Raw genomic sequence first — 60,948 nt, 5'->3', positions numbered from 1 at the left:
TTGAGACTGGCTTATTTCACTTAGCATGATATTCTCCAGTTCCATCCATTTACTGGAAAATACCATAATTTTATTCTTCTTTAAGGCTAAGTAATATTCCATTGTGTATATATACCACATTTTCTTTATCCATTCATCTGTTGAAGGACACCTAGGTTGGTTTCATTGTTTAGCTATTGTGAATTGAGCTTCTATAAACATTGATGTGGCTGTGTCCCTGTATTATGCTGATTTTAAGTCCTTTGGGTATAAATCAAGGAGAGGGACAACTGGGTCAAATGGTGGTTCCACTCCAAGTTTTCTGAGGAATCTTCATATCACTTTTCATAAGGTTGCACCAATTGGTAGTCCCACCAGCAATGTGAGTGTACCTTTTCCCCCACATCCTCACCAACATTTATTGTTGCATGTATTCTTGATAACTGCCATTCTGACTGGAGTAAAACGAAATCTTAGAGTAGTTTTGATTAGCATTTTTCTAATTGCTAGAGATGTTGAACATTTTTTTCATATATTTATTGACTAATCATATTTCTTCCTTTGTGAAGTGCCTGTTCAGTTCCTTAGCACATTTATTGATTGGGTTATTTGTTTTTTGATGTTAAGTTTTTTGAGTTCTTTATATATCCTGGAGATTAATGCTCTATCTCAGGCACATGTGCTAAAGATTTTCTCTCATTCTGTAGGCTCTCTCTTCATGTTATTGATTGTTTCCTTTTTTCTGAGAAGCTTTTTAGTTTGAATCCATCCCATTTATTGATTCTTGATTTTACTTCTTGCGCTTTAGGAGTTTTTAAAAAGGAAATTAGTTCCTAGGCCAACATGGTGAAGATTTGGGCCACTTTTTCTTGTATTAGGCACAGGGTCTCTGGTCTAGTGCCTAAGTCTTTGATCCACTTTGAGTTGAGTTTCATGCAGGATGAGAGATAGGGGTTTAATTTCATTTGGTTATGTGTGGATTTCCAATTTTCCCAGCACCATTTGTTGAATAGGCTATTTTTTCTCAAGTGAATGTTCTTTGTGCCTTTGTCTAGTATGAGATAACTGTATTTATGTGGATTTGTCTCTGTGTTTTCTATTTTGTACCATTGATTGATGTCTGTTTTAGTGCCAATATCATGCCATTTTTGTTACCATGGCTCTGTAGAATAGTTTAAGTTCTGGTATTGTGATGCCTCCAGCTTCACTCTTCTTGCTAAGGATTGCTTTGACTATTTTGGGTCTCTTTTTTTTCTAAATAAATTTCATAATTACTTTTTCTAATTCTATAAAGAATGTCATTGAGATTTTAATAGGAATTGCATTAAATCTGTAGAATGCTTTTGGTAGTACAGCCATTTTGACAATATTAATTCTGCCTCTCCAGGAGCCTGGGAGGTCTTTCCATCTTCTGAGGTCTTCTTCAATTTCTTTCTTTAGTGTTCTCTAGTTTTCATTGTAGAGGTCTTTCACCTCTTTTGTTAGATTGACTTCCAAGTATTTTATTTTATTTTTTTAAGGCTATTGTGAATGGGGTAGTTTTCCTAATTTCTCTTTCAGAGAAATGTCTGTTTAAATTTTATCTTATTTTTAAGAATTGGATTGTTTTCTTATCATTAAGTTTTACAAATTCTTTATCTGTTGTGTAAAAAGATCTTTTGTTTGATACTTAGTTTGAATATATTTTCTTCCAGTAGATTTCTTCAGTAGCTTCATCACTGATATATAGAAACATGTTTGATTTATGGGTGTTGATTTTATATCTGGCTACTTTGCTGATTTTGTCCAGCTATTTTTATCTTTTGTTTTGAGACAGGGTCTTGCTGAGTTGCTGAGGCTGGTCTCAAATTTGTGATCCTCTTGTTTCAGCCTTCCAAATTGCTGGGATTATGGGTGTGTGCCACTACTGCAGGCTCTGACACTTGGAAATGTGTCTCCTTTCCCATGTGGGGGCCCAAAGAAAGGCTTTGCTTGTGTATTCATACTCACAAGCCTGGATTTTGTTTCTGTCATCATCAATCCAAGTTCTAAGTATCTAGCATCATTAACAGAACCTGAATATTATTGAGACCAAGACCCTCACTGCTTTGGTATCTTAAGATTCTGGGGCAATTAAAAATAAAAATCTAGCACAGTATTTTGACACTAACATTGAATTATTCTTAGGATGTTGACCGAATCTATTTTCATTTATATCACTTGAAAAATCTTTAAAAAATTTATGTACAGTATAATTGACTTGTTCGCTATGAGATTTGAAATATGTATAGACTCATATAACTGTCACTGCCAACAGGGTACAGTGCAGTCCCCACACCCCAAAACACTGTTATGATTCTATTTAATAAAATCAATTTCCCATTCCCAGGCCCTTGCAACCAATGATCTGTTCTCTGCCTGTATAGTTTTGCCTTTTACATAATGCTAGCTGAATGGAATCACAGTGTGTATTCTTTTGAGTCTGACTCCTTTGACAGCATATTTCTCCTTTGCATCCATATTCTGAGTCCCAATACTCTGCTCTATGTTGTTACAGAAATGAACCATATATGAGTTATCTGTTCACTAATAGGAGGACATTTGGGATGTTTTAATTTTTTTGATTGCTACAAACAAAGTAACTGTGAACATCTGTGTATAGGGTTTTATATGAACATAAGTTGTTATTTCTCTTGGTAAATACCTAATATAGGACAATGCTAATTCATGTGGGATTTACATGTGTATAAGGGATTGAAAACCATTTTTCAGAGCAGTTACCATTTTTGCATTCCTACCAGTGTTGAGTAAGTGTATGTATCACTTGTTCAGCATCCTCACACGTACTCGTTCCTCGGTTCTAATACACATGCAGTACATGATACGTGATACCACGTGTACTTGCTGTGTGAATTTCCTGAATGTTGAACATGTCTTCCTTTGCTTATAAGGTATCTGTGTATCTTTCTGGCCAAATGTCTGTTTAAATTTTAGCTTATTTTTAAGAATTGGATTGACTGTTTTCTTACCATTAAGTTTTACAAATTCTTTATCTGTTGTGTAAAAAGATCTTTTGTCTGATACTTAGTTTGAATATATTTTCTTCCAGTCAGTTGCATATCTTCTATATTCTATTAAAATGATTTTTTTTTTTGTAGAGCAAAACTGTTAATTTTGCAGGGTTTGGTGGTGGATACATGTAATCCCAGTTACTGTGGAGTCTGAAGTTCGGGGATCGCAAGTTTGAGATTAACCTGGGTAGCTCAGGGACATCTTGTCTCAAAATAAAAAGTAAAAAGTGCTGGGGATGTAGGTTAGTGGTGGAATTCAACCTCCAGTAAGAGAAAAAAAAAAGTTAATGTTGACAAGTCTATTAATTGTTTTTCCCTTGTGAGATTTTGAGATTTTCCTGGTTCTTCACATGAATGGTAATTTTGAATGATATTTGGGATGTTTTGAATGTTATGAAACCTTAGGCAGAATGTTGATATCTTTAATTTTTATTTAGCTAGTGAGGTTCAGTTACAGTTTCTATCTGACATCAATGAGTGCTTGGCTCCCATGTCAGTTCAATTTTCAAAACTCTTGCAGTGCTGTTTGGAGCGATTTCACACTTGCACCACCTAGTGGACAGTTGGGCACAGTCTGCCCATACTTCTGTTAACAAAGCTTTTGGTATACTATTTATATTAAAAAGACATGTGCCATTAGCTTTATGGGATTGCTTTATTTTTGTATTTCTTTTAATTTTTAAAATTTGTTCTCATTAGTTATACATGACAATATAATGCATTTTGACACATTGTACACAAATGGAGCACAACTTCTAATGCCTCTGGCTCTACATGGTGTAGAGTTACACTAGTAATGTAATCATACACACATATAGGGTAATAATGTCCTCCTCATTTTATTGTCCTTCCCATCCCCACATCCTGGGATTGTTTTCTTGAGTTCCTTTCCATTGAAAATACCCCAACACTTTCTTACGTCCTTGAGCCCCCCTTTCCTTTCTTTCTCAATAGAAGCTGAGGCCTTAGTTTGCCCATTTTGTTCTACACTTTCTATGAATGTTCCAATTCTGATACTGAGCTGTGAGAACACACACACACACACACACACACACACACACACACACAGAGAGAGAGAGAGAGAGAGAGAGAGAGAGAGAGAGAGAGAGGAGGAAAAAAAGAATCAGGGTGGATGCCTCATAAACTCTTGGCATTATCATATCCCTGGTCAGAGAGAGGGCTGCTATTTCTTGATGGCTTAGGTGCTGCCTTGCCTCTGCTACTACTGGGGTTGGGAGGGGAGAATGGATAAGATTTCTCTCTTACCCACAGGGATCCCCTTAGTCCAGAAACGGAGGGCTTCCATTGGAGCTCTCTCTGCCAGTGCTACTGTAAAACTCTGGCATTTGGACTACATTTGAATTAGACAAAGAGCCAGAGAGTGAGAGATAGAGATAGAGATAGAGATAGAGATAGACATAGAGATAGAAATGAGAGAGAGAGAGAGAGAGAGAGAGAGAGAGAGAGAGAGAGAGAGAAAGAAACAGTTTGCCTATTTCTGAGCCCTCAGCTACTGGTGCATGCATTGTTTAAAACTTTTGCTTACACTTGCTTATAATTAAGATTATTTTATCTTCTCGATACATTGACTTTTTGCCATTACTAAATGGCCCTTAATCCCCAGTAGTTTTCTATACTCTGTGTTCCAATTTGATGGGTATTTAGCACAGATAATTCAACTTTCTTTAGATTGACATTTTCATCTGTTTTAAGCAATATTTTGTAGTAGGTCTCTTATAGACAGGATTTAGTAGTGTCTTGCTTTTTTTTTTTTCAAGATTCAATTGGACAATCTTTGACAATTAGGTCTTACCATGTATATTTAAAGTTACTATTGGTATGTGTGTTTGCTGGATTTCCATCACTGAGACAAAATACCTGTGATAAATCCATTTAGGAAGGAAGGAAAGAGGAAAGCTATATTTTGGCTTATGAGTTCAGAGGTTTCAGTCTGTGGTCCGTTGCTTTTGAACATGTTATCAATCAGAACAGAATGTAGGGAGTGCATATGGATGGAGCAAAGCTGCTCAGGTCAGATTGACTGGGAAGCAAAGAAAGAGAGAGGAAGTGACCATGGTCCCAATATCTCCTTCAAGGGCACACCCCAATCAAATGATGTCTTCCACAAGGCCCCATCTTCTGGAAGTTCCACCACCTCCAAGAAGTGCCATCAACAGGGGACCAAGTCTTTAACACATGAGCACCTGGGAAACATTTACAATCCAAACTATAACGATAGGTTTGTTTAACTCTAACACCTTTCTATTTATTGCCTATTTGCCAATTTGTTTTTTCATTAGTGCATTTTAATCATAGAATAATGGGTTCTGATGTGACATATTTCAACATGCAAATAACATATTTGATCATATTCACCCACATTACCCTTTCTTATGCTCATTTTTACATGTTCTACTTTATTATTATTAGTTATATTTATGATTTTATTTCTTGATGGTTTCTTGGTGGCAAATTATAGTATATATCTTTAACTTATCACAGAACACATTCAGATAATATTATACTTTATGACAGGTCGAGAATCACACGATAACATCCTTCCACTTACCTCATTCTTGCATTGCAGCTATTTATTTATTTATTTTTGAATGTGGGGTACTAAGTAGATTGAACCCAGGGCCTTGTATATGCTTGGCAAGTTCTCTACCACTGAGCTATACACTCAATCCAATTAATTTTATTTTTAGACAGTGTCTTGCTAAGTTTCCTAGGCTGGCCTTGACCTTGTGAGCCTCCTCCCTCAGCTTCCAGTGTTTCTAGATTCCAGGCATGCACAATTGTGCCAGGAGCCATAGTGCTATATTTATATTCTTTTTAAAAATTAAAAAAAAATTTTAATTTTTTTTGCATTTTTAAAATTTTTATTTATTTATATATGACATATTGTATATGTTATAGAACCCACATTACATTGTTATTTTTTTGCTCTCATCAGTCAGTTGCATTCTGAAGAAATTTAAATTTTAAAGGAAACAGCTATATTTGTCTATACATTTGTCATTTCCGTGATGATACTTCTTGTGCACATGTAGGGATATATCAAAGTTTACTTATGATTACAGGACTTTCACATTTCTTTTTATGTAGCTGTGTTGATTATGAATTATTTGTAGATATAATTTTATTTTTTATGTGGTGCTGAGGATCAAACCCAGCGTCCTGAGCATGCCAGGCGAGTGCGTTACTGCTTGAGCCACATCCCCAGCCCAATAAATTTTTGACATTTGTTTTAAAATTTATTTATGCTGTGCAGATGGAAAAGTCACAGATTTATTCTTTTTTAATGGCAAATTATAATTATATGTAATAATAGAATTAATTGTGATGCATTTGTACATGCGCACAATGTCTTTTGATCAATCTCATACCTCTTCTTTCCCTCTTCTCCTCCCTCTCCCTGATCCATATGCTTTTCCCTACTTGATTCCCTTACGTTATTATTTTTTAATTAATACATTATAATTATATATGCAAAATCAGGATGATTGTGGTATTTTCACACATGGACATAACATAATGTAATTTGGTAGATTTCATTCTCCAGGACTTTCCTATGTTCTCCTTTCCTCCCCCTTGACCTTTTTCCTCTATTCCATTAGGTCTCCTATTTTCATGAGTTCTCACTTTTATTCATTTTTAATCTGCTTTCTAGTCTCCACATAGAAGAGAAACCATTCAGTTCTTAACTTTCTGGGTCTGGCTTATTTCACTTAGCATGATGTTCTCCAGTTCCATCTATTTAGCAGTAAATGACATATTTTTATTCTTCTTGGCTTGGTAGAACTCCATTGTGTGTATATGCCACATTTTCTTATCCATTTATATGTTGACATCACCTACTCTGGTTTCGTAACTTGGCTGTTGTGAATCGTGGTGCTATAACATTGGTATACGGGTATCACTTACAGCATACTGCTTTTAGCTTTTTTGAATAAATACCAAGGACTAAGATAGCTGGGTCTTAGTAGGTTCTTTCCTAGTCTTTTGAGGAATCTTCATACTGATTTTCATAGGGAGATCAGTTGCATTACTTTGCAGTCCCACCAACAATGTATGTGTGTACATTTCCCCCCACATCCTCGCCAGCATTTATTATTATTTGTATTCTTAATAATTGCCATTTTGACTGGAGTGGGATAAAATCTCATGATATTTTTGATTTTTCTTTCTTTGATTGCTGAGGATGTAGAGTATTTTTTAAATGTATTTCTTGGCCATTTGTACTTTTCTTTTTGAGAAATTTCTGCTTAGATCATTTGCCTATTTATTGACTATGTTCTTTGTTTTTCTGATAGTTTTTTGAGCTCTTTTTTTTATTAATTTTTTTTTGTAGTTGTAGATGGACAGAATGCCTTCATTTTATTTGTTTATTTTTATATTATGCTAAGGATTGAACCCAGTGCCTCACACATACAAAGTAAGCACTCTGCCACTGAGCTACAGCCCCAGCCCTTAGTTCTTCATATATTCTGGATATTAATCTCCTTTCAGGAGAGTAGCTGGACAAGAGCTTTTCCTACTTTTTGTATGCTCTCTCTTCACATGCTTAACTGTTTCCCTTGCTGTGTAGAAGCTTTATTTTTTTAATATTTATTTTTCAGTTTTTGGTGGACACAACATCTTTATTTTATTTTTATGTGGTGCTGAGGATCGAACCCAGCGCCCCGTGCATGCCAGGCATACATGTTACCGCTTGAGCCACATCCCCAGCCCCTGTGTAGAAGCTTTCTAATTTGATGCTATCCTACTTATTGATTTTTGGTTTTATTTCTTGGGCCTTGGGAATCTTTTTAAGGAAGGCAATGCCCGTGCCAATGTGTTAGAGTGTTGACCCTGTGTTTTTTTCTAGTAGCTGCAGAGTTTCTGTTCTATATTCCTAGGGTTTGATCCAGTTTGAACTGATTTTTGTGCAGGCTAAGAAACAAAGATCTAGTTCCATCCTTTTACATATGGACACCCAGTTTTCCTAACACCATTGATTAAAAAGGCTATCTATTCTCCAGTATAGATTTGGCACTTCTGTTGAGAATCAGGTTACTGTATCTATGTGGATTTTTCTCTGTGTCTTCTACTCTACTCCATTGGTTTTTGTGTATGTTTTCATGCTAATACCATGCTGCCTTTATTTCTATAGCTCTATAATATGATTTGAGATTGGGTACTGTGATGCCTCCAATATAGCTGTTATTGCTTAGGATTGCTTTGTCTGTTCTGGGTCTTCCAATCTTCCATATGAATCTTAGGACTATTTTTTTCTAGTTCTATGAAGAGTGTCATTGATATTTTGATGGGAATTGCATTGAATTTGTAGTTCTGTTTGGGTAACATGGTCATTTTAACAATATTAATTCTGCCTATCCAAGAACATGGGAGGTATTTCCATCTTCTTATGTCTTCTTCAATTTCTTTCATCAGCTTTCTATAATTTTTATTGTAGAGCTCTTTCACCTCTTTGTTAGATCTATTCCTACACATTTTATTTCGGGGGGTCTATTGTGATGAAATTATTTTTCTCATTTCTTTTTCAGGAGGTTCACTATTGGTGTATAGAAAAGCTATTGATTTTTGTATGTCTATCTTGCATTGTGCTACTTTGCTGAATTTGTTTATCAGCTCTGGACGTTGTCTGGTGGAGTTTTCCTGAGTCCTATAGGATTATATCATCTGTAAACAGAGATGACTTATTGTTTTCCTATTTGTATTTCCTTAATTTTTTTTCTTGCCTCATTGCTCTGGCTAAGATTTCAAGAACTGTATTGAAATAGGAATGGTGAAAGTGGACATGCTTGTTCCTAGAGGAAATGCTTCCAGTTTTTTCTTCATTCAGTATAATGCTGGCTTTGGCTTTGCCACAGGTTGTGTATATGATGTTGAGGTAATTTCTGTCTCTCCATAGTTTCTTTAGTGTTTTTAAAATGAATGAGTGTGAATTTTGTCAAAGGGGGAGTGCAGTCATGTGAACTCCAGAAGTCACCTTCTCTGGGCTCTGAGCCTATGACAACTTTTCTTCATAGGCAGAAATTTCCCCTGATTCTGAGCTGATTCCAACTGGGACATGGGCAGGGGAAGCAAAGTGTTCCCTTCCCTTATATATGTGGCCATCCTAAGTTTCTGTGCTGTATTGTATTTCTGGTATACTTTTGCTGCACTCTGGTGCTCTACTTTCATTATTTTGGTTGAAATATAGTTGCTGTTCATTTCTAAATTTATTTTTTCCTCTGAGAGTATAACTGTAGGAACTTCTAGTCAGCCATCTTCAGTTTTGCCCATTTTTCACTTCAAGTTTTCTTGTGTGTATTGCTGGTGCTACTTTTTAATTTGAAAATATTTGTGCTAAGAATGTAATTGAGAGCATTTTGGTGCAGGCTTGTAATCCGAGTGACTTGGAGGTTTAGGTAGGAGTATTACTTGTTAAGGCCAGGTTGGCCTTAACTCAGCAAGATTCTGTCTAAAAATAAAATCAAAAGGGCTGGCTGTGTATCTCAGTGGTAGATGAGTGTTTTATTCAATCCCCAGAACAGCAAACATAACAAAAAAAAAAAAAAAAAAAAAAAAAAAAGAAAGAAAGAAAAAAGAAAAAATAATAATTAAAAAAAATCAGCCCAGTTTGTATCAATATCATTAGGTATATCATGCAGAAATAACAAAATAACATTAATAATGATTTAAAACTTTTATACAATTTATATAGTCAAAGGAATTATTTTGAAATTTATTTTATTAAGAATGAAGACAATTATATTATTAAAAGTATAAATTCAGTTTAAAAGTTTAACATCAAAGAGAAACTACATGTTTTATGATGGCATCATCATTGAAAAACATAGATGTTATAGATAAATCCAAATCTTACTACATTGGAAATTAATGGATAAAATTTTCATTGTAGTGAAGAGAAAAATCATATATGTGTATTTATTTTATATTATTTTTAATGGTGCTGGGACTTAAATCAGGGCCACATGCATGCCAGGCATGCATTTTACCATTGAGCTACATCCTCAGTTTGCATTTATTTATTTATTTAGTATGTTGAAAATATTTTTTTTTATTGGTTATTCAAAACATTACAAAGATTGCAGAATCACATCAGTTACACATCCACATTTTTACATAATGCCATAATAGTAACTGTTGTATTCTGCTACCTTTCCTATCCTCTACTATCCCCCCTCCCCTCCCCTCCCATCTTCTCTCTCTACCCCATCTACTGTAATTCATTTCTCTTCTTATTTTTTCTCATTCCCCTCACAACCTCTTATATGTAATTTTGTATAACAATGAGGGTCTCCTTCCATTTCCATGCAATTTCCCTTTTCTCTCCCTTTCCCTCCCACCTCATGACTCTGTTTAATGTTAATCTTTTCTTCCTGCTCTTCCTCCCTGCTCTGTTCTTAGTTGCTCTCATTATATCAAAGAAGACATTTGGCATTTGTTTTTTAGGGATTGGCTAGCTTCACTTAGCATAATCTGCTCTAATGCCATCCATTTCCCTGCAAATTCCATGATTTTGTCATTTTTTAGTGCTGTGTAGTACTCCATTGTGTATAAATGCCACATTTTTTTAATCCATTCATCTATTGAGGGGCATCGGGGTTGGTTCCACAGTCTAGCAATTGTGAATTGTGCTGCTATGAACATCGATGTGGCAGTATCCTTGTAGTACACTCTTTTAAGGTCTTCAGGGAATAGTCCGAGAAGGGCAATAGCTGGGTCAAATGGTGGTTCCATTCCCAGCTTTCCCAGGAATCTCCATACTGTTTTCCAAATTGGCCGTACCAATTTGCAGTCCCACCAGCAATGTACGAGAGTACCCTTTTCCCCACATCCTTGCCAGCACTTGTTGTTGTTTGACTTCATAATGGCTGCCAATCTTACTGGAGTGAGATGGTATCTTAGGGTGGTTTTGATTTGCATTTCTCTGACTGCTAGAGATGGTGAGCATTTTTTCATGTACTTGTTGATTGATTGTATGTCCTCCTCTGAGAAGTGTCTGTTCAGGTCTTTGGCCCATTTGTTGATTGGGTTATTTGTTTTCTTATTGTTTAATTTTTTGAGTTCTTTGTATACTCTGGATATTAGGGCTCTGTCTGAAGTGTGAGGAGTAAAAATTTGTTCCCAGGATGTAGGCTCCCTGTTTACCACTCTTATTGTTTCTCTTGCTGAGAAAAAACTTTTTTAATTTAAGTAAGTCCCATTTGTTGATTCTTGTTATTAACTCTTGTGCTATGGGTGTCCTATTAAGAAATTTGGAGCCCGACCCCACAATATGTAGATCGGAGCTAACCTTTTCTTCTATCAGACGCACAGTCTCTGATTTGATATCAAGGTCCTTGATCCATTTTGAGTTAACTTTTGTGCATGGCAAGAGGAGGGGATTCAGTTTCATTTTGTTGCATATGGATTTCCAGTTTTCCCAGCACCATTTGTTGAAGATGCTATCCTTCCTCCATTGCATGCTTTTAGCCCCTTTATCGAATATAAGATAGTTGTAATTTTGTGGATTGGTTTCTGTGTCCTCTATTCTATACCATTGGTCCACCCGCCTGTTTTGGTACCAGTACCATGCTGTTTTTGTTACTATTGCTTTGTAGTACAGTTTGAAATCTGGTATCGCTACACCTCCTGATTCACACTTCCTGCTTAGAATTGCTTTTGCTATTCTGGGTCTTTTATTTTTCCATATGAATTTCATGATTGCTTTATCTATTTCTACAAGAAATGCCGTTGGGATTTTGATTGGCATTGCATTGAACCTATAGAGAACTTTTGGTAATATCGCCATTTTGATGATGTTAGTTCTGCCTATCCATGAACAGGGTATATTTTTCCATCTTCTAAGATCTTCTTCTATTTCTCTCTTTAGGGTTCTGTAGTTATCATTGTATAAATCTTTCACCTCTTTTGTTAGGTTGATTCCCAAGTATTTTATTTTTTTTGAGGATATTGTGAATGGGGTGGTTTTCCTCATTTCCAGATCAGAAGATTTGTCGCTGATATACAGGAATGCCTTTGATTTATGCATGTTGATTTTATATCCTGCCACTTTGCTGAATTCATTTATTAGCTCAAGTAGTTTCTTTGTAGACCCTTTTGTGTCTTCTAGGTATAGGATCATGTCATCCGCAAACAGTGATAATTTAATTTCTTCATTTCCTATCTTAATGCCTTTAATTTCTTTTGTCTGTCTAATTGCTCTGGCCAGTATTTCTAGAACTATATTGAATAGAAGTGGTGAGAGAGGGCATCCCTGTCTTGTTCCAGATTTTAGAGGGAATGCCTTCAGTTTTTTTCCATTTAGAATGATGCTAGCCTGAGGCTTTGCATATATAGCTTTTACAATTTTGAGGTAAGTTCCTGTTATCCCTAGTTTTTCTAATGTTTTGAACATAAAGGGATGCTGTACTTTGTCGAATGCTTTTTCTGCGTCTATCGAGATGATCATATGGTTCTTATCTTTAAGTCTATTGATGTGGTGAATAACGTTTATTGATTTCCGTATATTGAACCAGCCTTACATCCCAGGGATGAATCCTACTTGATCATGAAGCACGATCTTTTTGATATGTTTTTGTATACGATTTGCCAGAATTTTATTGAGGATTTTTGCATCTAAATTCATTAGGGATATTGGTCTGTAGTTTTCTTTCTTTGAGGTGTCCTTATCTGGTTTGGGAATCAGGTGATATTGGCCTCATAGAATGAATTTGGAAGTTCTCCCTCTTTTTCTATCTCCTGAAATAGATTATGGAGTATTGGTATTAGTTCTTCTTTAAAGTTCTTGTAAAACTCTGCTGTATATCCATCCGGTCCTGGGCTTTTCTTGGTTGGTAGTCTTTTATGGCTTCTTCTATTTCCTCACTTGATATTGGTCTGTTTAGGTTGTTTATATCTTCCTGACTCAATCTGGGTAGTTCATATGTCTCAAGGAATTTATCGATGCCTTCACTATCTTCTATTTTATTAGAGTATAGGGTTTCAAAATAATTTCTAATTATCTTCTGTATTTCTGAATTGTCTGTTGTGATGTTGCCTTTTTCATCCCGTAAGCTAGTAATTTGGGTTCTCTCTCTTCTTCTATTTGTTAGCTTGCCTAGTGGCCTATCAATCTTATTTATTTTTTCAAAGAACCAACTTTTAGTTTTGTCAATTTTTTCGATTGTTTCTTTTGTTTCGATTTCATTGATTTCAGCTCTAATTTTAATTATTTCTTGCCTTCTACTGTATTTGCTGCTGATTTGTTCTTCTTTTTCTAAGGCTTCGAGGTGTAGGATTAGGTCATTTATTTGTTGGCTTTTCCTTCTTTTAAGGAATGAACTCCATGAAATGAATTTTCCTTTTAGTACTGCTTTCATAGTTTCCCAAAGATTTTGATATGTTGTGTCTGAGTTTTCGTTTACCTCTAAGAATTTTTTAATTTCCTCTTTGATGTCTTCTGTAACCCTTTGTTCATTCAGTAGCATATTTAATCTCCATGTGATGTAGGATTTTTCCTTTCTCATTTTATTATTGATTTCCAACTTCATTCCGTTATGATCAGATAAAATGCATGGTGGTATCTCAACTCCTTTGTAATTGCTAAGCTTTGCCCTGTGACATAATATATGGTCTATTTTTGAGAAGGATCCATGTGCTGCTGAGAAGAAAGTGTATCCGCTTGATGTTGGATGGTATATTCTGTATATATCAATTAAGACTAAATTATTAATTGTATTATTGAGCTCTATGGTTTCTTTATTCAACTTTTGTTTGGAAAATATGTCCAGTGGTGAGAGAGGTGTGTTAAAATCTCCCATGATTATTGTGTTGTGGTCTATTAGACTCTTGAACCTGAGAAGAGTTTGTTTGATGAACGTAGCTGCACCATTGTTTGGGGCATATATATTAATGATCGTCAAGTCTTGTTGGTGTATGGTTCCCTTGAGCAGTATGTAGTGTCCTTGTTTATCCCTTTTGATTAACTTTGGCTTGAAGTCTATTTTATTTGATACAAGTGTGGACACCCCTGCTTGCTTCCTGGGTTCGTATGAGTGATATGATTTTTCCCAACCTTTCACCTTCAGTCTGTGTATGTCTTTTCCTATCAGATGAGTCTCCTGTAGGCAGCATATTGTTGGATCTTTTTTTTTAAATCCATTCTACTAGCCTATATCTTTTGATTGGTGCATTTAAGCCATTAACATTTAGGGTTACTATTGAGATATGGTTTGTATTTCTAGCCATATTTGGTTATGTATGTTACTTAACATGATTTGTTTTCCCTCTATGCTTAGTTTTTCCTTTACTGTACTACCTCCTGTTGTTGGTTTTCATTGTTATTTTCCATTTCCACTTCCTGTAATGTTTTGCCAAGGATGTTTTGAAGAGCTGGTTTTCTAGCTGCAAATTCTTTTAACTTTTGTTTATCATGGAAGATTTTTATTTCATCTTCAATCCTGAAGCTTAATTTCACTGGATACATGATTCTTGGTTGGAACCCTTTTTCTTTTAGCATTTGAAATATGTTGTTCCAGGATCTTCTAGCTTTCAGAGTCTGTGTTGAAAGATCAGCAGTTATCCTGATTGGTTTACCCCTAAATGTAATCTGCTTCCTCTCTCTTGTGGCTTTTAAGATTCTCTCCTTATTCTGTATGTTGGGCATCTTCATTATTATGTGTCTTGGTGTGGATCTCTTATGATTTTGTACATTCGGTGTCCTGTAGGCTTCTAGTATTTGGATTTCTTTTTCATTCTTTAAGTCTGGGAAGTTAGTTCTAGTATTATTTCATTGAATAGATTGCTCATTCCCTTGATTTGGATCTCTGTACCCTCTTGTATCCCAATACCTCTTAGGTTTGGTTTCTTGATGTTATCTCATAATTCTTGGATGTTCTGCTCATGATTTCTTAACATTCTCGCTGAGCTGTCTATGTTCTTTTCAAGTTGAAAAACTTTGTCTTTGTTGTCTGAAGTTCTATCTTCTAAGTGTTCTACTCTGCTGGTAATACTCTCATTTGAGTTTTTAATTTGGTTTATTGTTTCCTGCATTTCCAGGACTTCTGTTTGTTTTTTATATCCTCTATCTCCCTATAGAGTTGATCTTTTGCTTCTTGAATTTGTTTATGTAATTCATTGTCAAAGTGATTTTTCATTGTCTGAATTTGATGTATAATGTCTTCCTTGAGACTCCAGATCATCTGAAGCATGTATATCCTGAACTCTTTGTCTGACATTCCATCAGCTGCAGATATTACCTCATCTAATGTTGAATTGACCTGTATTGTTTGTGGTCCTTTCTTTCCTTGTCTTTTCATACTGCTCATGATTCTTTCTAGCTTTGTGAAACTGTTGTGCTAATGTTTTTCCCCTTATATATTAGTATTGTTCTTGTATAGCTCCAAAATCCCTCTTTTGCGGAGAAAGACAATATTAACAGTTCCCAATATCAACAGTACATTATCTAAGCACAAGTTTTCATTATTAATACATTTATAGTTAGATTCTAAGACTATAGATATTGGTTTTAATTATTACTTAAGAATATATTCATTAGTTTCATAAATGGTGTACCATATCTGGTGGCATATAGAAAACTTAATTTCAGACGAAGGATGTTATACTTAGAGGGAAAGGAGTGAGGGTTTGAGGTTAAACTAACTTAGCACCTTTGGAGAATTCTAACCACTAGACTGGTAATTTATGGAAGAATGTATAGACTCAACCTCCTATCTATTTAGATAGTTACCCTATGTATAGATAGCAAAAGTTAGGAGATTGAATGTGGGATCGAGAGAATACGAATGAAAAAAAAAAGAAAAAAAATAACAAGGAAGAAAATAGAAATAAGAGAAGGAAAAGGAATGTAAGATAGAAATAAAGAAAAAAATGGGGGGAAGGTGGGGTATATGCAATTCCTCTATATTATATTACTTTGGTAATTCAGTTGTTCATGCAGAGTTCTTGGTTTCACATATGCTGAAATTGTGGAAGAGAGAGAAGAAAAGAGAGAAAGAAAGAGAAAAAAAAGTCTCTCAGAAGACTGTTTTCCTTGCTTCCAGTAGGTGGCGTTGTCTATTCCTAGCTTGAGCCTCTGTATTCAGGGTGGTGGGTATAGCCAGTGTGAAAGGAAATGAGCTTCCACCTGTATCTTCCCTACTCTAGTCTCTGAGGTAGAAACCAGGTGCCTGTACAGTTGTTGTTTTGTGTTGATAGCTACAACCCCCAAAAGCTTGTGGGAAATATTTTGAGTTATCGCAGCTAAGGGTGGGGGAGTTGGAAACCAGGTACCTGGATCAGCCGCAGAACCGTGTTGGTAGCCACACCCCCTTTGATGGGTTTTAAGGGCTGATGGGCTTCCTCTGGACTAGCACTTGGGGCGGGGCCGGACTTCCTCCTCCCGTCTGGCTGGGCGCCTGGCGTCTTCCTCCTCTGGTCTGGCTGGGCGCCTGGTATCTCTTTGCGTCTCCTCCAAACGCCACGGCTCCAGCTGCTGTTGAAAATAATTTTACTGTTTTTTTCTAATATTCTCTCTTATCTTGTCTTATTTATTTATTTATTCATTCTAATTAGATACATATGATAGCAGAATGTATTTTGATTCATTGTATACAAATGGAGCACAACTTTTCCTTCCTCTGGTTGTATACAATGTAGTGTGGCGCCATATGTAAGTCATACATGTACCTAGGGTAATGATGTCTATCTCATTTCACCATCTTTCCTGCCCCCACGCCACTATATGTTTTTGGCACCTTTGTCTAGTATGAGATAACTGTATTTATGTGGGTTTGTCTCTGTTTCTTCTATTTTGTACTATTGGTCTATGTGTCTATTTTGGTGCCAATACCATGCCATTTTGTTACTATAGCTCTGTAGCATAGTTTAAGGTCTGGTATTGTAATGTCTCCTGCTTCATTCTTCTTGCTAAGGATTGCTTTGGTTATTCTGGGTTTCTTATTTTTCCAAATAAATTTTATGATTGCTTTTTCCATTTCCATGAGGAATGTTGTTGGGATTTTAATAGGAATTGAATTAAATCTGTATAATGCTTTTGGAACTATAGCCAGTTTGATCATATTAATTCTTTCTATCCAAGAACATGGGAGATCTTTCCATCTTCTAAGGTCTTCTTAAATTTCTTTCTTTAGTGTTCTGTAGTTTCTATTGAAGCAGTCTTTTATCTCTTTTGTTAGATCAATTCCCAAGTGTCTTATTTATTTATTTTTTTTTGAGGCTATTGTGAATGGAGTAGTTTTCCTAATTTCTCTTTCAGAGGGTTTATCACTGATGTATAGAAATGCATTCGATTTGTGGATAATAATTTTGTATCCTGCTACTTTGTTGAATTCATTTATTCTAGAAGTTTTCTAGTGGAGTTTTTTGGATTCTCTAAGTATAGAATCATGTCATAGGCAAATAGTGATAGTTTGAGTTCTTCTTATCCTATTTGTATCCCTTTAATTTTTTTAATCTGTCTAATTGCTCTGTCTAGAGTTTCAATGACTGTGTTGAATAGGAGTGGTGAAAGGGAGCATCCCAGTCTTGTTTCTGTTCTTAGAGGGAATGCTTCCAATTTTTCTCTATTTAGAATAACGTTGGCCTTGGGCTTATCAAAGATAGCTTTTACAATGTTGAGGTATATTCCTACTATACCTAATTTTTCTAGTGTTCTGAACATGAAAGGGTGTTTTATTTTGTCAAATGATTTTGCTGCATCTATTGAGATGATCATATGATTTTTATCTTTAAGTCTATTGATGTGATGGATTATGTTTATTGGTTTCCATACATTAAACCAACCTTGAATTCCTGGGATGAACCACACTTGATCATGGTGACTATCTTTTTAATATGTTTTTGTATGTGATTTGCCAGAATTTTATTGAGAATTTTTGCATCTATATTCATCAGGGATATTAGTCTGAAGTTTTCTTCCCTTGATGTGTCTTTGTCTGGCTTAGGTGTCAGAGTGATACTAGCCTCATAGTATAAATTTGGAAGAGTTCCCTTCTTTTCATGGAATAATTTGAGGAGTATTTGTATTAATTCTTCTTTGTAGTTCTTGTAGAACTTAGCTTAGAATCTGTCTGGTCCTGAGCTTTTCTTTATTGGTAGGCTTTTGATGGCATCTTCTATTTCATTGCTTGATATTGTCTGTTTAAATTGTATATGTCCTCTCAATTCAGTTTGGGAAGATCACATATCTCTAGAAATTTGTTGAAGTCTTCAAGATTTTATATTTTATTGGAGTATAAATTTTCAAAGTAGTTTCTAATTATCTTCTATATTTTAATAGTATCTGTGGTGATATTTCCTTTGTCATCACAAATTTTAGTAATTTGAATTTTCTCACTCAAATAGGTTGTTAGGGTGGCTAAGGGTTTATCAATCTTATTTATTTTTTTCAAAAAATCAGCCTTTTGTATTTTCATTTTTTTCAGTTGTTTCTTTTGTTTCAATTTCATTGATTTCAGCTCTGATTTTAATTATTTTCTATCTTCTAGTACTTTGGGTGTTGATTTGTTTTTATTTTTCTATGGATTTGAGATGTAACATCAGGTTGTTTACTGGTTGATTTTTATTCTTTTAATGAATGAGCTCAAGGCAATGAATTTTCCTTTTAACACTGCCTTCATATGTCCCAGAGATTTTGGTAAGTTGTATTGGAGTTTTCATTTAACCTCCAAGAAATTTTTTATCTCATCCCTGATGCCTTCTGCTATTCATGCATCATCCAATAGTGTATTATTTAGTCTCTAGGTGTTGGAGTAGCTTCTATATTTTACTTTATCATTGATTTCTAATTTCATTCCATTATGGCTGATAGAATGTAGGGTAGTGTCTCTATTTTTTTGTATTTGCTAAGACTTGCTTTGTGGCATAACATATGGTCTATTTTAGAGAAAGATCCATGTGCTGCTGGAAAAAAGTGTATTCACTTATTGATAGATGAAATATTCTATATGTGTCTGTTAAGTCTAAATTTATTGATTGTATTATTGAGTTTTATAGTTTCTTTGTTTAGTTTTTGTTTCAATTGATGAGAGAGGTGTGTTAAAGTCACCCGGTATTATTGTGCTGGGATCTATTTGATTCTTGAAATTTAGAAGCATTTGTTGGATATATGTAGATGCTTCATTTTGGGGGGCATAAATATTTACAATTGTTATGTCATGTTGATATATGATTCTCTTAAGCACTATGAAATGTCCTTCTTTATCCCTTCTGACTGACTTTCATGAAGTCCACTTTTGAAGTTTGAAGTCCACTTTATCTGATATGAGGATGGAAACCCCTGCCTGTTTACCTCCCATATGAATGGTATATTTTTTCCCATACTTTCACCTTCAGTCTGTGGATGTCTTTTCTAATGAGTCTCTTGTAGGCAGCATATTGTTGGTTCTTTTTTTTTAAAAATCCAATCTTCCAGTCTATGTCTTTTAATTGATGAGTTTAGGCCATTAATATTCAGAGTTATTATTGAAATATGGTTTGTATTCCCAGTCATTTTGATTTGTTTTTGGTTTTTGACTTGACATGGTTTTTCCTTTGGTTGGTTTTTCCTATAGTGTAATGTGGGAAACCAACCTTGCACATGACTGAATTAACTCCCCTGCTAAGTGATGAGGCATCAGGTGGCAGCCGTGTTGCTAGACAGCCACACTTTTCTAGGGTTCCAGTAACTGTGTCTTCATGCATGGGCGTGCCTTTCTACATCCCCATGGGTGGAGCTATGCTCAATTGTTCCTTTGTAATATTACCCCTTGCCCTGTTTGGGATAGAATGTTCCATGGAAACACCTTTTGTGTGTCTCCTTGTCTTACTTTGCCCTTGGGTGTGGCCTACCTTGATGTCAGTCAACGTGCTGACAGTGGACATCATGAAGCTAGACTCAGCCCCCTGAAACCTGACCCCTTGCCTCATTTGAATAGCTTCTCCTCAATAAAAGGGGTTAGCACATGCTCTCTCTCTCTCTTCCTGTGGACCCTTAAGGTCAGAGGAGCCGTCACAGCAACCCCAAAGAAAAAGGTATTTCTGTCTTTTATGTGGTTATTTTGCACAGCCCAGTTAGCCTAGTTCCCCTGGAGGGACCCCTGAGTGTTTTAGTCTTGAGCCACCGGGCAGTAAATTTTGTATGTTTGGTGTCCTATAAGCCTCTTGTATTTGATTTTCCAATTCATTCTTCAGGTTTGGAAAATTTTCTGATATTATTTCATTAAAGAAATTGTGCATTCCTTTGGTTTGTATCTCTGTGCCTTCCTCTATCCTGATAAATCTTAGATTTGGTCTTTTGATATTATCCCATAATTCTTGGATGTTCTGTTCATGGTTTCTTACAACATTCACTGTGTGGTCAACTTTATTTTCAACATTATATATTTTGTCTTCATTGTCTGAGGTTCTGTATTCCAAATGGTCTAGTCTGTTGGTGATGAATTCTATTGAATTTTTTATTTGGTTTATTGTTTCCTTCATTTCAAGGATTTCTGTTTGTTTGTTTTTTTTTCAGAATCTCGTATCTCTTTCTTAAAGTAATCTATTGTTACCTGTATTTGCTCTCTTATGTCATTGTTTGATTGCAGATCGATCATTTTAATTATGTGCATTCTGAACTCCTTCTCTGACATTTCATCTACTGTGCTGTCAATGGATTCTATTATTGTATCATCTGGGTTTGTTTGGGGCACGTTCTTCCCTTGCTTTTCATGTGTCTTCCTCTCTAGCAGTGCAGAGCCAAGGTGCTACAATTTTTATCCTATAATCTTATAGTGTCCCTGCAGGTGTCTGGTGTCTCAGCTTTAAGAGAGAGGTCAATATTAACAGCACCCAATGCAAATGATATACAGCTTTAAATCAAATAATTCCTGTTTAGGTGTTTACAGTTTTGTCACAATGAACAGAAATGATGTGTTCAATTAATATCTGCAATATAAACAGTAGGTTTGCAAAGGGGTCTACAGTTTTTACTGGTGGACAAAGAAAGAAATAAGGGGGTATAGGCTGTGATGATTATGAGGTAGAAGGTGAGAATATAAGGTATTAGATCACAGGAAGAGTGAAAGATGAATCAAATGAAGTTGGCCATTAATAGGAGAAAAGAAAGAGGCAACCCCGTGCAAGTCACTCTCCTATCTCTGCAACAAGATGGTGGCTGTTAGCACACACACACTCTGGCATAACCAAGCCTTCAGGACTCTTGGTGATGGTCTTCCAGTCCTGGCTGTTGTCCCTACAGGGAAGTTGCCATGCTCCTAGTTGGTGGCAGTGGTAGTGTCAAACCTGTAAGTACCTTGGTGTTGGGCTTCCAGTCCCTGGCCAGTGTTCCAAGGTGGACATTACAGCAACTAAAGATGGTGGCAGTACAGTGAAGGTAAGTCAGTTGGCAGTGGGGGTGTCCCAAGATGGAGGCAAACACTTTCAGAGATGGAGCTGAAAGGGCAGGTCTTACAATGGCTTTGGGCTGCCTGTTCAGAGAGGTAGTGCTGTGGTGGGAAGCTGCCTCCAGGCTCTGTCTATTGTCCCAAGGTAGGGGCAACTATGTGGTGGGGCTATGTGGCAATGGCTGCAGTGTCCCAAGATGGAGGTGAGCCAAGGGAGCCATGCACTGGTAAATGGGGAGCCACAGCATGGTCCTACATTCCGTGTAGGGGCAGTCCTTGGCCTGTTCTCTCACATGGTCAGTGGGGAGCGGGGTCTTGGGCCTGGGCCTGGGCTCTGGTGTGGGTCAGCAGTTTGGCCGGTCAGTTTGAATTTAAACAGATTATTTAAAAAGGAGACCACACCAGGAAAACAATTTTAATGTTTTTATATTTATAGAATTTGAGTAGCTAAAATGTATGTGCTGTAGATGATACTGGACATATAAAATCATCACTCCGATGTGAATGTCCATATTTTCACAAAAGTGTGAGTTTTGAAAGAATTAACTTAGAAGTCAATCTAAGTGATGTTAAGAGGGAGAGCCTGTTGTGAGGTCCTTGAGTCACTGAGGTTTGTCCTTGGAAGGGATTGAGGTGGTTCCCAGGGGACCCATGAATCAGATCTTACAAGAAGATTGTTGTAAAGGGACAAGTCCAGCCCCTCCTCAGACTCTTTGGCTCCCTCTGGTGATGAGATTTTTCACTCTCACAGGGGCTTCTGCCATTAATAGGAGAAAAGAGAGAAAGAGGCGACCCTGTGCAAGTCACTCTCCTATCTCTGCAACAAGATGGTGGCTATTAGCACACCTAGCAGGGATACTCTGGCATAACCAAGCCTTCAGGGCCCTTGGTGATGGTCTTCCAGGTCCTGGCTGTTGTCCCTACAGGAAAGTTGCCATCTGCCAAGAGACGAGGCAGCCAAGGGGACCCCTGAAAGAGAAAGTTTGGGTTTTCTTCCTCCAACACTGAGATAAGTAAATCTGATTTCTTTATATGTGCTAAACATCAGATATGTCATTATAGTAATGAAAAATCAGCTAATTCATTGTTGTTAATTTCAAATAGAGATTAAGCATATCTATTTTGCTAATCTAAATGCAAAATGCTGTAATCTGAATCTTTATGAGCACTGACATGGTGCTACCAACATGTGACCTCATGTGATGGAATGTAGTCAAATGGTAGGTCCACTAAAAATATCATATAAAATTATCTCCAGCCTTTGTGTATAAGGTAGACATGAAACATAAGGGAATTGTGCATTTAGCCTTAAGTCCATCCCCCGAATATGTCATTATGCATATGCAAATATTCTACAATCTGGAAAGCATCTGACGTCTGAAACCCTCCTTGTCATAGTTTACATGTTGGATGATTCTTTAAGGCCCTTGTGCTGAAGACTTGGTGCCCAGGATGGCTGAGGAGGTAGGGGGTGGGGCAGAGTGTGAGGTACTCTGGTCTATTGGGGGTGGGCCTTTAAAGGGGATTGTGGGATCCTATTCTTTCCTTCTTAGTTTCTGGCCACAAGGTGAGTGCTGTGTTTAGCCACATGCTCACAACCATGGCTATCTGGCATCCTCACCAGAGAACTAAAAGCAGTGGGCCTGCCCAGTCATGTAAAGGAAGCTCTAAAACCAAGAGCTAAATAAACCTTTTCTCCTTCTGTGTTAATTTTCTCAGGTATTTGGTTATAGTGATGGAAAGCTGACTAATATGTTGTTGGTTCCAAGCATTTTGGATATGAGATCTGCAACTAGTATCTCAATTTGTGTTCAAAATATTTTGAAGTGTTTCATGTTGGTAAATGAGTATCCTGGGTTCTAATAAAAGAGCAACTGAACCAGAGGTGTAACTTGCACAATCCAGCTCTTAGGGACTGCCTGTTTCTTTATTTCCCCCCAATTCACATACTAATAATGTAACAACCATTGGGATCGTATTAGAAGGTAGTAATTATGGTCAAGCAGGTCATGAGGACACTGACGCCTTTAGAGAAAGAGGAGGACACAAATGAGTCCCTTTGCATACAATCACCAAGGAAGGCCATGTGAGACCATGACTGGGATGAATGCTTTACCCAAGGACACTACCATGCTGGTACCTTAGTTTTCCAGTTTCCAGAAGTGGGAGAAATAAATTTATGTGGTTTAATCCACCCAGTCTAAGGTGTTATTGTAGCCGTCCAAACTGCATGGACACTGCCACTTATGGGTGAATCATTTTTGCCTCCTTTTGTCTTTCAAAATCAGATACTATATTTCACCTTAAGGAATATCAAGTGATGGGCTACAGAAGGGGCAAGGAGATTATCAGTTCTTTTTTTAAAAACCCAACCAACTAACCAAACCAAACCAAGCAAAAACAAAAACCAAAAAACAATACAACAATCCATCTGAAGCAATTATGTATTGAAAACATCAAATCCCAACAGCAAATACTTTTTCTCACCAAGCATTTATTAAGCAACTGTTGGCATCAGATATAGCTTACAGCAGTTCTTCACTATCATAACCATCAAAAGTCTCAAACCAGAGAGGTCTCATAGGGTTCACCATTCCTCCCAGTTCAGAATCATGGAGTTTCTTCAGTTATCTTCTCAAAAAACGATTCTCTCTAAATAGGATTCATATGAATTGGCTATTAACCATTTATTAGAGTTGGGTTTTGTATGGTTATGGGTTTCTTTCTACTTTGGTGTTGAGGTCTCCCTGTTGAGAGAGCCAAAAGCTATGGTCGTCACCTCTCTTAACACAGGCTTCATGAGGGCGCGAAGGAGTCTAAATCTCAAGTGTGTGTGTCAGATGAGACGATGAGGATGGGAAACTGAGTCCGTGAAACAAAGAGCTGATTCTTCCCATGCTCCAGAGAGGACAGGAGAACAGACAGGACACAGAGAGGAATGGCGGAGGTGACAGGGAGCTTGACAATGTGTGTGTGGGAGAGGAAGGGAGACAGGGAGAGGAGGACAGAGAGACAGCAAGATGGGGGGAAGGGAAGAAGGGGAGAGGGACAGGGGGGAGATACACACCAGGATTTTGCTAGAATTCAGATCCATGGGCCTTGTCCCCTAGGAATTCCCATGGGGGTGGTGGATTGGGTTGTTTCTGGATAACAGGTGAGAAGGGAGATGGCTCTGGTGTTGATCATTAGGTTCTATCGTGATTAGAACCTGTGCGTTTTTGGGGTTTGAACTGTTTTCCTGAATATGTTTCCTTAAGGAGGACCTTAGCATCATTAGCTACTGTGTCAAGCATAAGAAGTTGCATGTAATAGATTTCCTGACAGTAAAGACCTGCACCAAGGAGACCTCCACCACTGATTAAAAGATTCTTCAAATATCTCATAAACATTTCCCCTACTGTTTCTTCCTTCTCAGTTTCCAACAAAGTTGGAGATCTAATGCTACCTTTGAGTTGTTCTACTGGCACTCGCAAGTGTTTAGCCAAGGCTTTCAGGGATGGCTCATCGACTCCAAAGAGGACTTGATAGTCCTTTAAGATTTTCTGCAGCTTCTCCAATTTATTGTTACTGATGCTTATTTGCAAAGGCTTGATGGCCGATACTCCAGCCCCGAGGGCATGTAGCCAGATATACTGCTGCTGAGCAACCCTCTTTCTTTCAATGGCTGCCTCAGTAACATTAGGCAAGGAAAGCATAAAGAGGTGGCGCTTTTGAGCAGGCAGATCCTTCATTAAGGTGTCCATCATGATTGGGAAATCATACTCAGATAAATTGTTGTTGGAAATTAAGAATACTTGTGGTTCATCAATGTTATTCCCCTTTATATTTCTCACACAGTTCTCTCGGATCTGCTGTAAGACTTTTTCTCTGTCAAAGGTAGTTGGCTTAGATATCTCTTCATTTTGTAAATCAGAATCCACCTTGGTTCTTACAAAGTAGAAATTCTTCTTCATAATTTTGATTGCCTTGGCCAGGTCTAGGTCATTTTTCTTGAATCGTGTAGCAGAAACAATGATGAAGAAGTCATACTCCCTAAATTTTACTTTTTCCAGATAATCTTTTGGCTGGAAATTAGGGGATCCAATCCCAGGCAGGTCCCAGATTCTCACATTGGGAAAGTTTGGGTGTTTGTATGCAGTTCTCTCCATGGTCGTCTCCACCACCCCAACAGGAGCTGCATCTTTTCCCTCATGTCCAACCCCTCTCAGGGCATTGACGAAACTGGACTTCCCTGCTCCAGACTCCCCTGTCACAGCGAGGTCCAGTGGGGCATTATCAATTTCTCTTAGTGCAACATTGATTACCGAGGCTGCTCCCTGAATGTCCCCTTTTTGCAGGTGTGACTCTATCAAACTGATGGTGTTTTGAGAAATGATTTTGTTTTCCACCTTGAAGTTCTTAAAATACTTATTGAAGCTGAAAGCTGAATCTTGGTGATGAGTATCATCAGAAGTACCAGAGAACCATTGACCCATGACTGTGAGCAAGTGATGTAACTGAAAGAAAGAGAAAAGAGTTACTATGCTAGAGAACATCTTAGAACTTTGATCTTACCCAAAGCACTGCAGTCTCTATGTCCTTATGGCCTCAGTTATGTCCTGAGATGCCTCAGATCTCATGTCTGTCTACTCTTTCTTATTTAAACAATTTATTAGGGAAAGGTTTCAACTGAAACGAAGTTAAGGAAGACATCATAAAAAACTGCATGTGTCTTTTAACCAGCTTTAACAATTGCCGAAATATGGCCAATCCTAATTCATCTAATCTGATTTAGGACTCCAAAGCCAGCCCAAGACAACATCATTCAATGTGTTTCTAACAATTATCAGGGATTTTGATTAACATAAGTGTCATAAAGTGACCAAACCAAACAATCAATAATACTTCATAATTGTCCTCACTGCTTAATCAGATCCCACTTCCTCCACAGCCACATAGATTTTTGTTTGTATTTTTGTTTTGCAATATTGGTTTGAGTCAAGATGTCAACAAAGGTGAGCTATTTTATTTGGTTGATGTACTTCTTAAGTTCCATTGGTTTGCTTTTTAGGTATTTCTCTTGGCTTTGGAACTCATGTTGGTGAGTCCTTGTCTTTCAAGAGTATTATTAACTTGCAATAAGCTGAGCCTTCTTCATCCTTCACATCCATGATTAAACCCATTTCCTGAATGAAACATTTCAGCATATTTGAGCCCATGTTTAGCTCCCTTGTTTTCTTTTTAACATTTTGTTTTCTAAGAGTATTTTAATTATACGGAATCCTTTTTGAAAAGCAACACTTGTTGGGGAATAGTGGTAGAAAAACCCAAACAAGAAGCTGCTACTCTCTACCATGTGAGATCATCTCTTTTTTATTGAGATATCACTAGCATATAAAAATTGTATATGTACTATTAATGTTTCGATATATGAACACTGTGAAATGATAATCACAGTCTATTTATCTAACAAAGCTAGCACCTCTAAGTTGTGTGTGTGTGTGTGTGTGTGTGTGTGTGTGTATGTGTTGTGTAGAGAGGAATGTTAGGATCTATTCACATAGCAAATTTCAGGTAGACAGCACAATATTTTTAATCATCGTAATTGTATGATACATTAGATCTGCAGAACTTGATCATGTTGTGTAACTGAAACTTTGTATCCTGTGACCAACACTACCATATTTTCTCCTCCTCTCAGCCTGTGGCAACCATTCTGTGCTTCTATGAGTTTGATTACTGGAGATTCCACATATCAGTGAGACCAGGATAATCATTTTTTTAAGTGGGCAGCAGAACACACTGAGAATGTCTAATGTGACTTTTGTGTTTGATCCTCCATTGCTCTTTCCGGATCCATCTGAACCTCATCCGCCTGTGTGCCAGGTGGATAGCCACCTCAGCAGAGCGTTCTTACCTCCTAGTTGCCGGTCAAGTTCAGCCACTGAGAGGCAGCAACAAGCTTCTGAGCGTGGGATGAGAGACAGGTGAAGGCATGGCTCCAGGCTGTCTCCCTGCTTGGGTTGCATTTCTGACAGTAGCTCCATCTGCCACTGACTGAGAAAATCCCTGCTAAGTGGCTTCTGTCAACTGGTCTCAATCTCATAGGGTTTTTAAGAAAATATATTTCTCCCTGTCTTTCTCCTGCCCTAGGTTTGATAAAGGCTTCTCATACTTCCTGGTTCCTAGTGCCTCACCATCCCTTATTGATCACCTGGGCCAATTTTCTGAAATTTCTCTCTCCTGGAATTCTCTTCATTTAAAGTTTCTTTTTTTTTTTTATTAATTTTTATTGTAGGTTGTTCAAAACATTACATAGTTCTTGATATATCATATTTCACACTTTGATTCAAGTGGGATATGAACTCCCATTTTTACCCCATATACAGATTGCAGAATCACTTCAGTTGCACAACCATTGATTTACATATTGCCATTCTGGAGTCTGTTGTATTCTGCTGCCTTTCCTATCCTCTACTATCCCCCCTCCCCCCTCCCCTCCCCTCTTCTCTCTCTACCCCCTCTACTGTAATTCATTTCTCCCCCTTATATTTTCCCTCCTTTCCCCTCACTTCCTCTTGTATGTAATTTTGTATACCCCTGAGGGTCTCCTTCCATTTACATGCAATTTCCCTTCTCTCTCCCTTTCCCTCCCACCTCTCATCCCTGTTTAATGTTAATCTTCTTCTCATGCTCTTCTTCCCTACTCTGTTCTTAGTTACTCTCCTTATATCAAAGAAGACATTTGGCATTTGTTTTTAAGGGATTGGCTAGCTTCACTTAGCATAATCTGCTCTAATGCCATCCATTTCCCTCCAAATTCTATGATTTTGTCATTTCTTAATGCAGAGTAATACTCCATTGTGTATAAATGCCACATTTTTTTTATCCATTCGTCTATTGAAGGGCATCTAGGTTGGTTCCACAGTCTTGCTATTGTGAATTGTGCTGCTATGAACATGGATGTAGCAGTGTCCCTATAGTGTGCTCTTTTTAGGTCTTTAGGGAATAGACCGAGTAGTGGAATAGCTGGATCAAATGGTGGTTCCATTCCGAGCTTTCCAAGAAATCTCCATACTGCTTTCCAAATTGGCCGCACCAATTTGCAGTCCCACCAGCAATGTACAAGAGTACCCTTTTCCCCACATCCTCGCCAGCACTTGTTGCTGTTTGACTTCCTAATGGCTGCCAATCTTACTGGAGTGAGATGGTATCTTAGGGTGGTTTTGATTTGCATTTCTCTGACTGCTAGAGATGGTGAGCATTTTTTCATATACTTGTTGATTGATTGTATGTCCTCCTCTGAGAAATTTCTGTGCAGGTCCTTGGCCCATTTGTTGATTGGGTTATTCGTTATCTCATTGTCTAATTTTTTTAGTTCTTTGTATATTCTGGATATTAGGGCTCTGTCTGAAGTGTGAGGAGTAAAGATTTGTTCCCAGGACGTAGGCTCCCTATTTACCTCTCTTATTGTTTCTTTTGCTGAGAAAAAACTTTTTAGTTTGAGTAAGTCCCATTTGTTGATTCTAGTTATTAACTGTTGTGCTATGGGTGTCCTATTGAGGAATTTGGAGCCCGACCCCACAGTATGTAGATCATAGCCAACTTTTTCTTCTATCAGACGCCATGTCTCTGATTTGATATCAAGTTCCTTGATCCACTTTGAGTTAACTTTTGTGCATGGCGAGAGAAAGGGATTCAGTTTCATTTTGTTGCATATGGATTTCCAGTTTTCCCAACACCATTTGTTGAAGATGCTATCCTTCTTCCATTTCATGCTTTTAGCCCCTTTATCAAATATAAGATAGTTGTAGTTTTGTGGATTGGTTTCTGTGTCCTCTATTCTGTACCATTGGTCCACCTGCCTGTTTTGGTACCAGTACCATGCTGTTTTTGTTACTATTGCTCTGTAGTATAGTTTGAAGTCTGGTATAGCTATACCGCCTGATTCACATTTCCTGCTTAGAATTGTTTTTGCTATTCTGGGTCTTTTATTTTTCCATATGAATTTCATGATTGCTTTCTCTATTTCTACAAGAAATGCCGTTGGGATTTTGATTGGCATTGCATTAAACCTATAGAGAACTTTTGGTAATATCGCCATTTTGATGATGTTACTTCTACCTATCCATGAACAGGGTATATTTTTCCATCTTCTAAGATCTTCTTCTATTTCTCTCTTTAGGGTTCTGTAGTTTTCATTGTATAAGTCTTTCACCTCTTTTGTTAGGTTGATTCCCAAGTATTTTATTTTCTTTGAGGATATTGTGAATGGGGTGGTTGTCCTCATTTCCATTTCAGAGGATTTGTTGCTGATATACAGGAATGCCTTTGATTTATGCGTGTTGATTTTATAGCCTGCCACTTTGCTGAATTCATTTATTAGCTCTAATAGTTTCTTTGTAGACCCTTTTGGGTCTGCTAGGTATAGAATCATGTCATCTGCAAATAGTGATAATTTGAGTTCTTCTTTTCCTATTTTTATGCCTTTAATTTCTTTCGTCTGTCTAATTGCTCTGGCCAGTGATTCGAGAACTATGTTGAACAGAAGTGGTGAGAGAGGGCATCCCTGTCTTGTTCCAGATTTTAGAGGGAATGCCTTCAGTTTTTCTCCATTCAGAATGATGCTAGCCTGAGGCTTAGCATAGATTGCTTTTACAATGTTGAGGTATGTTCCTGTTATCCCTAGTTTTTCTAGAGTTTTGAACATAAAGGGATGCTGTACTTTGTCGAATGCTTTTTCCGCATCTATCGAGATGACCATATGGTTCTTATTTTTAAGCCTGTTGATGTGGTGAATAACATTTATTGATTTCCGTATATTGAACCAACCTTGCATCCCAGGGATAAATCCTACCTGATCATGGTGCACAATTTTTTTGATATGTTTTTGTATCCGGTTCGCCAGAAGTTTATTGAGGATTTTTGCATCTAGGTTCATTAGAGATATTGGTCTATAGTTTTCTTTCTTTGAAGTGTCTTTGTCTGGTTTAGGAATCAGGGTGATGTTGGCCTCATAGAATGAATTTGGAAGTTCTCCCTCTTTTTCTATTTCCTGAAATAGCTTGAAAAGTATTGGTGTTAATTCCTCTTTAAAGGTTTTGAAAAACTCTGCTGTATACCCATCCGGTCCTGGGCTTTTCTTAGTTGGTAGTCTTTTGATGGTATCTTCTATTTCCTCAATTGATATTGGTCTGTTTAGGTTGTCAATATCCTCCTGACTCAATCTGGGCAAATCATATGACTTAAGAAATTTATCGATGCCTTCACTATCTTCTATTTTATTGGAGTATAAGGATTCAAAATAATTTCTGATAATCTTCTGTATTTCTGAAGTGTCTGTTGTGATATTGCCTTTTTCATCCCGTATGCTGGTAATTTGAGTTCTCTCTCTTCTTCTCTTTGTTAGCGTGGCTAAGGGTCTGTCAATTTTATTTATTTTTTCAAAGAACCAACTTTTAGTTTTGTCAATTTTTTCAATTGTTTCTTTCGTTTCGATTTCATTAATTTCAGCTCTGATTTTAATTATTTCTTGTCTTCTACTTCTTTTGCTGTTGTTTTGCTCTTCTTTTTCTAGGATTTTGAGTTGAAGTATTAGATCATTTATTTGTTGGTTTTTTCTTTTTTTAAGGAATGAACTCCAAGCAATAAATTTTCCTCTTAGAACTGCTTTCAATGTGTCCCATAGATTCCGATATGTTGTGTCTGTGTTTTCATTTATCTCTAAGAATTTTTTAATTTCCTCCTTGATGTCTTCTATAACCCATTGATCATTCAGTAACCTATTGTTCATTCTCCAAGTGATGCATGATTTTTCCTTACTTCTTTTATCGTTGATTTTCAATTTCATTCCATTATGATCAGATAATATGCATGGTATTATCCCTACTCCTTTATATTGTCTAATAGTTGCCCTGTGACATAATATATGATCTATTTTTGAGAAGGATCCATGTGCTGCTGAGAAAAAAGTGTAACTGCTTGATGTTGGGTGGTATATTCTATATATGTCAATTAAGTCTAGGTTATTAATTGTGTTATTGAGCTCTATAGTTTCCTTATTCAACTTTTGTTTGGAAGATCTGTCCAGTGGTGAGAGAGGTGTGTTGAAGTCTCCCATGATTATTGTATGGTGGTCTATTAGACTCTTGAACTTGAGAAGAGTTTGTTTGATGAACATAGCTGCACCATTGTTTGGGGCATATATATTTATGATTGTTATGTCTTGTTGGTGTATGGTTCCCTTGAGAAGTATGTAGTGTCCCTCTTCATCCCTTTTGATTAACTTTGGCTTGAAATCTATTTTATTTGAAATGAGTATGGACACTCCTGCTTGTTTCCGAAGTCCATATGAGTGATATGATTTTTCCCAACCTTTCACCTTCAGTCTATGTATGTCTTTTCCTATCAAATGCGTCTCCTGAAGGCAGCATATTGTTGGGTCTTGTTTAGTGATCCATTCTGCTAGCCTGTGTCTCTTAATTGGTGAGTTTAAGCCATTAACATTTAGAGTTATTATTGAGATATGGGTTGTTCTTCCAGCCATATTTGTTTATTTATGTTACTAAACATGGTTTGTTTTCCTCTTTGATTATTCCCCCCCACCTTTACTGTACTACCTCCCGCTGTTGGTTTTCATTGATATTTTCCATTTCCTCTTCCTGTAATATTTTGCCGAGGATGTTTTGAAGAGCTGGTTTTCTAGCTGCAAATTCTTTTAACTTTTGTTTATCATGGAAGGTTTTAATTTCATCTTCCATCCTGAAGCTTAATTTCGTGGGATACACAATTCTTGGTTGGAACCCCTTTTCTTTCAGTGTTTGAAATATGTTATTCCAGGATCTTCTAGCTTTCAGAGTCTGTGTTGAAAGATCAGCTGTTATCCTGATTGGTTTACCCCTAAATGTAATCTGCTTCCTTTCTCTTGTAGCTTTTAAAATTCTCTCCTTATTCTGTATGTTGGGCATCTTCATTATAATGTGTCTAGGTGTGGATCTCTTATGATTTTGCACATTCGGCGTCCTGTAGGCTTCTAGGATTTGGGATTCTGTCTCATTCTTCAAGTCTGGGAAGTTTTCTCGTATTATTTCGTTGAATAGATTGCTCATTCCTTTGGTTTGGACCTCAATACCTTCCTGTATCCCCATGACCCTTAAGTTGGGTCTCTTTATGTTATCCCATATTTCTTGAATGTTCTGCTCATGGTTTCTTAACAGCTTTGCTGAGCTGTCTATGTTCTTCTCCAGTTGAAATACTTTGTCTTCATTGTCTGATGTTCTATCTTCTAAGTGTTCTACTCTGCTGGTAGTATTCTCAATTGAGTTTTTAAGTTGGTTTATTGTTTCCTGCATTTCCAGGATTTCTGTTTGTTTGTTTTTTATAACCTCTATCTCCCTGTATAATTGATCTTTTGCTTCTTGGATTTGTTTATGTAATTTATTGTCGAAGTGGTCGAAGTGGTCTTTCATTGTCTGATTTTGCTGTCTAATGTCTTCCTTGAGACTCCAGATCATCTGAAGCATGTATATCCTGAATTCTTTATCTGACATTCCATCTGCTGCAGATATTACCTCTTCTAAAGTTGAGTTGACCTGCATTGCTTGTGGTCCTTTCTTTCCTTGTCTTTTCATACTGATCGCGTTTCTTTCTGCTTGGTGAAACTGTTGTGTTATTGATTTTTCCCCCTATATATTTATATTGCTCTTGTATAGCTGCAAAGTCTCCCTCGCAGGCTTTGGCGGTGGCTCTGCCCCTCCTCCAATTGAGGCAATGTGCCTTCCACGCCAGGAGGCCGCTGTACCTGTACTTTCGATGGGCCTGTTCTTTCGGTGGTCACAGGTCCGCCTACCTTGCAGGCGTGAGCAGCGGCTTTGCCCCTCCGCTGGCCACTAGGCCTGTTCTGTCTGTCGGTTGCAGATCTGTCTACCTAAAAGGCGCTGTTGGCGGCTCTGCCCCTCCCCCGACCGGGGCGATGTATCTGGCGGGCCACTGGGCCTGTTTTGTCGGTGGTCACGGTTCCGCCTACCTTGCACACGCGTGGAGCAGCTGTTTCATTAGTGCCTGGGCACACTCTCCTTGTTTGCCTCCCTCAGGCCCTAAGTTTGTAGAGCTTGGGGCTGAGAACCCCCAGCAAATTTGCTTACCTTCTGGTAGCCACGCCCCCGTATCTGGTGCAAGAGACCTCAGTTGTCAGCACTGGTGGGAGCTGTAGCTGGGAGACCCGCGCCCCGCGGCTCCCGCCGGCTCCTGCGTCAGCGCCGCCTCAGCTCCCGCCGGTTCCCGTGCCGCTGCCGCGGTTCCCGCCAGCTCCGGCCGGCTCCCTCGCCGCTCCTGCTAATTTAGAATCCGCTGGGAAGGAATCTCTTTGGCCGATCTTTGGTGACTTCCGTTCTCTGCTATGGCGGGCCCCTGGCTCCTTGCAGGAGTGACCGAAGGGAGAGGTGGAACTGGCTTGTCTCTGGTCTGACACAATCTCTGGTTTTAGATCCCAGTTCGCTAATTCATAGAGGCTTGTTTAGATTTCCTTCCCATCCTCTCAAGGGGGGGGAGCCCTTTCCCGGGTGGGCAGGGCCGTTAGCAGAGCCGGAAGGGCACGTGCCTTCTGTCGGGCCAGGCGGGGACCCTTCTGGCTGCGCTGGGCCGCTGGGGGCGCCCACAGAGCCAGGCAGATGGCGCCCGCGTGGCTAAGAGCCGGGCGGGGTGACCCTTCGCAGAGCGGGCGGGCCGCCAGGAGTGCCGGGATGGTGGGAGCTGTCTGCCGGCCGGGCAGGGACCCTTCTCGATGAGCAGGGCCGCTGGGGGCGCTTGTAAAGCCGGGCGGCTGCAGCCTCGTGGCTAAGAACCAGGCGGGCGTGGTGGCTGTTTGCAGAGCAAGAGCGGAATGGCGGGAGCTGTCTGCCGGCAGGGCGGGGACCCTTCTCGCAGAGCAGGGCCGCCGGGGGCGCTTGTAAAGCCGGGTGGCTGCAGCCGCGTGGCTAAGACCCAGGCGGCGGGGTGGCTGTTTGCAGGGCAAGAGCGGGACCGCCAGGGTAGCCGGGATGGCGGAAACTGTCTGTTGGCCGGGCAGGGACCCTTCTCACTGAGCAGGGCCGCCGGGGGCGCTTGTAAAGCTGGGCGGCTGCAGCCTCGTGGCTAAGAACCAGGCGGGCGGGGTGGCTGTTTGCAGAGCAAGAGCGGAATGGCGGGAGCTGTCTGCCGGCAGGGCGGGGGCCCTTCTCGCCGAGCAGGGCCGCCGGGGGCGCTTGTAAAGCCGGGTGGTTGCAGCCGCGTGGCTAAGACCCAGGCGGGCGGGGTGGCTGTTTGCAGGGCAAGAGCGGGACCGCCAGGGTAGCCGGGATGGCGGAAGCTGTCTGTCGGCCAGGCAGGGACCCTTCTCGCCGAGCAGGGTCGCCGGGGGCGCTTGTAAAGCCGGGCGGCTGCAGCCTCGTGGCTAAGAACCAGGCGGGCGGGGTGGCTGTTTGCAGAGCAAGAGCGGAATGGCGGGAGCTGTCTGCCGGCAGGGCGGGGGCCCTTCTCGCCGAGCAGGGCCGCCGGGGGCGCTTGTAAAGCCGGGTGGCTGCAGCCGCGTGGCTAAGAACCAGGCGGGCGGGGTGGCTGTTTGCAGGGCAAGAGCGGGACCGCCAGGGTAGCCGGGATGGCGGAAGCTGTCTGTCGGCCGGGCAGGGACCCTTCTCGCCGAGCAGGGTCGCCGGGGGCGCTTGTAAAGCCGGGCGGCTGCAGCCTCGTGGCTAAGAACCAGGCAGGCGGGGTGGCTGTTTGCAGAACAAGAGCGGAATGGCGGGAGCTGTCTGCCGGCAGGGCGGGGACCCTTCTCGCAGAGCAGGGCCGCCGGGGGTGCTTGTAAAGCCGTGACTCTGCAGCCGCGTGGCTAAGAACCAAGCGGGCGGGGTGGCTGTTTGCAGAACAAGAGTGGAATGGCGGGAGCTGTCTGCCGGCCGGGCGGGGACCCTTCTCGCCGAGCAGGGCCGCCGGGGGCCGCTTGTAAAGCCGGGTGACTGCAGCCGCGTGGCTAAGAACCAGCCGGGTGGGGTGGCTGTTCGACGAGCGAAAGCAGGGCCGCCAGGGTAGCCGGGATGGCGGGAGCTGTCTGCTGGCCGGGCGGGGACCCTTCTGCCGCGCTGCTCTGGGCCGCCTGCCGCTTGCAGAAGCGGCGGGCGGCCGCGGGATTGGACTCTGAGCCCGCGCTGCCGGTCAAGTTTCACTTGTCTGGGGCAAACTGTCACGTCTAATAAACTTACTAATTCTCGGCAGGTCTCCTTTCAACGGAATTTTGCTAGAAGATCCTCAGTAGGTAGAATGTAGCTGTTTTAATTGGTGTTTCTGATCCCGTTAATGTGGAGATATTGAAAGTGCAGCTTCCTCGCCGGCCGCCATGTTGGATCCCCCCTAAAGTTTCTTTATTTGATGAATCCTCCATATACTGTAACACATGTCTTATTTTTTTCTTAAGTGAGGTGCTGCAAGGGTATGTGAATCCTTTCCTTCCTAAAGATACCATGTATCTGAACAAGGGATAAGAAAATATAATAGCCGAAAATTCTGCATAAATGTTCTACAACCCAAATATATATTTGATTGTGTCATGCCATATCAAATGGTACTTATCCTATTGTTTCTGAGTTTGATAGAGGGGTGACAATTACATTGTGAAGAGGACTACATCAACAGAAATTGATGAGTTCTGTTCAACTTGCCCTTGAGAACCTAAGTTGTTGTGGATTTCTAGTTTCTACATATGAGAGGTGGCTAAACATTATGTGTGCTTCAAGACAACTCAGAATTTTCAGAGAATAAATACTAAGTGCTTTCTTACTTTTCCATGGATGATTAGATAATAGCATGCTTCACTTCAACTGAGTTCCCAAGGCAAAGTCTTGTGTCTTCCTGTCCTACCTCCAGTTGGTGGAGTCTTTCTCTGTGCTATGCTCCCTGGCTACTGGAGTCTAATGAAATAGCATACTAGGATAGCAAAGGGATGATAGAGGGGAGAAAGAAGACAGAATTTACCACAACTACAAAAGACAGCAGTCCTTATAAGAAGTGTTGGCATTATTCCTACCTCTGTATCTAAGCTTCAAAAAGCCAAAGGGGATGAAAACAAGTGCACTGAGGAATTTAGCTCAGATCCATACAGAATGAGCAAGAATGAACCCAAAAGAGCAAGAATAAAGACAATAGCAGTGTTTCTCAGTTGCCATACAGGGACAGGGTGATTCACTTACTGCCACTCAAGTCCTACAAAAAAAATCTGAGCTGCTGTATCCACTGCAGAAAGGAGAGTCAATGAAAAGGACAAGGACTCTGGAGGCAATTCTGCAACAGGTAGCCAATCTGAATCCAAAAGACCTCTCCTGTATTTTAAAGGATTATGGGTTTAAGGAGCTTCAGCAAAACTGCCCAGGATACAATCAAACAGATGACATTGGATTTTGTGCTCTCTAGAAAACTAAATCCACCCCAGAATTCTGCTTGCCCCAGTGGTTCAGTATCTCCCCTGTTTTCCAGTAGAGATGTCCTCTTCTCAAAGATGACCTTTGGATTCAGATTTTATTGATCCTTTAATGAATAAAAGATATCGGATATCTCATCTGACATATAGAGTACAGCCAACACTAAATGGTCATTTGAATTCCACTGGTGACAAATCTGCTGCAGGCCTCCCACTACCCTCTCTAGCTGCTGCCATCCCCAACCCTCTGCCACAGCCTTCAACTCGCGTGCCTGTCTCCAATTCTCCCCAGACTTTTCAGTCTAACTCTGATTCTCCTAGGACTCCAGGAGGCTGGGGGACGCAAAACCTAGCTTTTGAAAATTTTAGTGGAAATGGTAGTATATATGAAGCCCAGGAAGACAAAAATACCTCTAGGACTTCTCTGGAAACCTTACCTGCTGGTTCAGCTCTAAAGTGTCCACAGCATATGGAAGAAACCATTCAATGTCTCACAAAAAGTTCAGAAAGAAGTCTTAAAAAAAAAAAAGCTGGGCACAGTGGCACATGCCTGTAATCCCAGTGGCTTGGGAGGCTGAGGTAGGAAGATCATAAATTTAAAGGAAGATCCAGCAACAGCAAGTCACTAAACTACTCAGTGAGATCCTGTCTTTCAATAAAATACAAAATGGGCTAGGGATGTGGCTTGAGTCCCCCTGAATTCAATCCCTAGTACCCTCTTGCCCCCCTGGAAAAAGGTCCAAAAAAACACAAAAACCAAATAAAAATTAACACAATGTTGAGATTATGAGAAGGAGGAAGATGTTCAAAGAGAAGAAGAAATTGCCACGCTGAGTAACTCCAGTCTGAATTCCCGTGAGGGACTTAGAGCAGGCTGCACTGCTTCCATGGACCTTCCTCAACACCAAACCCCAGATTATTTGATAACTATATTGCCATCGTCTCCTGTGAGCGATGGTGGAATGACAATGATAACTTCAATGCTGAGTACAGCGAGAACTGGCTCGGCTTGCCAAGATGGAGGGGCAGCTAGGAGTTTTACCAAACAATATGCAATAGAAACACCATCCTCCAGATTTAAAGGAGTATCAGAAGGTTCATGAAGAAGTCTTACAAGAATATCAGCCAATGGAGCACTGCAGTCCTGATTACCAAGCAACATACAGACATGAGTATCTTTGTGACAACTGGCTCACACCAAAAGATTAATGGTGGCTTTGACCAACAGCAAGCAGTCATGGTTCCAGCACTCTGCTTGGACCAGAAGAGGTGAATTAATTTAAGTTTATTTATTTAAAATTCCAAATGAGTTGTTCTAAATTCTAAAGAGATGCCAGTTGACCTGGTGAAAGTTTCAGTATTAGTCAACTTGAGTCCCCACATCCCCATTTTAATTTGCTTTCCTGCATTGGAAGCTGCTTTTTCTGGCTATTTTTTCACCTTTTTAAGACTTGTGTTTGTTAATAGAAATATTTTTCAATTTTAGAGCTCCAGTATCCCCACTTCAAATCAATTTATTTCCTTGAAAAACTTGTTTGGCATTAGAAATGATTTTTAGTAAATATTTTGGGCTTCAATATCCACACTTAAAAGTTGTGTGTGTGTTTATTTTAGAGTAATGTGCGGGTTGGGTTATAGCTCAGTGATACAGCACCTGCCCAGCATGTATGATGCACTGGGTTCTTCAGCACCACACATATAATCGAACACTGCAGTCCTGATTACCAAGAAAAATACAGACATGAGTATATTTGTGACAACTGGCTCACACCAAAAGACTAATGGTGGCTTTAAAATAAAGGTCCATTGACAGCTAAAAAAATATTTTAAAAAAGGTGCAAGGTTAAATGCTCCTGGATAAACATGAGCCTATTTTCTGATCTTCCTTGAAGTGAACTCTTTGCTTTCAATGGTGTAATATTTAGATATTTGCACAAAATTAAAAAAATCATTATTTTGTAGGGTTAAAAACAAAATTGTATGAGGGTTTATGTGTATGATTTTTATACATAGGTTCCTAGGCTGACTTGATCTGAAATATTATATCTGCTCTGCAGGTTAACCCCCCATTACAATGGTGCTTTAATTAATGGGACTAACTCTTGACAGGGTCTATTGATGTTGATGTGAAGCTAGGAATTATAACTATAGGTGTCTCCATTTGTCTGGGAAAGAAGAGTCCTTTAGTAGTAAAGTTACATTAAGGTAACTTCTGACCAGCTACTGACCCCAGTGCCCACATTAACATGGAATTGACTTGTACATGAAGTTCCCCTAAATAGAATGCCCCACCATGATAGTTCTGGAGAGGACCAATGATGGTCAAAAAACTCCCATGCTGACATGGAGAAGTTGAACACCTGACTGGCAGAGAGTTCAGAATGTGGTCCCCAGTTCTCCTGGGAACACATCAAACAGTCATAAATTTGGAGATAGTATTATCTCCTTTGTTGTTTTCTGCTCAGAGATAACCCACTCTCTCTCTTAAGAGTGCTCTCTGCTTAAGCATCATTTTGCTTTCACTTACTTTCACCCATAATAAAGTTCTCTTTTGCATGTTTTTTTTTTTTTTTTGGTGTGTGTGTGTGTGTCTGTCTTTAGATTTTCTTTGATTGGCACACAAGAACTGAAGTTTGAAGTTTCCACTTCCTACTTTCCAATGACAAGATAATTCTGACTGTTGACCAGAAAGATGGGGAAGAAGGGAATAGAATAGTAGAGATGAAAAACCTGCAAGTGACACAGAAAAAAATGCTATAGTCAGATTCACTGAGAAAGGAGACAAGAACACTCTAGCCATGTCCAGAAGGTAACCGAGAGCATATGCTGTTTTAAGCAGATTTCTCATTTTCAGTTTTCCTCTCTCATCTACTACCAATTCCCTGATTTAATAACACACTCCATAATTTGTTTTAAATGTCTTGTATATTAACCATGAACAGAAGTGACAGGGATTTGAACTATCAATTGTTACAAAAGGATACATGTGTCAATGACATTATTTTCCCAATGTATTCTGACTTGCCTACTTTTCATCACAGGAGATCATTAGCATTCCTACTTTCCATTTAAAAAATGAAAGACTCCCTGGTCATAAATGTTAAGTGGCATACAGAGTGTGCCCCTGCTCCGGTGTAGCTCTGCTCAATGGAAGGAATGAAAACTGCTGAATTAGAGGCAAGAGAATAAGAACAGGATAGAAGAGACAGGGTGATGTTCCCTAATACACTGTGATTAGGGAACATTTCCAACCATTCTCCGGGGAGATGCTAGAGACAGACACAAGAAAAATGAATAGCCATTTCATCAAGTAAATAATATCCCAAACATTTGGTTTAGATTTATCTGACCTTCAGTGATTAGCTAGGACTGTCCATTAGCCCATCCTGCCACCCTCCCATTATGGCTGCATAGCTCCTAAGTGGAGTTTCCCAGCCCTCCAGTCCATGCTCCCAAATGTCTTGATAACCAAAAATTCCTTAGAGAAAGGAGACCTATTGAGTCAGAAATCAGCTCTGAATGCCCTTGTTGGATTACCAGAAAATCCTGCGTCTGGTTGAGAACTCACTGCTGTTCAAGGCTCAGGAGCAGTCTTCTGCTGTAGTCCAATCTCTTCTTGTGAAAATTCCACTTCTTAAGTCTATGCAAAGTAGTAGATAAGAAGTGGCTGAACAGGGTTTCTATACTCACTTGGCTTCTCTGTCACCCCTCTGTGTGTTGCTGACCAATCATGGAGCGGGGTGGATCTAGTCTGATTTCAGAATCCACTGTATTTCCAAGAACTGAAAAGTGAAACCCAAATTTGTCTTGCCAGAACTCAGTTCTGGAAGGAGAACTTGAACAGTCCTGAGATTAAAAATAAGCTGTCATAAATTTAAGGCTTGGCAAGTGAGGTCAGCACAGAGTAGGAACTTATTAACAAGACTGTTACATATTCCACAATTCCTGAATTGTCATTTTCCCTGATCCCTGACTCCACAGATGCAGTAGAACTCAGAGTCATGTGAGAGCAGTCTTAACAGAGACACTCCCTACTTCCAGCCTCTGTGACCATAACCTTGTTTCCTGACTACTGTGGGTTTACTTTCCTCAGATCTCATCACTATTATTGTAGACAGGAGGGAGAGTTGGACTGAGGGAGTTTTCAGTGAGGCTGTGAGAAGACAGACAGGAGGAGGAAGTTGGTATTACTGAAATTGTGTTTCAGTCGACTGCTCACAAGCAATACATCACTCCCATCAACAAGCCTTGGTTCTCAATAACTCCACGAAAGGATGGTCCTTACCCACATTTCAGTCCAAATGTTGGAGGCACTCTAACAATTAAATCAATTGCCTCAAATCACACAGATGTGAGATGGAAGATTTGAGATTCAAACTCCACTTTGAATCTTTATCATTCAGCTAATGTTTGAAGATCTAGAGGGAAGTAAAGTGTACACTACCACTGATTTTGTTTACCTTGAAATCTCTTGAGGAAGAAGAGGCAAGTCACTAAAAACAACTGATTTGAAAATCTTAAGTCCCATAAGGAAGCTCTGCTGGACAATATTGAGTAGGATCAGGTGACAAGATAGGAGATCACCCAATCCTAATAAAAATATCTATCATGGCCATACTTTCATTTGCTTGGGTCCATGAAGCTCATTCCAGCAGCTGTAATTGTGGTGGTTCCTTTTGACTCAGGGCTATGTTATACCTTGTAATAGTGTCTGCACATAGTCCTTGAAGAAGAGTGAAGACTCTTTTGACAGTGTTAGAACTCAATCTTTGGTCCCTCACCAACATGGCAAGGAGCCGTCTGTCTGGAATCCACTGCTGGGATTGTGAAAGTGAAGCCATTCCTCTCTCCTGCTCACTAGTTAGAAATGAGATATGCAAACTCCAGAGGTGGGAAGAAGTGAAAAGCACTGAAGGGAGGCTCAGTGGACACTGGGTGAGAGGAAATCTAGCCTCCTTGTTCTGTTTCTTTATCTGATTCTCTCTTTGAATCTTTTCCTATATTAACAAAGCACCCATCCTCTGGCCTTGCCACACTGTAGTCATTGCCCTTTGGTTTCTAAAATGAAATTCTTGAAACATGCCCCCAAAAGGTAAGATCTTACTAGCTCTCATGTTAAATAATGAGTTTTTGTAGAACTAGAATCAAACAGTAATACAAAGCCATAACTAGTAAATGACATAAACAAAAATCTTCAATCTGTCTGAAGTCTGAAGTCTAGTTGTTGAGAATTAACAATCCATATATTATTTTTTTTAGAAATTTATTAGTTAACAAATCATTTATAAAGTAGCAATCCACAGACTATGAGAAAAAAAGCATTTTAACACACTTTTTAATAAAATATAAAAAGATTTGAAAACTCAAAAATAAGCAAATATGTAATTAAAAATTAACAAAACATATATACAGGCATTTCATTGAAGAGAATAATCAAATGGCAAATAAGTATATGAAAAAATATCTAGCATTATTTGTTATTAGAAAATTTCACATTAAAACCATAACGTGGGGGGGGGGGAAGTAGAGGATAGGAAAGGTAGCAGAATACAACAGTCACTAATATGGCATTATGTAAAAATGTGGATGTGTAACCCATGTGATTCTGCTATCTGTATTTGGGGTAAAAATGGGAGTTCATAACCCACTTGAGTCTAATTGAGTCTAATGTATGAAATATGATATGTCAAGAGCTTTGTAATGTTTTGAACAACCAATAAAAAAAAAATAAAAAAAATGTGGAAAAAAAACCATAATGTGATGCCTAAGAGATTGTTTATGATTATATACTATATATCTATATATCTATATATATATCTATATATTTATATTTGCAAAATAAAAAGTGTTAGCAAACAATAAAATGAATCTGTTGCTGTGTTCCATATGATAAATAAGAGAATGAACAAATGCAACAAAAGCTTTTCAACAATCTTCTCTCTGAGCCTGACAGCAGGACTATTTAACCTTTTTTTCAAAATATTACATCATCAAACCTATCATTTACCCAATTTTCCTCTAACCTTCATGTTAGGTGTTCTTTTTTAAAAACAATATCAATAATTAATTTAAATACAAATGATTTAGATATTACAATTAAAATGTATAAATATTCAATGTGTGTAACAAAGAATAAGTATATGCTTTATACATATGTTGAACTTTAAATACCAATACACCAATAGTTTAAAAGCAAAAGGAGGAGAAAATAAGAATTAGAAATCTAAAGTAGAGCTATCTATATAAAATAAATATCAAGAAAAAGTATTTTCAGAGATAAAGGGGAACATTTCATAACCATAATAGTGTAAATTCCTCAGGAAAGTATAACAATCCTAAATGTGTATGTACCTACTAAAAAATTTCAAAATACATGAAGTAAAAATAAAACTAAAAGGACAAATCCACAATTATATTTGGAGATTTTAAGCCCCCTCACTTTGGTGGAATTAATAATGATTTAGAAGGCTTAAACATTATTAACCATCTTGACCTATTTATTATTTATAGAGAACTATACACAAAAATGACAAGTAGAAAATTCATAAGGATAGACTATATTCTGTCATAAAATAAGCTTTGATAAATTTTAAAAAATTGAAATCATACAGACTGTGTTTCCTGCATGATTTATTTCAAAACTGAATGGCCACTTATAAATATCTGATAGTTCAAAGAAGAAAGCACAAGATAAATAATAAAAATTGCTTTGAACTAAGTGATAATACAAACTTAGAATATCAGAATCTCTGGAATAAAATAGTGCTAAAATACACACTTATAGCAAAGCATTTGTATCAAAAGAAGGTAGATTAGCTATCAAGTTCTTATCAAATTAGGTAGTAGGAAGGAAAAAAGAAGAAATATGTGAAATAGAAAAAAATACTACAGCTAAAAGTTGATAAAAATCAAACAAGTTTAATCAAGAAAAAAGTAAGAAAAATACCAATGGAAAGTGAGCTATCAGAATAACCTTACGGTTGCTAAAAAGGTATTAAAGTAACATTACAATTGTATAAATGCAATTAATACAATTATATAGCTTATATAACTTGGTATATTTTAGAGGATAGAAACCCCTGCTTGTTTACATGATCCATGTGAGTGATAGGTTTTTCCCATTATTTCACCTTGAGTCTGTCGGTGCCATGCCTATGAGGTGAGTCTCTTAAGAGACAACATAATGTTGGGTCTTGTTTTAAGCCAGTTTCCCAGTCTACATCTTTTGATTGAAGAGTTTAGACCATTAGTGTTTAAGGTTATTTTTGAGGTATGATTTGGGTTCCTAGGCATTTTGGTTTATATCTAGTTTTTAATTTAAATTAGTTTCTCCTTTGATTGACTATTCCTTTAGTGTAGTTTTTTCCTTCACTGGTTTTCACTTTTTTAAAAATCTCATCTTCATGGGATATTTTGTTGAGAATATTTTGAAGTACAGGCTATCTTGTTGCAAATTATTAAAATTTTTGTTTATAATGGAAGGTTTTTATTTCATCTTAAATATGAAGCTTAATTTTGTTGAATATAGGATTCTTGGTTGGCATTCATTTTCTTTCAGAAGATGGTGTATGTTATTCCAGGACCTCCTAGCTTTGAGGGTCTAAATCAGCTGAGATCAGAATTGGTTTCCCCTTGTATGTGATCAGACTTTTTTTTCAGCCTTTAAAATTCTATCCTTATTCTGTATGCTAGGCATTTTTATTATAATGTGCTTTGATGTGAGTTTGTTGTTTTTTCACATTTGGAGTCCTTTAAGCCTCTTGTATTTGATTTTCCATTTCATTCTTCAGCTTTGGGAAATTTTCTGATATAATTTCATTGAAAAGATTGTGCATTCCTTTCATGTATATCTCCATTGTTTCACCTATCCCAATAAATATCAATTTTTTTTTAGTTGTAGATAGGCACAATACCTTTATTTATTTATTTTTATGTGGTGCTGAGGATCAAACCCAGTACCTCATACATGCAAGACAAGCACTCTGCCACTCAGCCACAGTCCCAGCCCCCTATCCCAATAAATATTAAATTTAGTCTTTTCATGTTATTGAATAATTCTCAGAAGTTCTGTTCATGGTTTCTTAATGTCTTCTCTCCATTTCTATTTTCAAGATTATAGATTTTTGTCTTCATTGCCCTAGGTTCTGTCTTCCAAGTGGTCTATTTTTTTGGTAATGTTTTTTATGGAATTTTTAATTTGGTTTATTATTTACTTCATTTTGAAAATTTCTGTTTTTTTCCCCATCACTTTTTTGAAGTGATTTTTGCTACCTGTATTTGCTCTCTTACATTATCCCTTACTTCACAGATCAGTTTAACTCTGTGCATTCTAAACTCCTTCTCTGACATTTCTTCCACTGTGAAACCAATGGATTCTGTTATTGGAGTATCTTGGTTTGCTTGAGGCAATTTATTCCCTTGTTTTTTCCTTGTCATTTCTGTGTCTATCCACCTAACAGTATGGATCTGAGGTAGTAGAGTTTCTACTCTGTGGACTTATAGTATCCCTGAAGGCTTCTAGAAACTCACTTTTTAGGGGGATACAAATAATAATGACAACTAATGCCCAATCCAAAGTTCCTCCATTTTTCCCCTGGCACACTCCATTATGGATCAGCATCCAATTATCAGAGAAAACATTCGGCCTTTGATTTTTGGGGGATTGGCTTACTTAGCTTAGCATGATATTCTCTAACTCCATCCATTTACCTGAAAATGTCATAATTTTATTCTTTTTAAATACTGAATAATATTCTATTGTGTATGTAGTTTAGTTATCCATTAATCTATTGAACGGCATCTAGGTAGGTTCCACAGTTTAGCTATTGTGAATTATGCTGCTATAAATGTCGATGTGGCTGCTTCACTATAGTATGCTGTTTTTAAGTTTTTGTTTTTTGTTTTTTTTTTTTTTTTTTTTGGTATAGACTGAGGAGTGGGATAGTTGGGTCAAACAGTGTTTCCATTTCAAGTTTTCTAAGGAATCGCCATACTGCTTTCCACATTGGTTGCACCAATTTACAGTCCCACCAGCAATGTAAGAGTGTGCTTTTTTCTCTATATCCTCAACTTATTGTTGCTTGTGTTCTTGATAACTGACAAGAATGTCATACTTATTTAGTTACTGTTTTCACTAGTTTACTTTTGAAAATGGAATTATCAACATAGATACAAAATTAATGCAACAACTTCATCACTCTCCCAATTAGCATTTCTGCATGGATGTAGTTTGGAAGACACACAACACTCTATGCACTGCTTGCTGAGGCTGGGTGCTATTTTCTGTAGGATACAAAGAAGACTCATTTGAGTCTGGTGAGTTACTTATTAAAACCATACAACTATTATGTTTTCATTATATTGTGGTGATATATTTGGAATACATGGAATGCTTTAAATCATAGTCATCATCATTTATTGCATTTTAAGGTGTTGTAGTGGTTTCTCATTCCTTACCAAAGGTAAATTCCCAGATTAGAGATTTTAACAGCATTCCAAAGAGAAAGACAGATAGATGCAGAGATAGAAATCTGTCATAAACAGCTATATTTCTACATCTCTATCTATCCTTCTAATACATGGAAATTTGCTTCCACACAGAATTGCCTTCTCAATATTATATTCCTGATTTCCATCAATTTTGTGGATAGCAGACACCAGAGAGCCCTGAGCATCTATAGCTCTGCAGATGTAGTTACCTTCAAGCATTGGATCTACTGAGACCTGTCATAGTCACTGTTATGAGAGGCCTGGGCATTGAGGCCTAGATCCATCAGTCACATGCTGCCCCCTCCCTCAGTGCTGTGCTTCTTATGCTCACCACTATAGATAGTAGACCAAAGAGGGTGACTCGAGAAGACATGAGTGGTGTCTACTGGCTTGGAGAAGTTTATCTTAACATAAGTTTGGAAATATAAAAAAATGGTTCTAAGTTAGAAACTCAAAAGAGAGGGGTGGGAGACATTGTGTTGGGAGACTGAACTTGTGACCAGGAAGTGAGGGGACTGAAGGAGACATAGATGACTAAGAATTGGCTCCTTAACTAAATGAGTAGAACCCAGGTATCTTCTATTCTAGCAGTATGGATCTGATGTTTCATCCATCAATGACTGAAGACACTTTTTTCTCAGCAGCACATGGAGTCTTCTCTAATATACACCACATTATAAAATATTACAAAGGTTGGCATACAATTGTAATAGTATCATTATATATATATATATATATATATATATATATATATATATTTCTCTCTCTATATAGAGATATCTATATCTATATCTATATCTATCTATCTATCTATCTATCTATCTATATATATCTGTAGAATTGTTTTGATAGCTGCCTTTCCACTATATTAATTTTTGTGTTCTTACTTTTTTTATTAGAGTTGCTTGATTTATATCAACTTTTAGCCATATTATTTCTTTTTTATTTCATATATTTCTGCTCCTTCTCATATCTTTTCCTTCCTACTACCTAACTTAAAAACAATTTGTTAATCTAGCTTCATTCTGATACAAGCACTTTAAGTTATAAATGTTCATCTGAGTACTGTTTCACCTCAGAGAGTCTTATATTTTAAGCTTTTATTAGAACTTAGCTAAAACCACTTTTTATTTACCTTTCTTGTGTTCTCTTCTTGGATCTGTGAGATAGTTATAAGTGTGCCATTTAATTTGCAAGTAGCTGAGATGTGGTTCTACATATCTGAAGGTAATTGATTTCTAATGTTATAAATCACAGAGGAAACAAATGGTTTCAACTAAAAATAATGGAAAATGCTTTTTATTTTGATTGCATTGGATTCATACTGTCAAAACATGTCAAACTGATCAAACTCCATACTTCAAATACATACATTTTGTTGTATTTCAATTTTACCTCAATAAAGCTATGGGAAAAATCATAACACACTAGTGACAATTAATACTAAATTGTATTTCTAGAAAGAAAAAAAAGGTAAGATATTCTGTGTGTTTTGTAGTTGACACTACAAAATTGTGTATCGCCAAACATGTTTATCAGTAAGTGGATGGTTAAGCAAATAATGTGAAAAGCTGCATGTCTGTTTCAGGTGGATCATGTTATTCCTTAACACAAACAGGTGTGCACACACATATACACACAGACAATCTCTCAAACTCCATTCCTTTGGACTAGGTAGGTATGTATAAGGACATGCCCTTAGAATGTAGATTTTCAAAAACACATGTTTAGTTGAAGAAAGAAATCTGATGAAGACAGTCTAAATTTGAAATACAAGAGCAGAAATTACCCTGTAACTAGAAATGGAACAAATGTCACAGATATAAATTCATTAGTGATAACATGTACATTTATAATTTTATTACAGATAATTATAACTAATGAAGAATTGAACAGTGGTGGTCAATATAATCTCTCTGCCCCAAGTAAAATTCTCTAGATCTCCTCTATGCGCTTTTCACATCCTTGTTTGGATGCATATATGCTCAAAATATTATCTCTATTTGCAGCTCTCCCAAGATATTTCACAGGAGCAGTTGACCTTTTCCCCCGTCTTACATAAAGTATTATGAAAAAATTATGGCTTCATGTTACATTCTCCAAACAATTTATCTCTTCTTAGCCCATCATATAAAAATTCTGGAGGCGCCAATGAAAAGGTTCAATTTTCTATTTACTTTCAGTTGCTTACCATTTATACCAAATAGTGCTTTAATTTTTATATTGTGTTATTCCACTATTTGTACCATGTTTACCAAATCACTCCTCTATGACCATATAAATATTTCAATTGTTTCTTCTTTTCCTTATAGTAATTCTTCAATGAGTTGGTTATTTCTGCAGTTGAGGTTGGGGTGGAGGATGTTTCGAGAAAAGCATAGTAAGGCTCTTTAGTTATAGCAAGAAATATTATTCTGTCTGATTTACCAAACATCCTTGTCTTCCCCAAATGTTACTTACTTCTACTAACTTCAGAAAGGATGTCAGGTGTGAAAACATGAACTAACATGTATTGGGAGTATAAAAATATATTCATATTCTTACCTATGAGCACACAATGTTTTCAACTTTCATGGGAAACTAAATAATCCTCACAGCTAAAAAACAAAAAGTAAGCACTCATTTCTTTTCTTTTCTTTTTTTGATTTTGATGAACACAATAACTTTAGTTAATTAATCAATTAATTATTTTATATATGGTCTTGCGGATTGAACCCAGTATCTCACACGTGCCAGGCAAGTGCTCTACCACTGAGCTACAACACCAGTGCCAAGCACTATTTTATTAGATAAAAAATTTAAAAACTTTGTTATTTATTATCACACTATACTTCCAGGCAGCCAATACAATTTAGATTTAAAAATTGAATTTCACTCTTTTTGTCAAAGATTCTATATATTGTCTCACACTTTTGGATGATTCAAAAATAACTGTCTCCTTGTTCTTAAAGGCTTCATTCCAGCAACCGTTGGCAAATTTCTCATTCCATCACCACTCATGGACCTCTCTGAGACCCTGAGACCACAAGCCTCCTGGCATCTCTATTTGTTCAAATCTATCTGCCCCTCATTAACACAGTTCTCTCCTCACTGATGCCAGACCACATGCTGGACTTGGAAGTGAAACAGCTAGGTCAATAATTAATAGATTTTCCCATCTGGACCAATCTTGTACTCTATCAAGCTTAAGCAAAAAGGTTTCAGCATTGGAAAATATGTGCTTAAATTTACTGAGAGAATTGGAGGAACAGAGAAGGCAAGGGTTACCAGAATCCCTCCCAGATCAGCACTGTGAAGCTGGCCATCTCAGTGAACTGCAATTTCAGTGTGACCATTGGGAGCCTAGGGAATAAGAAAGCTACAGTCTCAGCTGTGGGCAGCAGGACTGTCCCACCTCATCTGCCATCCAGGTATCAGAAAGCTACCAGCCTGTCCTCAGAGCCATGCTGATGCAGCTGGAGTCCCACCAGCACTGTGAATGCCTCACACCTCATCACGTCCCTCCCAACTCCACTGAGCTCCACAATAAACCTGGCAGGCAGGCAGGCTTCTGAACAGCGGAGCCCCCAAGCACATTGGAATCTCTAGCAACAGGGCTGTGAGGGCAGTGCAGGCTTTCACCCTTGATGAGGTTTTTCACTGTTCAGCCTGTGACATCCAGAAATGCACACCAGGAGTTGGAAGAAATGCTGAGCAAACCAATCAGAATCTCATCACGAATATGTATCCCCTGCTGTGGTCTAAATGTTTGTGTCCCCCTCAAAATTCATGTGTTGAACAGGAACCTCCAAAATGACGACCTTGAGAGGTGGGGCCTGAGGTAGATGATCAGGTCAAGAGGACTCTGCTCTCATGAATGACATTGGTGACTTGTAAAAGCTTGAGGGGGCTTTTTAGTACCCTGCCACCATGTGAGGACACTTAGCAGGCTCCATCTTTGAGGGAAGGACCCTCAGTGGACACGGGATCTGCTAGTGTTCTGATGTTGGACTTCATAGCCTCCAGAACTGTAAACAATAAATTTGTATTGTTTATGTATCATCCAGTCTGATGTATTTTATTGGCAGGTCAAATGGACTAAGATAGAAATTCTGTCTAGCTCTTCCCCTGTCCCCCCTCTTCACCATCATGCTATTCCTGGGAGGAGTAAGCTGAAAATAAACTTTTTCTGCTGGGCATGATGGCACACCCCTGTAATCCCAGCAGCTTGAAGGCTGAGGCAGGAGGATCACAAGTTCAAAGCCAGCCTCAGCAACTTAGTGAGACATTGTCTCAAAAAATAAAAATAGCCTGGGGATGTGGCTCAGTGGTCCAATCACAAGTACCAACAAATAAAATAAAACAAGACAAAATTTTCCTCTTCTAAGTTGCCTCGTTGGGTATTTTGGACACTATGCCAAAAAGCTGACTAATATAATTATTTTCCTGACTCCCTTTCTGCCGCAGTCTGGCTGGGCACAAATCACGAGCCACTCACAGCTTTGTAGATTCAAACAGCAATTCTTTATTCCCGATCTCACACCGGCCTTCTACAAACATGTTCTGGGGAAATCCACGTTCTCTGCCCAAATCCACTACTCCACTGGGCTTCTGTCTCCCAAATATATTCTGAATCCCGTGAGAACTCAAGGGGAACTCAGGCAGCAGGATACGCCCTATTCTAAACGGGAACGCCCTAATCTCGGATTATGCTAAACCGGGAACACCCTAAACACGGATCCGCTCTGGTCCTTGAGCAAGGTCACCTTACATGCAATGTCGCTGCAAAATGTCCTATTTCCATGAGTCCTTCCACTAAAGAAACATGGGGGTACGCTGGCAAGGAAATTGTCATACCTACTTGGCTGATGGCTCCCAGCACCTTTCCACTTCTATTTAGCATTCTCTGCATTCTGAACTTAGCACCTCACTCCTCTTGGCCTGCATACTTTGATCCTGTCCCCTGGAGTAGCATGCCTACCATATACAACAATCTCCCAAACCATTACTCCAACCACAAAATCTTCCCTAAGGAATAGAGCAAGATTTTCCCTACACCCTGAAAGTATCCACCTGCATAATATGCACCTCATTCTCAACATGTCCAGTTCTAAATCCATTATCTTACATCCAAAATCAGTTTTACCCCTGGCATTATGTGTTTGTATAAACTGTATAACTTTATCAGCTGAAGTTAGAACCCTGGAAGTTAATGTGATTCTCCTGTTTCCCTGTCTGTTCCTCCATTCAAATAGTCACGAAGGCCCATTAACTCAGTGGAATCCTTTTATCTGAGTTCTGAGTTCAGTAAGTGCTCTTGAAAGAAAGACATCAGACAAGGTCATTCTAGCACGTTTTTGGAAATTGTTTGTATGTCAATGAAATAAGAACAAAGTAAAAGCATCATTTTTACACAACAGTATCCTAATATCTATGTTATCTTGTTGCATATTTTAATAAATCCTAGGATGCTCCTGATTGGAATCAAACAGCTTGAGTGGTTGTCTATATAAATAATTTTAAATATTAAAATATGAGATAATTTTTAATCTCTATATAAGTATAATAATGGCATCTACAATAATTATCACTGATTTGAGTTGGTTCCAAAAGTCTTGAGAACGTCTCTTAAAATATCAGTATCTTGGATATGACTGCAGTGCTGGTGGGAGGGAGTGAAAAGGATACATGTGGAGCTAATGACAACAGGAGTCAGGACAGAGGGAAATAGCATCTCCGGTGTGGGACACATGGGGGACAGGGGTTGGAGACCCTGCAAGTTGAGCAGGGTATTAGACACCCTGCATTTTCCAACACTGCCTGAGTGGCAAAGATTTAGAGACACAAGAGTGCCCTGCAGAAAGAGACCCATAACCCTAACTCCCTGGGCATTGCCAAACAATGGCAGAGCCTTCCTCCAGAGTATACAGGGGCAAAACCTCAGGTACAGAAAAGATTCTGGACAGTTTGATTCAACTCCCTTCTCCCTGCCATGTTCAGCTTCTGCCCTCCTTGACAAGGGAGAAAATTTAAGGGAGTGATGCTTCAAAGAAACCAATGCTGAGCCAGTGTGTCTCTAGCCCCTGGGAATGGGGGCAAGGTACCCTTCGCTTGGTTTGAGGGGCACAGGAAAAGGCTGCTGTGGCCCCAGTGTCTCCCTCACCACCTTGAAGGCCATCACCAGCTTTTAGGCTCTTTGCTTCTTCAAAGCTTCTCAGCTCTTGGCGTGACACTTGGACATCTGTGGTGGCTTCACTGTTCTCAAACAGCTTTGTCACTTGGTTCTCACAACCCTATGAGGTAGGAAGGGCAGAGATCATGATCCCTGGTTGAAAGCCAGTGAACCTGGAACTCACAGAGGTAGGTCCCTCGACCCAGTCCACACAGCTGGCCAGTGGAGAACCAAGACCAGAATGCAACCTCCCAAGTCCTTCCCACTGTCTTGCTGAGAACAGGCTGGGGCAAGGGACTTGCATCCTGTTCCCCACCAGGGCTTTGGGTGGTTCTCAAACAGCCCCATTGAGCACTGGATGAGTCCGCATGCGGTAGATGATGACGGCAGTGGCTGGACACAGCAACAAGGAGGTCATGATGACGATGGTGGCCAGGATGATGAGGACAATGGCCCAGATATCCAGGATGTGCTTGGGAAGCACAGCTTCCATGGGGGATTGGCTGATGGCATCCATGTCGCCTCACTCTGCAACACACAGGAAAGGAAAATCAGTGTGTGTGCCCTCTGCCTGCCTCCCTGGTGGGAAGGAAAGCTCAGCAGTCAGAAGATAGGATCACGTTTTAGCATGTGATCTTATGGTTTCTTGATCATTAATTGTATTGTCTTTTTACCGAAGGCATCCTATGACCAGGCCTTGCAAGGGACTTTTTGTTAACTCATTCAGAACTCAGCTCCCTCACCAGCACTGTGAAGGAGGGACTGTACCAACCATCCATGTTTTTTTTTTTGGTCAGTCTTTTTCTTCCCTTATGCCCATTTTACAGATAAGGAGTCAAAGCCTTGAAAGAAGAACATGCTGCTAATTTCACCAAGGCATGAACCCAGCTGGGTGGCACTCCAGAGCTTCCATGTTTACATATCGAACTATCGTATTACCTGTGAAGTGTGTGAAGTGAAAAACTTGCTGTTGTTGTCCTGTGCCCCTTCCTCATTACCCTGGTAATAGAACTCCCTCTTTTCTAAGAAGAGCCTGCCTGTTCCCTTTGGGTTAGTTGGGGCACTCGCCCAAGCACAGGGAAGGAGACGTGACCTAGCCTTGCCCACTACAAATCCCAGAGTCACATTCAGGGGTAGGCGAGTGACCCAGGTTCATCATCCAAGGTCCTCCAGTACTTTCATGGACAAGCTCTTGGAACAGTGGATTATTTCTTATGGAATTGCTAAAATAAAAGGATGTGAGTCTGGAAGGGATGGGTCCAGGGCTACTTTGCTCACAGTTGGAGAGTCTGTCCTAGAGCTGGAAAGGCAGACCTGCCTCAATGCTCATGTGAACACCTGAACCCAGCCAAGTTTGATGCCATCTGAAACCCTGAACATCCCACATGTGGGAGCAATAACTCCCTCTTTCTGTTCAAGCCATAGCTCATTTGGTGTCTGTCCACTGCAGCCAAAAAAAAAAAAAAAAAATGCAGATGAGAAGGGTGTAAATCAGTCATCCCCAATTATTTTTTATTCATCTTTTATTCAAATTTAGGGTCTTAGTCATTATTTCACAGCACCCTGGGTCAAAAGAAATTCATAGCATTTATGTATATTAAGTAGATAGGTTGCATCAGTTTAATAAGTATTTGTATCCTAACAATTTAGCAACTGTTTAAAAATGCACACAAATTGAAAAATATTGTTTCATTATTAGCTAGTTCCTTACTAACAGAATGTGTACACCTGTTGGGCTCTGTGTGAGTTTTCAAACATTGGAAAGGAACTGGCCAGTGCTATCCCCTTTTCTTATTCCACAGTAATATTTTCCCAATAGTAATATTATGGGAACCATCAAAAAATATAACTCCATAATATATGACATTACCAAAAGGAATGTAGTATGCTTCATGTTAAACTGTAAGCTATCTGTTTGCATAATGTCTGAGATCATTCTTTATGTCAAAAAATGTTAAAGATCCTGCAACACCCCCTCTCTTGCTTTTCATCAAGATTTTTTTGTTTTCTTTTTTCTTTTACCTGTTTGATTGTGACCTTGATGGTACATGTACATTTATATATCATCATATTTGTTTTTTTCTCATTTCTAACATTTCTGAAGCTAGTTATTATTCATGGATTTGCTTTTTGTGAACTAGGATGTTTGATTAGTGTATTTTAGTTTTGTATTGTATTCTTTTATTTTTATTTTTAAAAAAAATTTTACTTTATTTATATATATTTTTCTACTACCTACCGGTTTCCCTTGATTCTCTCTTTTACTATTTCTTTAATATTTTACTTTGATCTTTTCTTCTCCTCCCTCATAACCATCACGTCCTATATCACTTCTGTTCTCTCCCTGTCTACCATTTGAAATTATAAACTTTTGCAAACTTGTTGTTCTACTGTAGAAAATAACCAATCATATCATTTATGCTTATTGTGATAATTAACAGTGACGATATCATAGAATAACTATTTGTTTAAATGCTATATGTTATTTTCATTGGTTGTTGTTATTATTTGTTTCTATCTAAACAATGATGTAACGGAAACCTTCAGGGACGTTGTAAGTCTACAGGGTAGAAATTCTACTTCCTCAGATCCAGACTGTTAAATGGATAGAAACACAAAATGACAATAAAAAGCAAGGGAACAAATTGCCCCAAGCAAACCAAGATTCTCCAATAACAGAATCCATCAACACTACGATGGAAGAAATGTCAGAGAAGGACTTAGAATGTACTTAGTTAAACTGATCTGTGACATGAAGGACAGTATAAGGAATGAAATCAGGGAGAAATAAGTGATTGAAAAGATCAACTTAATAAAGAAGTGATCATTTCAATAAAGAAGAGATTCTGAAAAGAAGTGAAGCAGAAATCATCAAAATGAAGAAAATAATAATCCAAATTAAAAATGCAACAGAGGGCTGGCGTTGTGGCTCAGTGGTAGCACGCTTGCCTAGCAAGTGCGAGGCCCTGGTTTCAATCCTCAGCACCACATAAAAACAAATAAAGGTATTATGTCCAACTACACCTAAAAAATAAATATTAAAAAAAATGCAACAGAAAGCATCACCAATCAGGAGAGATCATCAGGACACAGCCTGGGATGCAAGTGTCCCCGGGCTCTCCCCTTGAGTATCCTGCCCAAATGATATCACTGGATTCTCTTCCCTAGAAAGAGGCTGAGGAGTCTTTGTGAAATAGGAGGAGGCCCTTTGGAAGGTAACCCAGGGATCAAGTTCAAGTAGAGAGTGGCAGCAATACCAAGAGAGAACCAGACACCATAGGGAACATCTTCCTGAGTTTACTGAGTGAGACTTCCAATGAGGATGCATTCCACATAGGGACCAAGTATACATGCACACAAATGGATCAAAGGTGCCACAAAACAATTTGCCTTATATCCACCCCATATCTGTTCTGTTCTCCAGTCTGTTCCATTTCAGAAATGTTCTGTCATGTGTTTTTTTTTTTTTTTTTTTTTTTTTTTAAATGCTGGACAGAAACTACTAACCTGATTTCATGATAGAAAGACCATGACAGGAAAACTGTCACATCTCAATTCTGGTGTCTTTATAGATAAAACACTAAGGGTTCTCAGCTTACCCATGTAGACACAATTTGAAAGGACAAGCAAGAGAAGCCAAATTACAAAGTGCACCTTTGCTTTGAAGCTGTAGACGGTGGAATTCACACCCACTTAAAGCAAGACCACAGAGCTCAACATACAGAGTGCACATTCCAGTGTGGGCTCTTTTGTGAAAGATACTCTTCATTCCATTGGGTAAACTTGTCTCATGGAGTTGATATTGTTCTTGCTTAGACTGTTACCATATAATTCTTTTAAGAAAGGATCTCTGGTGCAGGAGCACGGAGGTGAATAACACCTTTGTCACATACCCAGATGTTATTTATTTAAAATGAGGACCAAATCTGGGGTGTGTGTGTGGGGTGGTGTTGGGGGGCTGAGGCAGGAGGATCACAGCAATGTAGTGAGGCCCTAAATAACTCAGTGAGATGCTGAGTCTAAATAAAATATTTTTCAAAAGGGCTAGGGAAATTTTTTTAAAAAATGGGGTGGGGACTAGGGATGAGCTCACTGGTTAGGTGCTCATGCTTCAATTCTGGTACCAAAACCAAACAAACACATAAAATTAATACCAAGTGTTTATATTTCTACTGCAGACCCTTAGAGAGGAAAGAGGAGAGAGTAAAAAAAGGAGAAGTGTGGTGAAGAGAAGAGAGAGCCAGGGAGGGAGACAGAAAGGCAAGGACAGATAACAAGGAGGTCAGGAATTTTGCTTGGATAGGTTAAGACATTTTTAAGTAAGTGAAAATCCCACTGAGAGTGGCTTGATATCTGAAACAGTTTACTGGCACCAGGGGACTAGCAATCCAGGAGCAAGGTCAGAGTGGGCATGATCTAGGTGGTTTGACTGCCATTGTTTGAGCTCTCCCCTTCCTGACGTTGGCTTTGACATTGCAAGGACTCTCCTCAGAGCATAAAACTGGCACTACAGCGATGTAGATGCAAAAATCCTTGGGAAAGAAGAGAATTCTGTCTTTCTGCAACATTTCAACAAAAAGTATAAATTTTGCAAATGGTGGGTCATTCATCAAACACCCAGTTTAGGAAATTGGATGAGATTATCTTTTCTGGCCTTTACAAGCAAGACCATGCCATTTGACTGGGGGAGTGGTTAATTCCACTCCACAGGTACGGAGGGAGTGGGTAATAGGAAGGATACTGTAATGCCAAAATAAATGCTCAAAGTAACTGAAATAATCTAAAGATCACAAATCCACGGCTTTCTTTGCCCCAGTGGAAACTCAACAGTCTCCTAATCAATTGCACAAACCTGAAAATACTGGCATTCAACAACATAGGAAGACCTGAAATTCTCATTTTCATAACAAGTAGTTTGCTAGGGCCAGAGAATAGCAGAAAACCTGAGCAGTTGTATTTTATGAAGTAAGAATGATCTGTATTCTTTGGTGATAGCCAGTGCAGGTCTATCTGGGAGGATTCTATGTTAGAAATTCTTGTTCAGTGGTTTCCATGCAGAGGTAGCCTGTTAGTAAATAGTAGTGATGGAATGCAGCAGGTTAGAGGCCTTTTTTCCTTCACACTCCTCCTACGTGGCTGTTACTCTTGGTCCAGAATTTTGTTTTCTTGCAAATACCTCCACAATCCCTTGTCCCTCTACATTGCTATGGCTCTTTCTTGTAGCTGACCTTGAAGGGCCTCAATTCGGTAAGAAAATGTGATTACATTCTGCAGACAACTTGCTCAGCTGTTGCTCAGGAGAACTACACAAACCTCATTATCTATTAACTCCTGAAGCCTGTTTCCTGCCCCCTCTCTGTAGATGATGTTTTCTTTCTCTGTCTCACTTAAAAATAAAGGCAATGTCAGGGATACATTGAAACATTTGCATTCATATTGAAAATAAAGTGCCCCTCATCAAGAAAAGTCAAGAATCTTTCTAATGCCAGTGACAAGAAAATAAGTAGGGAAGAAGAATTGGAGGAGACAGAAGGACACGGAATAACAACCCCCAGGGAGAAAGGATGGGTCCTGAGTGGAAAAGACAAAAATCAATCAATCAATCAATCAGTCAATCAATAAAATAAAATAAATTTTAAAAAGGGGCAGGCTCTGAACTTTCATCCCAGTAATTATGGTTTTCAAACTTTTACTTCTTGCTGAAAGCCACAACTGACTCAGAATGGCCCCTGGCATTTTGCCAATAGTATTGATTGGCAGGCAAGTCATTACTATCCGCCTAGGCTGCTACTTTGCAGTTCTCAAGCTACTTTGGAGTTTTCCTGGGGATTCCCGGGGATTCCCGGAGAGTTCCCATTGGTTGGGGAAGTGCAGGAGGAGAGATTTCCAGAGGATATTTCCAGCTGCTGGTTCCTGGTCGAGCTGCGTGGCGCTGGGGAGGAATTCCCAGGACCCTGTGTGGAGTGTGCTGGTGGAGCTCGGAAATAAAGTTTGTTCCTGCTTCAGTGGCTTGTGATTTGTGCCCAGCCAGACTGCGGCAATATCTGTTTTCCTGATAATCTTTGAACTTGCACAACTAGTTTCTGGAGTGCCGAAGTCTCTAATGATTAACTCACACTAAACATTCTATTCTGATTATCTCTCATTAAAACCTCTAAAAAACAGACCCTTATTGAAACCAGTTTCCTTTTTCTTTCCTCAAAATTTACCATTCCGCCGCTGGTTAGTAAAGACAGCTTACTGATCCCTTGATGTCTGCTCCTGATTCAGTTATTTTTGCTTACAGAGACCATGTGGGAGTTAAGTCCTGGGGCTGGCAGTAGAAGGTGAAAGAGAAGCAGAACTGAAATCTTTCTGGACTCCTCAGCTAATTCCCTTTCTGAGCACTTTGCCTTTAAATCACCATCCCAGGATAAACAAGGAAGTGGAGGTGCCGGCTTAGCTTGTCTTCCTGAAAATGTTAGTTCTTAACTGGAAAAAACACACTGCTATCATTTTTACTTTCAAATTCTGGGAAATGCTCTGACTTCTCTGAGTTCAGGACATGGATCAAGAAAGACCTGGAATGTCTTATAGTAGAAGCCAAAGTTTCTCTTAGTCCTCAAGCAGGGCCACAGTACAATATCAATAGCAAGACACATATGCTGGAACAGCAGCTACCACATCTAACATCTCCCCAAACTGGTGCTCAAGTACCTCCCCCCACCCCAGTCCCACACACTGAGGTTCCTGCTGTCCCAAGCATGAGGTATTTCATTTCCTACACAGAGTTGAAGTCACCTCTGTCCCAAATCTCAGAATCTTTCATCTGAATCCAAAGTTTCTAGACAGTACACCTCATGCCCAAGAAAGACTGATACACAGCAACCTACACAGGGGACCATTGTCCCTGAAGTGAGAATGTCTACTTGTGGCTGTGTTTGGTCCTCAGGAAAGGGCAGTAGGGAGAGCCGGGACGCCGATGCACTTGGCTTACATTAGAGTCCTGGTTGCTCCAAACACTGACAGTTTAAACCTTGGGCACTTTTCTTACTACCTCAGTGCCCACTTCTTCCTTGGTGGAATTTGATAGTGCTCCCTTAGTGAAATGACTCAAAATGCTCAGGACACAGGAAAGGTTCCAGATTTCTCCATCTTACAAAGATCTCCACCACTCACCACTTCTGTGATTCCCATATCAATGAGTTCTGACACCTGCTCCTCTCACACTTAAGCACCAGCCAGTCAGTCCTGAAGCTGGGTTGAGTTTCCCTCCCAAAGATCTCTCTCCACCTGCACACCCCCACTTCTGAAACACAAATCTCTTTGACCCATCTGCCTTGGAATACAGTGACCACTTCGATTAGGCACTAGTGTACATCGACACATCACATATAAGTGGAGTGTAACTTCTCATTCTTCTGGTTGTACATGATGTAGAGTTACACAGATCATGTAATCACATACGCACACAGGGTGATAATTTCTAATTCATTTTACTATCATTCCTAATCCTATGTCCCCTCCCCTCCCTTCACACCCATCTGCCTAATCCACAGTACCTATTTTCTTTCCTAGCTCTCCTATTGTCAATTAGCATCACATTTCAGAGGAAATATTCAGCCTTTGATTGTTCAGGATTGGCTGATTTCTTGTAGCACAATATTCTCCAGCTCTATCCATTTACTGAAAATGCCATGGTTTCATTCTTCTTTAAGTCTGAGTAATAAACTGATGCGATTCTGCAATTTGTATTTGGGGTAAAAATGGAAGTTCATAACTCACTTGAATCAAATGTATGAAAGATGAAAAAAAATAAAATGAAATAAATTTTAAAAAAAGAATATTGAATATACACTAAATATATGAATAATAAAAAAAGTCTGAGTAATATTCCATTATGTGTATATACTACATTTTCTTGACCCATTCATCTGATGAAAGGAACCTAGGTTGGTACCATAGTTCAGCTATTGTGAATCGAGCTGCTATAAACATTGATGTGGCTGCATCACTGTAGTATGCTGATTTTAAGTCCTTTGGGTATAAGCCAGGAGTGGGATAGCTGGGTATATTGATGGTTCCATTCCAAGTTTTCTGAGGAATAGCCATACTGTTTTCCATAGTGGTTTCATCAACTTGCAGTCCCACTAGCAATGTATGAGTGTACCTTTTCCCCCACATCCTTATCAACATTATTTTTGCTTGTATTCTTTTTTTTAAAACTTTATTTTATTTATTTATTTTTATGTGGTGCTGAGGATCAAACCCAGGGCCTTGCATGTGCAAGGCGAGTGCTCTACCACTGAGCTATGGCTTGTATTCTTGATAATTGCAATTCTGACCGGAGTGAGATGGAATCTCACTTGTCTTTCTGTTTCCCTCCCTGGCTCTCTTTTTTGTTCAACCACATTCTTTTTTCTCTCCTTTTTCTTCTCTAGGGGTCTGCAGTAGAAGTAGAAACACTTGGTGCTGATTTTAAATAAACAACAC

General features: G+C 38.9%; 2 protein-coding genes and 1 pseudogene across 3 annotated transcripts; 1 reads left to right on the top strand and 2 right to left on the bottom strand.

The window, feature by feature from the left end:
• Positions 1–23,950: 23,950 nt before the first annotated feature.
• LOC143399203 (interferon-inducible GTPase 1-like) lies at positions 23,951–40,496 on the bottom strand. 2 transcript variants are annotated; one of them, XM_076855920.1, is made up of 2 exons: positions 40,374–40,496; positions 23,951–25,905 (listed from the first exon to the last, which is right to left on the bottom strand). In XM_076855920.1, exon 2 carries the CDS (start codon positions 25,882–25,884, stop codon positions 24,595–24,597), a length of 1,290 nt encoding a protein of 429 aa, XP_076712035.1. In that variant the 5' UTR covers positions 25,885–25,905; positions 40,374–40,496; the 3' UTR covers positions 23,951–24,594. The 2 variants fall into 2 exon arrangements, with proteins under 2 accessions (XP_076712035.1, XP_076712036.1); XM_076855921.1 differs by lacking the exon at positions 40,374–40,496 and adding an exon at positions 33,532–33,609.
• Positions 26,392–38,109, top strand: LOC143400400 (RNA polymerase II elongation factor ELL2 pseudogene; annotated as a pseudogene).
• A 12,314-nt stretch (positions 40,497–52,810) lies between the features above and the next one.
• Positions 52,811–52,993, bottom strand: LOC143399205 (small integral membrane protein 3). The gene has a single exon (XM_076855922.1). It carries the CDS (start codon positions 52,991–52,993, stop codon positions 52,811–52,813), a length of 183 nt encoding a protein of 60 aa, XP_076712037.1.
• Between the last annotated feature and the right edge of the window lie 7,955 nt (positions 52,994–60,948).

This window comes from Callospermophilus lateralis, chromosome 5 (assembly GCF_048772815.1).
Source record: "Callospermophilus lateralis isolate mCalLat2 chromosome 5, mCalLat2.hap1, whole genome shotgun sequence".
In the NCBI taxonomy this organism is placed as follows: Eukaryota; Metazoa; Chordata; class Mammalia; order Rodentia; family Sciuridae; genus Callospermophilus; species Callospermophilus lateralis.
This window is presented reverse-complemented; position numbering and strand designations above follow the sequence as displayed.

What these genes read in the sequence shown, in the direction of transcription:
- LOC143399205 (XM_076855922.1), bottom strand. Translation starts at nt 52,993, where the DNA reads ATGGATGCCATCAGCCAATCCCCCATGGAAGCTGTGCTTCCCAAGCAC.
- LOC143399203 (XM_076855920.1), bottom strand. Translation starts at nt 25,884, where the DNA reads ATGGGTCAATGGTTCTCTGGTACTTCTGATGATACTCATCACCAAGAT.